The 72,089-nt window shown below is 44.3% G+C and overlaps 1 protein-coding gene across 2 annotated transcripts; it reads right to left on the reverse strand.

Annotated features, from left to right (window-relative positions):
• Positions 1-3,521: 3,521 nt before the first annotated feature.
• ISL1 (ISL LIM homeobox 1) lies at positions 3,522-27,493 on the reverse strand. 2 transcript variants are annotated; one of them, XM_081213443.1, is made up of 6 exons: positions 27,035-27,493; positions 25,586-25,775; positions 20,633-20,892; positions 15,274-15,557; positions 11,790-11,957; positions 3,522-4,985 (listed from the first exon to the last, which is right to left on the reverse strand). In XM_081213443.1, the coding sequence occupies exons 1-6, from the start codon at positions 27,060-27,062 to the stop codon at positions 4,869-4,871; spliced, it is 1,047 nt and encodes a 348-aa protein (XP_081069569.1). In that variant the 5' UTR covers positions 27,063-27,493; the 3' UTR covers positions 3,522-4,868. The 2 variants fall into 2 exon arrangements, with proteins under 2 accessions (XP_081069569.1, XP_081069568.1); XM_081213442.1 differs by having other exon boundaries at positions 15,274-15,560.
• Positions 27,494-72,089: the final 44,596 nt, after the last annotated feature.

Here is a 72,089-nt window from a genome sequence, read left to right on the forward strand (position 1 = left end):
TGAAAGGAACTAATCTGCTTGGGAAAACAATCTTCATAAAAGACACCCCTTAAACATATCTCTCCCCAAACCATGGAATCGGCCTCATTATATAGAAATATAAGTGTGAGATTTGAGACACTTATTTCTTTCGAATGCAGATTTTCATTTATATTTAAATAATCAAAAAGAGTTCTCTGTTCTGTTTCTTTTTTAAAACGACGGGGAAGGTCGTGGGGCGGAAGCTAATAAACGCGTTTATAGGCAGTGGGACTTGCAACCTTGCTTGCAGCATAATCCTATTCCTGGTTACTCAGAAGTAAATACGAATTGCGTTCATCATGGGGGCTTATTCCTGGACATGGGAAATCATATTGGGGTTTGTTTGTTTTTTCGTGTGCGGCCCAACAGCCCAGTTGCCTGCATCTGAACTTGAAACAAGAACGTAGCCCTCAATGAGACTTACATCCCCCAAGTTGCGCCTAAAGAGTCCAGTCCGTAAAACCCAACCGGGTGTTCTACGTCTAATTTTCTCCGGAGGGAAGCAAAAAGAGGGGATGTTAAGGCAACAGTTGTTATGTTTAAAAAACATCATTTTTAAAGCTACCCCCTTCCCCCAGAAGTGAGCCTTGAAGTGATCCAAACCACTTAGGACGGGTCATGTGTGCTTCATGCGTGTGTGTATTATGAATTCGTATTGCCCCTTCCATATCCGGCAGGCTACTAGCGAGTTAGCAAATAACACCGAGGTTTTCAAACGCCCGTCTCTGAGAAACAAACAAAGCCTTATGACAATCTGAAAAGTCCACCTCCTTCAGAAACTTCACTCCCCAGAAAAGGAGCAGCAGCAAACACTACTAACAAAATTGTTTTTCACACCACTTGCCCCTGCCGGAAAAGGAGGGGGCTTACAAGCCTCCCCGAAAAAGAAAGCTGGCAACCACCGATGGCCCCGATCCCTATTCCGCTCAGGAAGTGAAAAGGAGGAGATATCCTGCCAGAACCAATTTCATCTTCGCTTTCCTCCTGTGTGATATAATAGCTCCTATATCCTTTTGTTACTTGAAAATGAAAATATATCCACACAGAGATTGCCATGAATGAAGCTTGAGCTTAAACAACCGATTCCCTTTCCATGAAATTTCTCTGTTCTGGTTCCCTTCTCCTGCATTATGACTTCGAGACTGTGAACCTCTCGGAGCCAGAGGACTTGGCTGCTTGGAAGAAGGCAGGCGTTCATTGCAATCCTAAGCACTGCCTACTCAAAACTCACACCTCCCTTGACTTACTCCCAGGTAAGCGGGTATACAGCATTGAAGCCTTTGCGCACTAGAAAAAAACAATAACCCCTATACTGGAAGTCGCCATATAAAACTCGTCATATAAAACACAATCATTAACAATAAAGAAGTTGCGGGTTTTCCCCCCAAACTCCTTAAGAAACCGACTACCGGAATCTGAATGCACGATTGTGTGTGCGCCTGTTTTTTAACTATGCGTTGAGTAACGAAGCGATCCTAAGCACCCCCACCTCAATTATGCCCTACCATGCCAGCAGGAGGATGGAGAGGTTGCGGCTTAACAGCCTGCAGGACGCCAGTGCCGGGCCAAGCCCATCAATAGAGGGTCGTCCCCCCATATCAATCTTCCAAAAGATCGTTGATCCTTTAATTGGGGGTGTGGGGCGTGTTTATTTTAAACACTTCCCATTAATACAGTTCTCCATCGGGGCGGAGGCCAGAACTGCGTTTTTTAAACACAAGCGTGAATCGGGTTCACTTCCAGGGTTGGGGAAGTGAAAATCACAAGCGTCTCTGGCGCAGCCCGATCCTGTAGCCACGAGGATCGCTGGAAAAGAGACGTTCCGCTTGGATCGGAGCAGGCTTCCAAGCAAATGGGCGTAGCTTCGGAAACTCTCCAAGTTCAGGAGGTTTCTCTGTTTTAAAAGGCCTGTGGATCGCACCTTTGTTCCGATAATACGGCTATTAGTCTCTCCCCCTCACTTCCCCCTTTCACCAGCGCTTAGCGTCCCCCCTCCTTTCCAAAGCCGAAAACGGAAGTCGAAAGAAAAACAACAAACACGGATCGCCCCAAAGCCCCCTCGAGCCAGAATCCCCCTGCAGCATTTCTCAAATGCTCTTGACAGCAAACCCTGATGAATAACAGTCATCCTTCACTTGCTAAGCAAAATGCAGCCCTCCTTATCTTCCTCCTTCTCCCACAAGTAAAAACAAAACAGAGATCGCTCAATCAATCATAAAGAGACGACGTTGGTATACAGCATTACTTAAGGGAAATTCTGCACGTGTGGATGTGCGTATGTGAGAGAGAGGGAGCACTGTATGTTGCTGTTAATTTGGGGCGGAGCAAGGCGACACGGGTCCTCCATGTTCCCACCCACCCCTTGGTGGGAAAGGAGACATTCACATATTAGAGAGGCAGGAATCCCAGGCTTGGTATTCCGTGTACGCAAACACGTGTTCACCACGTTTGGGACAGCTTCGCCCTGAAATGCACCATACAGATATTGGAAGGATGGAAATTAAATGCAGTTCTAAACCCCCATTACCCGGGAGTAAGGCCCACTGAATTCGCTGGGACTTTCTGCTTGAGTAGACATTTCTAATGTTGCACTTGACTCGCTAGAACTACGCTTTCCGGAGCAACCCAAAGTTTTGAAGCCGATTGAACGTGCCACTGGAAAAAGCTTCAGGAGATTTACTCGAAAGAAAGTAGTTCGGGGTGGTAAGAAAATGTTTCCAGCTTGCCCCAGAGCCCTGGGATTCCTACGGGAGGTTGGAGAGGAGAAGAAAGGTGTATTTATTGGATTATTGTCGCCGCAAAGCCTCAGAAAATGACATTTATAATACGTGTGACACGAGAGCACATCTCCTTGCACCTGCTCGTCGTGTAATATTTTCCTTCAAGTATTTAGCGGCTAGCTTGTAAATGCGTCCGGTATTTTTAATATATAATAATATTTCTCTCTGTTTTTTATATATTTATTATATATACGTATATATCTTAAAAGGGGCACCTTGATCAGTTACCTTCCTTATTTTATTGTTTCTCTATACCAAACTGTTTATTTAGCGAAATAGTCCTGAAGAGAGAATCATTCTACATACTGCGCTTTTATTTCACATACTTAAGGAAAGGGGGTGGAAATAAAAATGCCAAAATGTGAGGGGGGGAGGGGAAGCCCCACATAGATGTGGACATGAAATTTCAAAGACCACGCTAAAGAAAAAGAGACATAAACACCCCCACCCCCCAAAAAAAAACCTATTTCCCCACTTCGTTCTTTTTGTGGGATCTATCCAATGCACATTCTCCTGCGCAAGAAATGTATTCCTCTACTTATTCATCCATCCATCCATTCATAGATGACTCGTAAAGAAGAACTGCCCACAGTGTGGATCATCCCCCGCAAAAAACAAAAAACTTTAAGCAAAATAAAAACAACACACACCCACACACCCCAAAAAAGGACAGCAACAGCAAAACAAATCAGGACATGGAAAAAGTGGCAAGTCTTTGGATAATAAATAATAAATTACTTTTATAATTTTTGCAATGCGAGAGCAAACAAACAAACGTATTTCCTCCTCCCCCCTCTTTATTTCCAGAGAAAGAGAAAGAGAGAGAAAGGGGTGGGGGCAAAAAACCCCAGTCCATTAAAAAAAAAAAGCACACATTTTTTTAAAAAAACATAAAAAACCCAAGAACTATACACATCTTTGGGGAAAGGGGAATGTTACTGAACGGACGCCAGTCAAAAACAGAACCCCGAAAGACGATTCTCTCCCCACCCCCCTTTTCATTTTTCATGTGTGGCCAAAAAGAGGTATACCTTGTTGCGAATGAAGGTTTAAATTGGGATAGATAGATATATATTTATATTTATATTTATATATTTTTAAAAACCGACTCCCTCCTTTAAATTAAAAACAAAAACGAAACAAAAAGAGTCACTGGAGAGTGGAGACTTCAGGAGAAAAAGGATGGATCTCGATAGAAACCCACCGACCCACCCGGGAAAAGGGAGAAAGAAAGAGGAGGAGGAGGAGGAGGCCAAAGCTACAGTACATGCTATTGGAGGGACGACCCAGGCGCTCCAAGACCTTTCTTGGGGGGAAAGGAAACAGAGAAATTCCAAACCGCTCGCAGCTCCAACCATCTGAATAGCTCGTTCTGTCGTGGGATGGTTGGGAGGGTGTCCTTCCTTGATCTTGCGATAAGCAATCTATCAGAGCTCCTTTCAAAGATATATATGTGTATGTATATATATATATATATAATTTTAAATGTTGGTTTTGTTTGTTTTTTTGGCAAGGGGCGAGGCAGGTCTAGGAAGAACACCATTCGAGTTTGGACGGTCACCCGAGGCTTTTTCTGGGCGATGTTTGTATGCAGTCACTCAACGATGCCATTTGGGAAAAGTTGGCGGTCCTGGGTCCGTATCCTCTTGCGTTTCACAAACGTCTTTAAAACCAAAAAAACCAAAATCCTTCTTGATCTCCCTACGATCCTTCTGTGGGGGTGGACTGTTATTATCATTATTATTTTTAAAAAAGAACGAAAGCATTTTCATTTGCTTTGTAAGAGTATTATTCTAGTAAGATCCCAATGATTGTCTTCACAGTGTTGCTACCTTATCATTGCAAAACGAAACAAAAACGAACGAACAAAGACTCCCCAGACAGTTCATGGAGTTTTTCTTTTCTTTAGGTTCATGAACACGGTTGTGTTTAAATACTTTTCTTCTTCTTTTAATTTTCTAATTTCTCTTTCTCCTTCTCTCCAAGTCCCCAAACGTGATAGCTTTCCCACTCTCTCCAGCAGGGGGCGAAAACATTTGAGGACCTCAGCACCGCAAGGAATGTTCCTCATGCCTCAATTGGACTGGCTACCATGCTGTTAGGTGTATCCGGGAGTTGAGAGGACATGGATGCTACCTCACTTCCGGTGGAATTGGAACCTGGGCCTCCTTCTGAAAAATTAACCTGCAAAACATTTTTTTTAAGAGAGAGAATAAACGGTTTACAAAAAGAAAAGAAAATGCCCATTTCTCTGGCTTTCAAAATATCATTGCATTTCTTGTAAACTGCTCAGGGCAGAGACCTTATGGTGTACATTGTGACAGTATTATATACATAAATACTGTCACTAACAATAGTAACTCAAATAGTAACATTATTTTATGTTCCACCGATTTTTATAGCAGCCTGCCATTTCTACTTTTTGCAACCACAGTGCAGGAACAGTGAAATAAGACATATTTGCAAGAATTCACATGAGGATCAACTCTGGTATCACCCTGATAGTTCATCATTGCCTCGGAGTAGATTTGCGAACATTAAAAATGGAATATTTATCATTTGGGACACTTAGACAATTAGTTCTGAAATTAAAAAATGGATGGAAAATTTAAAGTTGAACAAATCCCACATGAATGAAAAGCAAAGAATTTACCAGTGAAATCTTGGAACAGCTTTGGGTTTTGTAAAATGTTGGGCTACTGGAGCTATTTATAATAAACACCAGCATTTTATATCAGCGAGAGAGAGAGAGAGAGTTTTAGTGTTCAGTGTACTTGCCTACAGCAATCATGTAAGGTCAGTATTAAGCTCACCCTCCAACAGAGTCTGAGGAAGAACAAAGAACTGAATAGAAGAGTCTTCACCAACCTTCTGGTACCTTCCAGGCGTTGTTGGACTCCAACTCCCATCAGCCCCAGACAGCAAAGTGAACAGTCAGAGGTGATGCCCAACAACAGCTGCAGAGTACCGGGTTAGGACGCATGCAGCACAATCCTATACATGCTTACTGAGAAGAAACCCCATTGACTCCACTCACATTTTCTCCCAACTAAATGTATACTTAATGGTCACAGCCCTAGCAGAGTTCAGATCTGAGGTTGAATTGGAAGTCGGGTTTACTTATTTATCTTTTTGATTCTAGCTACCACTTTTTATCACTATACTACAGAAAACTATTTTACATTATATCAGAGCTCGTAATATTCATGTGTTTGGACCACTGAGCAAGCAATCCGATTTGGGGTGAAAAGATCACAGAATTATCATCATTGTTTGCAGTGGCAAAATTTGTATTTTGGTATGTGGATACTTAAATGGAGGGCCTCTGTTTTCCCCATCCCCAAGAGTTTGCAGTGTACAGTTGTATCAGTTCTGTCTGAAATGTTTGATGCTCAACTTAAATAGATGTTTTCTGGGGCACAAACCCAAGAAACAATTCTGCATAAAATTTCCATATGCTAGTATATACGGATAAGTGCAAATTGAGACTAAATTTTAGAGGGAAAGCTGCTAAGCAAAGTCGTATCTAAAATATTATATTTCTGTTCAGAACGGACAAAGCGTCATCAGTTCCTGGTGCAGAAGACCTGTTGACTTAGGTCACCTCAGTCATCCCTTAACAATGAGCCAACAGGTGAGTATTATGATAGCTCAGCTCAGAAGGGAGCCCACACATTAGGCCCAAATGCATGTTCTTATCTGCTCTTTCTCTAGGTAAGAGCTGATCAGAGCTCTGGGAGGTTTTTACTCTCTAGTGCTGATTAGATCTTGGAACCATTAAGCAACAGGTCTTCTGCAATTCACAGTTCTCTGGATCAGGGTCAATGAAGACTATTCTAAGGCTGCAATCCTATACATACTTACCTATGAGTAAGTCCCTTTTGACATGAATAGGGCTGATTAAACACAACTAGGTTAGCACTGCTTGGGTATTTTCACAAGAAAATATGGTAAACTAGAAGGCAGCTTTAAACAATTCTAGTGAAATCAATGTGTACCTTTTCTAAATACGGTAGCTTTTCCTGAGCCCAGTGAAGTAGAGGCAGAATAGAAACATAACATATACATAAAGCAATTGTGGACCTACATATATAAGTGTAGTGTGTGTAGCTGCAGCAAATAAATGCAAAGCAAACAATATTAATAATTACACAAAGGAGAGTTAGTGTCAAGTAATGGATAAGGCTGCAATCCTACCTGCTGGTAAGCATCACTGGACATAGCAGAATTTACTTCTGAGTAAACATACCTAACATTGTGGTGTAAGAGGCTTGAGTTGTAAACAAGAAAATCCCAATTCAAATAAGGCCTTGGTCACAAAATTCTCTTAAGGGCAGTGGGGGGGGGGGGGAATAAGCCAATATTTCTCTGCCTGAGTCCCTCAAAAATAATATGGTGACATACTGATCTACCTCAGAGGGTTGTTATAAGGATTTCAGATAAATGTTTTGGTCACACTTATATAAATGCTATTACAAGCATCACATGATTTCCCCCCACCCAAGAAAAGTTACTTTGTGAATGAAAATTGTAGCACATGAAGCCACCCTCCAAGCACCCAGTGATGAAATGTTCTGCAGTTGGGTACAAGTTCCCAGCTGCAAAACACCACTTCTGAAGGACTCAGATTTGAAATAAATAAATAAATAAATAATATGCCACCCATCTGACTGGGTTGCTGCAGCCAAGCAAAATAGTAAAAATCCTCAGATACAGTACAACTAGGAAAAGTCTGGACACTTTGTTCTATGATTTTAGAGAGGCATGCATATTGGAAATGCCATTAAAATCAATGGATTGGAGCCTCACTTTTTGCCCCATGGTCTTCCATGCCCAGAACTGTTCTTTCCATGAAGAAGAAGCCCCTTCCCTTCATAAAGCAAAAAGTAAGGATCCCAGTCAATGTAAATTCTTCCAGTTCAATGCCCTGATCCAAACTGAAATTGAATCTCCTTGATGCCTGCAGAATTTAGTGCTAAATAATACAGGAACAAAAGGAAAGTGCCTTATAATTAGTCAAACCATTGGTCCATCAAGTTCAGTGCTGTCCACATTGAACCTCTGAAGAACCGCTGTCAATCAGACATAGGACATTCCTAGCCCTATCTGGAGGTGCCAGGAACCTTCTGCAAAGCAGATGTTCCACCACTAAATGCTTGAGCACTACAGATAATTGTAGGGATTGCAATCCCTATTTTCCAAGGAATAAGCCCCATTAGATTCTATAGGGCTAACTTCCAAGAAAATGTGCATACTAGTTTAAATATAAGTAACCCTCATCTGTGGATTGGGTCCCAGTTAGGTTCCTAATGATAAAACTGCTATCTTCTTTTGCTTAAGATTTTCCACATTGGCTGGAGTCCAAACCCATTAAATTCAATATGAGTTCTTCCACAGATTTTCATCCTAGATGCTGGCTAATTCTTCCCAGTGTGTTACAGATTATTTAAGGTGTGTTGCAGTGGATTTCTACTTTGCACCCCAGTGGTAAACACATGGTTTAGAAGTAAATCCTATTGAACTCAACGGAATTTATTTCTGTACAGTGTTCAGACTCAAGACTCCTCTGTTTGTGTGTGCTCCACTAATCACACAGAGCTCCTGTGAGAATGGGCTTCCCTATGCACTGAAGTGAATGAGGAGGCTCTTTGCACATGGATAGACGTCCTCTCTGCTCAGTGAAACTGGAATATTATTATGGATGGAACTAATCCTTTGCCTGTGAGTAATCACTGAATCTGAGAAAAAGAATGAACAAGAAGCATGGCTTTCAATGGGGTACTATGTCCAAGTATTTCTTTTCTCCCATATTCACCTCTGGTTTAAACACTACAAAAGCCTGCTTATGAGAATTACAGTTTCAAATTGCTTTCTATTCTCTTAAAAACAGACTGCAATCTACCTCCTATCAAACTTCAGCAAGCCAACACCCCACAGTGGGAATTAAGAAGAACTGATGGTTTCTATCGGGTGTGAGGATCAGGGCCAGCCTAATACATTTTCATCTTCCAAGCAGCTGCACCATGCAATCCAAAAGGAATGTCCCACAATCCCTTGCAACACTGCAGCTGCTCACATTCTGAGAGTCATGTCCCAGAATCCTCTGCAGCACTGTAAGGGATTCTGGGTGTGTGTGGGGGGGGTCACCTCTCTGATCACAGACCGCTTGCTTAGCACCTCTAATAATGTTGCTACTCCAAGCAATTGCTTGTGTAGCCCAGTTAGGTGTGTCTGTCTGTAAAGCTCAATATTGGTAATAATAAGATTTTAGACTCTGTATTGAGGCCCTGCATGGGGACATAAAATGCTTCCAGACTTCATTTCAGTTCCTTTAGCAGATGCCTGATAAAAATCATTCCAAATGCAATTTTCTCTCCACCCTACGCTTTTACCCATCTTTGTCATACTGACGTAATTTTTTTTTCACACCGTATCATGTCCTAGAATCTTCCATTGTATCTCCCTAGACTCATTTCCTCCCACAAAGTCTACCCATCTCCTCTATTGTTAAAAGCTGCACTGAATGGTTTAAAGCAGGATAATTCTGCCTGAGTACCAGGCAACACCCAGAACAAAGCAGAAAAAGAAAACAACCCCTAAATCAGAATTAAGTAGCCCATCCAAGGTGGCATGGTCACAGCACACTGATCACTATTGGATTTAATCTATTTTTACCACCATTTTTATTTTCTCTTTCAAGAACAAGAAAGTCTGGAGATCTCTAAAGGCATTTACTCAGAAGTAAACTTTCCCAATTTCAGTGATACTTAGGCTGCAATCTTACCAAATGAGTTATGGCATAAATTGTGACACAAGGATTCTTAGTGGAATTGTTTTGGGCATTGTTCTAGAAGAGTTAAAGCTCTCGTTTTTTTAAAAAAAAAAGAAGGACTTTGCAACATATATTTTCCAAAACAAATATTTAAACTGTTATATTTTTGGGAGACACTTTGTGCACCCAGTCATTAGATGTTCTATCATCGGTACTACGAAGTTTAATCACTGAAAAACCATTCATAACATACCTTATTATTTTTAAGATCTGGTTTTAACACACTTAGGCCAGGAAATTGAGTTAAGGTTGAACTTCTGTCCTTAAATCACCTGGTTGGGCTTAAGTATTGCAGATGATATGGTCCCATATGAGCTGCCAAATGATGTAGGCATAAGGAAGTGAGTTAAGAACAGAATTGATTGGTAAATTCCTGTTGGCTTTTTGGTGAAAGCCAGCCCATTAATACTATGCAACTGTTGCACGTTATTATATAACCACATTTTTTTAAATCATGAAAACAAGACAAAAGCATCTATTGATCCATGGAAGTTCAGAAATATATGCTAGCCAAAAGAAAATGCAGACAATCGGGCTAAAATATACATTTGCACAAACTGTGCTAAAGGCTAATATTACAATATGCAAAAGTAATTTATGTAACTAGGAAATGTGCATTTCACAGGAAAAAACAGGGGTCTAACCTTTGTAATATTTTATAGAAGGGTACATATTTAGAAAGGTGTGTTCATTTTAAACACTGCGACCCTCCAGACAATACTTCAAATAACTTTTTTAGATTTATTAGACTCTCACCACCATATTTCAGCCCCACTGTACAACCCAGTAGAAGCAACACACCCACTACCAGGATCCTATTCACTCAGTTTAGTCTAATTGTTAGGATGATGATGATGATGATGATGATGATGATGATGATAATAATTTGGTGACAACTTGCAGATGCTGGTTTAAATGCCAATAAACGTAAGCATTTTAAGGATCTTGGGCATAAGCTTGGCATTTGACATTGTGGTTAAATGGCTGAATTTGGTTATGGGAAACCTAGGCCATAAAGGAAGCCTAGCTGGTCATAAAGGTCAAAAGCGGGAGAGAAGGAGGCTTCCCTGTGCCTTCTCACTCTAACACAGACTAAAAATTAGATGAATATTGGAAAGCACTTTGTGTATTGTGGAAAAGAGGTTGCAAACCACCACACAGCTAGACTGCTTAAATGCCACTGGCATCAGTGGAATACAAGTCTCTTAACTGTGAGTAGGATGGCAGCTAAGGTTTAGAAAGCCCTAGTAATTAAAATTACTAGGAGCCTTTAGGGCAAATTCACCCTATGATTTCTTACTAAACAACAACATAAATCCTGCAAATATGGCTGTGAATAAAGTACTGCTTTTTTGAAGGGGCGGAAAGCATACTTCCATTTTTATTTTTTAGATAATGTGTGCTTCTGTCACAGGATAGGCCATCTTAAAATAGGCATTTCATCCATTGTTCATGCGTGGCAGAAGGGAGGAAGCCTCTTTGCAGGGATGCCTGCAACCTGCTTTGAAATGAGTTAATGCTAAGGGGACAATTTCCCTTCCAAATAATTGGGTATACCTCACTTGCAGTATCAAAAACTGCTTTTACCTTGATTTTTTTTATTGTCCAATATAGCTACTGCTGCTAATACCACTGCTACTGATAATAGCCAGCCAGATCATCAATATGTATGCTTCTTAGCAAATGTCCACAGAGCAAGCAGCTCTGTGCTTAAAGATAACTGTGAGGCTAGCACGCAAATGGGCAGCTGAGGTAACCCTACACAATCGCCATATGTGGCTCCCTCCTGACTCCTTCCAGCACATGGGTACACGTCTAGGGGCTTCAGATAGGGGTAATCTATAGGCACTGCTATCTCATACAAACCCTCAAGCTGCAACCCGAACCCCACTTACCCGGGAGTAAACCCCGACTGAATCCAGCAGGATTTAACTCCCGAGTAGACGTGGTTTTAGGGCTTGCAGCCTAAAAGCATCGAAGTGGAAGGATCTCTGGTGGGGACGTGAGTTAACCTCCAAGTGTTTTAAACTCTGGGGCTGGGAGGGAAAGGGGGGCGCGGGGGTTACAAAAACTTTGCAGGAATAATCTAGAGGAGCGTCGCGCTTGCCTTTGCGCGCACAGTGGCCCATTCATCGCAGCCGGGAACTGACACTTACGAGTTGCTGAAAAGCCGGTTGATCTATGTCACTCTGCAAGGCGAAGTCGCTGAGGACTTTCCAGGGCGGCTGGTAACTCTGCACCTCCACCGGGTTCGCCTGCAAGCCCCCGTCGTGTCTCTCCGGGCTGGCCGCCACCATGGGAGTGCCCGTCATCCCTTGGATGTTCTGTAAACAAGGCAGGCAGAGGCGGTGAGGGGCCGCGCCGCACAAACCGCGATTGTCTCGCGGCGCAGAGAGTCAATAAACTCCTTCTCGGGCTTATCAAACGCTCGACTCTATTGACTTTGTTAATCTGCCCTTCGCGGAATTTCGTGTGTTATTATTCTTAAAAACAAAAAAAAAAACCACAAAAAACAACACCACCCACACCTCTCTTTGCCGAGTCGATTAGGCAAAGTAGATTAGGATCCGTTTCCAGTCCTGATCAAGGTTTTCTTTTTAATACATATATATAAATATGTACCTCCCGCACGCAGTGGAAACATGTCTATTTCCAAGTAGGAAAGGTGCATACTAGGACTCCATGTTAGGTTGCTTCTCTCTCAGGCAGTAAAGCCCAGTGATCTTAGTGGGGTTTATTTTTGAGTCAAGACGTTTTGGATTGTCCTGGTTATCTTGAAGGTTTCCAATGAGGAAGAGGCGGGTAGCTCCATGGGAACGCCACAGAGGAGGACAGGAGCCGAACAACCCCGGACAAATAGGACGCTCCCCCAACTGCTAATTACATTACTGGTACCCCACCTCCAAAGACTTATTCCACGTCTATTTATTGATCCCTCCTAATGCCGCCACACTGAATAACACACTTCTTCCCCCGATTGCTTAAGCGTTGGAATTCACGTCCAGAGCGCAAAAGCTGGAGATCCGAGCACGAGATAGGAGCCCTAGACTAGAGCATGGGACAACTCTAGAGCCAGCAGCTTGATGGTCTTCAGGATCACAGTGTGGGTGGGAATACACCACTCATATTTACCCAGGGGTAAGTCTCGCTGACTGAAAGGGGAGTTACTTACACACACGCCTGCGTCGAAGCCTGCCTTAACGCGTGAGAAAATGCCACCGATGGTTACTCAGGTCCGTTTGAGCGTCATGGAGCTTACTCCCAGGTAAGTGGGGTTAGGACTGAACCCTTTTCTGTGAATAGTCAGTAGTGGTATTTTCCTCGTGGTTAAGGGAAGTAACTCCTGGAGGTTGACAAAAGTCAAGCCGAGTTGCTCTACAACACCGCAGATTTCAACCGGACCTCATTTCGGAGTAAGCCCCATGATCCGGAGTTGGCATTTTCTTTCAAGTAAACATCATGCCTAGGCACCATTGATCCTCTATGTTTAGGGGCGACTGCAATCGTACACCGGGATGTCTAGGCCAGTTGAGGAGAAGAATTGGGACTGAAGCCGGTTCCGTTCCACTCCCTTCCTAAAGACGCAACCGGTCTAGGTCCCAGTCCAGCCATTTCACAGAACTGTAGCCTCTAGAGAAAGTTCGGGAGATTCGCCTCACTTTTCGCCCCGGCATCGACAAGACATTGAAATGGTCTTCCAGTGAGATTGAACTTTCCAGGAAAACGTGATCCGGAACAAGGACCATTTCCAAGGATCCCTGCTTATTTAGGTTTGACTGAGCTCACCCTTTCTTGGCTAACCACCACTATACTTTGTGGCAACGAATCGGGTGGGGAGAAATAAACTCTGCAGGTATTTTAAAGGCTTTGTGTCCAAAATAACTTCCTAAGTCGGAGCAACTTAAAACACTTCAAACTGGGGTTTATTACATTCCACCGCGGTAATACGCAACGCTTTAAACTTCCACTTAACCAGATAAGCAGTCTTAACAAACATTAATAGCTGTTCCTTTAAGCAACACAACAATGGCCTCGGCATCATCAAGGCCTAAAAGGCAATGGATGGGGCGAGAGCGTTTGTTTTGGAATATTTGCTCCCTCGTCATTCTCATCTGCCGAAACTCTGTTGTGTCGATCTCTTTTGTGTCGATCTAAAGTCCGAACTCATTGGATTTTAAAAACCAGACCTTAAGTCTGTTTACTCGCAAGTAATTCTCGTTCCGCCCAGCTAGACTTCATCCTAGATCCAATTACCTAGGAGTAAGCCCTACTGAATGCCGTAAGACTTGCTTCCGAGTAGACATGTATTGGGCAGTGTTGTGAGCATGCATAGGATTGGAGCCTTAGGTGAGTATCTGGCTGAAATCCGGTAGTTGGGAAGGACACATAATTGCCTAGGCAAGTAGCACCAGAATTTTCTTTCTTTCTTACGAGTAAACCATGTATAGGATTGGTCTGCCCGACTTTCAGGTTTAGAACCAAAGAGTGTGGCAACAGAATAGGTCAATCCTCCACACAGTTACCCGGAGTATGGCTGTAATATTAACCTTAATATTAATATTAAGAGTAAGAGTAAGCCACACTGAATTCAACAGGGGTTCCTTCTAAGCAGTTATAGTTAGGATTACGTTGTAAGCCTCAGGGGGTTCCAGTTGGACCTACTCCCGAGCAAGCTTTAATTCCATCGAGTGCACCACTATGGCGTTTTGACATGCACACACTTACTAGGTAATAATTGAACGTAGGAGGGAGTTACTTTCGAGTAAATATCCGTAGGAGTCCACTGCGAAGTTCTATTGAATTCAATAGGGCTTCATCGCATTTCTCTTTGAAATCTGCTTGCCAGAACTCGACATTAACTAGGTAGGACTGGCATCGGTTCATCTATAGAAGCCCACTCTATTGATTTCAGTACATCTATTCGAATCATCTTACAACCGGCAAGTCAGTTGAGAGCCTTTTTAAAAATCCAGTCCCTCCTGCGACCTTTACCCACCACCCCCACGTTGCTGTCATGTATCTTAGACCACAAGAATGTAGGAATTACCCACAGACTGATATCTGTCTCTGGAACAGTCCCAGCATCTTCAATAGAACTACTCTAGAGTAAGGCAGTTTGTAAAGTCACTGTAACATGTACTTAAAAAAATTAAAACCGGGGGTGCTGTGGAATGTTGTGGGATTTCTCCCTACAATTGGACCATTTATTTGGCAACAAACAGTAAATAAATGCGCACAATCAAGAGTTCACGGACCAGTTTCCTAAACCCAGCAAGCTATTGAAGCCCCGCCCCAATAAAACCCAGACCCCATTCTAGAAGCGTGCTACTTCCACAGGCCAGCATTCAACAGGTGAAGCGTCCCCTTATCTCTCTGTTCGATTGCTGTGAAAGGCACAGAAGGATGGGGACCTTCTCTTTATCTGCTGGCTACAGGGAGCCCCGCTAATTGGCGTTCTTGACAGACACACTCATTGGACAGTAATACACACACGCGCACGAACCTATCGGCCCCCCCCCAGCAAATCAAAAGCACCAAGGCAAGAGGACAGCCAAGCCACGCCCACTAACCAAGAAAGTTTTTCCTTCGGGAACTGGCGCCCCCTAGAGGCCAGGAAGAAAGACCGCGGCAGCCACTCACCGTCTTGTCGTTGGGCTGCTGTTGCTGGAGCTGCTTCATCATAATGCTCCTCTTTTTGTCCTTGCAGCGCTTGTTTTGAAACCAGACCCGGATGACCCTGGGGCTGAGGCCCGTCATTTCCACCAGCTGCTCCTTCATGAGGGCGTCTGGCCTGGGGTTGGCGGCGTAGCAGGTCCGCAAGGTGTGGAGCTGCTTCTCGTTGAGGACGGTCCGGACGCGGGTGGTCTTCTCCGGCTGCTTATGGACGTGTGGCCTCAGAGCCGGTTGCCTGGCAGAGATAGGTTCTGCTGTGGGGGGTGGGTGGGGGGAGGAAAATGAGGAAGGAACAGGAATCCCGTAAGTGGCGGGGGAGGGCGAGAAGATGCTGACACGCAACTTCCTGGGGGGCCAACCCCGCAGGAATCATCTCTACCTGGACTCCCATCCATCCACCTTTCTTCAGGAACCAACGCTATTGCAAACAATAGGAATCGGGGACTCCTCTCTGTCAAGCCCCTCCACTTTTTGTGGATGCCCTTAATCCTCCAAATTCTCACAAGCGCCTCTCTTGTTTTCCCCATTGTCTCGATTGGAAGCTCCTCGCGGACGGGGGACTGTCAGCGGAGGAGCTGCTGTCCAAGGTACCCTATATGGCGCTCTTTAATGAGCGACGACGATTGGGATCCTCAAGCCTTCGGATCTCGGAGGTGGGAGAGCTATACTCATTCTATTTTGCTGACTGGAGGAAATCGCCAGTCGTCCAGTTTCGGTGGGACGTCTTGCCGGCCCACCTCACCGGGAACACCTGCGCAACCCGGTAGTTTCTCCCCCCGTCCACGCCGCGTTCCCCATACTGCTTCCAAGGGTCTTTCCTCAGCACGCAAAGGATGGCTGAGCTCTCAAACGTGCACGGGGGAAGGAAAATCAGATGGGGGGGGGGAATCAGTGGCGTGGATTTTTCCACTTCAATATATTTTTGGATTGTGGAAGGAAGCAGATAGTCATATAATCTGGGGGCGCCATTTCACAATTCTCGAGGAAGAATCACCAGGGCTTTAGAAGGAGCGTGGAGACGGCTACCACCAAGACCTCCCTCCCTCCCTGGCGCCACTCACTAGAATCTTAAAGCTCAAACGGATCAATTGGCCACCTAGTCCCTCACCTACCCTGAACCATCTGCCACTTCCGGGTTAATGGATACAACAATGCAAGCCACAGCAAACAACCCAATTGCCTCCGTCGAAAACTCTCCCCCAGGTCCTGTTTATCTATTGCTATTAGCACCTCCTGGATTCTCCTCCTGTCCCATGCACCATTACACAGGCTTTCTTTCTGCAGCTCCGGACTTTCAACGCCCCCCCCCAATTTAGCTGCATAAAAGCCTGCTTTTAATAGCCCGATTCTAGGCATGTTTAGGTAGAAGGAAGGAAACCTCACTATAGCCAATGGGACTTGCTTATCCATATCTAAATGAACACAAAACTGCAGCCTAAAATGTCAAACGGTTGGGTTTTATATCGAATTTAAAAATGAGAACTAATAAACTTGTGTATAGGAAGCAGTGACGGGGAAAGTGAGTTTCCTAAATTATATAGTTTTAAAGTGGGTGAATCTGTAAACGCTGTCAAAAGAACACACTGCTAGAAAATCCAGAACAAAATAAATGTTCCAACAGTTTCTCCTTTAAAAAAATGCAACTGACACTCTTAAGGCTGCAGTGCTATGAACAGAGATTGAACATCACTGAAGACAGTCAAACTTGCTTCCAAGTAAACAGCCAAAGAGAGTGCTCTATAAAACACTCTCTCATTGGAAGGAAGGTTGCAGTGCCCAAGTCCTCCATTGGTGAATGGAGCTTACTCTCAGGTAAGTACACAGTAGATTGCAACCTGAGCTACTTCCTTTGCAGAAAAGTCCAAGTAAATGTGTTGAGAAAAATGTTCTCTAATGCAGCATTCTGAAGTTTGCTTTCTTGGAAGCAGGTGCCACTGAAATCAGTAGAACTTCCTTCTGAACATTTATATGTTGAAATAATTTCTACATCCCCCATCTCTTTTTTTGCCTCAATATCAGACAACAGATATAAAAAGACACAATTCAAAATACAAAAAAATGCAACCATGTATCAAACAAAATACTTGAGCTAATATTTTTAGAATGGATTCTCCTGGTTTGTATCTAGAAATGCAGAGTTACTGGGGTGGGCAGAGATAATCTGATGGTTTCATTGTGCTCCACATTTTTCACTTGCTTTTTTCATAATACTCCCTCCCCTTTCAAATTAGTCACTGTTTTGTATTTGGTATAGCAAGGAAGACTCTACAAGAAGTGCGATTTCAGATTTGGAGGCACACAAGACATCAACTTGTTAAAAACCTTACTGCTCATTCTCATCTATTACTTGGAAGGAAATGTTTTTGAAATCTAGTTAAGACTATGGGACTTGCTTCCAAGTCAAGTGCAACAATGGACTCTGAATTAGGAGTCCAACGATGATGCTTAAACCTCTTATTAAAAACCAGGGAAATACCACCCTGGATTAAGTTGCTAAAGACTGGCACTGTAAATAGTGTTCTTGCTGTCCCCACTCCCATGATAGGGCAGAAGGGAGGGAGAGAACAGCAGAAAGGCTTAAAAGTTACAAGCTCCTGACTGGGAATTCTCCAAGCCTGTCTTGTTTTGTTTGCCCTGATAGGGTAGAAAAACAAATAAGGCCCATTCCCAGAAGCCTAGACAGAGCAGGCAGCAAGGAAGTGGTCCTGCAATGTTTCAAGTCAAAAGTAATCCTAATGAAAAAGTAAGGCCAGTTCATGGGTCGACACTAAAGTTTTCGGCTTGAAATTCTCACCCAAACCACAGAAAGCTTCAGGAGGAGAAGGCCAAATCCCTTAGAAGGCCAATTACTGAAGATTAGCTTGTTGACAGTTTTAAATTACAGCTTGAAGTGGTGCCTGTAGTTATTAGTCTCTCTTTTTGGAAGCTGGCTCCCCCTGCACACTGCACAACCACCCCCCCACCCCATGTTTCATTCAGAATACGCCTTGCTGGGAAGAGCCTAAACTCATTGAATAGCATTGCCTCATCTGGATAGGGGGACCCATTGCTGCCTCTCGGCTCTCCCCTGCCCTAATTTTTTTTATTTATTTCCTGTTTCCCACATTAATTATCCTGCTCCCCCCCTTGCTTTCCATATTTTCTCAGGACATTTCTAACGGGGCAGCAGGATCATAAGCATCTTTACTTAGAATAAAGACCTAAGTGCAACAAAAGGACACAACATCTGAATCAATTGTGCCCTCTGTAAAAGTTCCTTGCAGTTCAAGGTACACTGTTATCTTCTCTCTCCCCCCGCCCCCCCCCCATTTCTACTGTTGTGATCTTTGTGTACATCTCTGTCTGTTCCTTCCTCTTGCTTTGGAAAGATAGATTGCTGTGATTACCCAGCGCACATACCTGACAGCGAAAGCTACGTACACAACATATACATAAATATTTCTTATTTATATTAAGCCACCAGGAGACTGAAAGTATATTACTTCTTTGGCAATTCAGTCATAGTAGAGCATAGTAGACTCTGCTTGCCCTCTGTACTGTGGCAGACTTCATATCTTTTTCAGATCAAAGGAGAGGAGGATTTATCTCCCATAAAATAACATGGTCCCATACACCATCTTACTTCCACTGATTATAACAAAGTTCACTCTCCAATAAGTGGGCATAGGAGGACGGCCTAACAATATAATCCCAAGCATGTTTACTTAGAAGTAAAAAACAAACAAATACCCCACACAGTTTAATGGTACTAAAGGAGCAATCCTATGCACAAGAAACTGGCATAAAGCCAGCCAGTGTGAATTAAGCTAGGATAAAATACACCAAATCCAAACTTCATTCAGGAGTGGGGCTAATGCTGGCTGAGATGGCCTAAAGCTGGCAGAGGGAAAACAATAAAGTATGGGTTAAACCACCCTTTCTGCTGGTTTAATTTACACCAGGCTGCCAGGTCATGTGACTGAGCTTGATTGGTATAGGATCCATTCTAAATCCCCTTTTTCTGGTCCCACCCCCTTCTCAGGCCTTATACTGGCACAGCTGGGGAACCCTGGATCCTAACCCCACCCATCCCAGAGGGTCCCATTATAGGATTGTTCCCTAAAGATGCAACCCTATGCACACTTCAAGTGTGTAGTATTGCAGCCTAATGGTGCCAAACATGTCTGCTCATAAGTCAGTCCTATGGAATTCAGTGGGACTTAGTTCAGGATAGAAATGCAGAGGATTGCTCTATGCATTTCAAGGAAGGGGTTTAGGGCAACAGCCTTGATCTGATTCAGTCATCTGCTTTTGCTCTTGACAACACTCATGTCTTGGACCTAAATACACAAGCTCCATTGATATCAATGGAAGTTCCTACTAAGATTGTATTCCTATGCATATTTACTTGGAAATCTGTTCCATTAAAATTATGGAACCCTTCTGAATGAACATGGATAAATCTGAGCTGCATGCCAAGGTTTAGGGATCAGGGTGCAAAGTTGTTTTACCAGTGGATGTTTGCGAGAGTAGAGTTTTGGGGGTATTTCAACGGAGATTCTAAACAAGTGAGTTTCACTGAAACCCTTTGGACCATGCGAGTTAATGGCTGCAATCAAGGGGAAGGTAAAGAGGTGGGAAGCTGCAATCCTAAGCGTGCCTACTAGAGAAAAAAGTAAGCAAACCCTGAGCAAACATTCTTAGGATCCTGGCAGGAAGTCTCATTGCGCTACAGGGAGTTTACTTCGGACAAGCTTGCTACCGGTTTGGGCATCACCTCCCAGCAAAGTTAAGCAAACTCCGTTCCTTTTATTTCAACGAAGGGCTCATTTCTGTTGTGAGCTGCACTTGGTGGAGATAGTCAGGAAGAGTGCAATCCTTTATACGTCTACTCAGAAGTAAGTTCTCCCCCGCGTTCCATGGGGCTCACCCCTAGGTAAGTGGGTGTAAGATACCCCGCAAGCGGTATCCTCTTGTATGTTTACTCGGGAGTAAAGTGTTCAGAGGTCTGCAGATTTTGAGCGTGTGTGTGTGTGGTTCTGCTTCTTAGTGTCATTTTGCCATTGGATCTCGTGTGCCTTTTCTCCAAAACTCTCTCACCTCTGCAAAAAAACAAAACTAACCTCTGCGAAGCTGGTATCAAAATGAATACGGGGCTGGGCACATCTAGGAGGTATTATTAGCCACTGATGGCCGGGAACCGCGGGTGGGGAGGCAACGGCAGAAGAGCTTGGAGTGGGAGAGAAAACACATATATGGAACAAAGGCCCGGAGGGACCCTCCCTCCCTTGCCCTCCCCCCTCCCCTGCCCTCCCCGAAGTCTCTGGGAGGGGGGACCAGGAAGTACCTGCCATCTGCAGCGGCCTGGCGGGGTGCAAGGGGCTGAGGGGGTCCCCAGCTCCGAGGCTGGCCCTTTCCACCACGTCGTGGTCCGCCCGGCAGAAGAGACCGTCCTCCCGCAGCGCGAACTCGTCCCCGGGGATGAGCTGCCGGCTGCAGGCCACGCAGCGGAAGCACTCGATGTGGTACACTTTGGAGCGGGCGCGCATCACGAAGTCGTTCTTGCTGAAGCCGATGTTGCACTTGGCGCACTTGATGCCGTATAGCCTGAGCCCAGGCCCCGTCGAGGAAAGGGGTGGTGCGGGGTGGGATTGGGGATAAAAGTGGGGGGGGGGAGAGAAAAGAAAAGAATACGGAGGTGGAGTGGGGAAGGAAGAGAAAGAGAAAGAGAGAAAGATTTCACTTCGGCCGCCCCGTCGAATCAAGCCAGTCATTCTTTCATTCACCTTCCAGTCTCCCACGTTAGACAGCAAGCCCAGCTACCTCTGGCAAACCAGAAGCTCGCGAAAATAGAAATCGGAGCGAATTCGATTCCTACCGACTTCCCAATCCGAGTGGCTTCTGAAATTGTACCGTGTAGGCGCTCGGACCTTGCAGCAGCGAAGTGGAAGTGTTTTTTAAAAAAACACCGTACATGCATTTGGGTGTTGATTGATATTATTATTATTATTATTATTATTATTATTATTATTATTATCATCATCATCATTATTAGAGGGGTGGGGCTTTTTCTGTTTGTTCTCTTTCACGGTCTCTCTTGGAGGGGGAGGGGAGAAAATTTGCCCTATGCACAGAAAGGAAGAAACGAGGAAGGCAGAAACTTCACAGCAACCTTTAAAAACCAGGTTAGAAAAGGGGAAAGTCTAATTAGAACAGCAAGATGTGGGGGGGTCAATGAGCAACGGGGGCTGCAATCCCGCGAGTTCGCCCCGTGGAGTGCAACGGGGCTTACATCCGAGTAAACGCCTCCAGCATTGGAGTCACTTTTTTATATATACTTCTGAGATAAATAATAATGCAACCCATCCCGGTCCTGGATAGGGTGACTTTGGAGAAAATCCCACTGAGTCCAGGGACTCCCTTCCTTTTAAAAGAGTCTTTAAAAGATTGCAGTTTTAAAAAAGCCGCTTCTGTGTCTCGTCGCACCAAAAACAGAACCAAATATTCCCAAAGAGAAAATGGCAGCTTACCCTTTTATACAATGAAAAGAGGAGGAATCGTGACGCTTGGAGAAACTTATTCCTATTTTATTGGGAGTTTATTGGGGGCTAAAATGCAATACTGGAACCAACCCTGCCCTCCAAAAACCGCTCATCAAAAAGGAAGGAAAAGGCTAAACTCAACTCTTAAAATATAAACAATCAAATTCAAAACTCAGGAGTAAAAGAGTGGATCTGGAGTCAGTGAATCGCGGCCACCAGTATCCTAAGCCCACTGGCAATACTCAGAGGCAAAACCCTCGGCCTGCCTTTGCTTCCGCACCCTTACGCTCCCGGCTCTGCCTGTTTACTTGGGTGTAAGTCAAGTTCAAGGGGACGCTCTCCCAGATCGCTACTAGGCACTGCAAAGGCTTTTCCCAGAGACGAAATTTCCCCGGGAAGGAACAGGCGCGTGGCCGCGAATAAACCCGCAGCTCTAAATGGTTTTATTTGGACCGCTTGAGCAGCTGTTTTACCCGCCCCTTCTCTATGTCCCCCCCCCAAATAATCTTAGCTGCCAGCAACTCCTGGTGGTCTTTGAAAGAGCCCTCTTGAAATCAGTGAGAAATTGCTTCAGAATAGTAAGTTTCCCAAAGTAAGACTGGGGCAGAGCGAGCCTATCTATGCACGTCTACCCAGAAGCAAGTCCAGTCGAGTTCAGTGGGACTTACTTCCGGGGAAATGTGTGCAGGATTGCAGCCTAAGGGCGACGTCCGCCTTCTGTTCCAGAATCACCAACAACAAATCAACAGAGAACTCTCAGTAGCGCTGAAAAGCTCCCGCAGACCACGAATAGGAGGTCGCTTTTCTGTAGAATTCAGAGTTTATAAAGACAGAGTCTTCGGCTAGGCTTTGATATGGCTTCACATTGGACCCATATGTACACATACAGATAATCTACATATGTTGTTGATGTGTAAGTCCCTCCTCTTAAAAGAAGACTATAGAGGTGGTGGCGCAGAAATAGCAGGAGGAAAATGCTTAATTTTAAAAGCTGAACTCTACCCTGAGTCTATGATTCCATAATTCTACCCGCTTCTCTATTAGTATCTCAATCTCAGGCTAAAGAATCAAAGCCCCCGCCTTCCCCCCCGGAACTCACTTCTGCCCCAGCTAGACAAGGACACCAAGGGCCAACTCAGGCGCCAGTCGGGAAAGCGTTCCTTCTGAGCCAAGGCAAGTAAATCCTGTTTGAAAGACGGCGAGCAGCAAAAGGCTGAGATCCCTTTGCACACGGACTTGCGTGAAAGGAAGCCCTGATGCCCATCAATGGGATTTGCTTTCCAAGTCACTCTATCTAAAGTTGCCATCCTAAACACATGTTCTGGGGAACTAAAGCCCCGGTGTCTAGACAATGGCGGTTACTTCTGAGTAACGCAGCGGTTTACAGTCGGGGTCCATGGATCACCTCGTGAACAAATAATATAATATAAATTCTTATTATTAGTATTAGTATTATGTATTAGTATTATGGCGGTCCTAGCGTTTTCCTCTCTCTCTCTCTCTCTCTCTCTCTCTCTCTCTCTCTCTATATATATATATATATAGAGAGAGAGAGAGAGAGAGAGAGAGGGGGGGGGGAGCATGGGATCAGAGGGATCTTTCACCATGCTTTCACTTCCGAGCACCTGATTCTCGGGGAGCTGGGAATCAGGTTTGCCAAGGGATCCCTCGTCTAGACCGAAGCCAGCTGAACAGCCGGGTCTGCTGGACAAAGGCGAACTCAAAGCAGCAAGAAACTCGGTCTCGCCTCGTTGCCAGACTTTCCCGGGAGTGGGGCGGGGAAGGGCTCTCAGGATTGCAGCCGGGCAACTCTGTCTCCTCAGCAAGGAAGCCCTACGGATTTCAGGAGGACTGGCCTCCGACTAGGAAGCCGCACTTTGAGAACCGCGGAGGGCTTCACAAGGATCCTTCTGGCTGAGTGAAAAGAGACTGCCCAAGAAATTGCTGCTGCTGCTGCGTTCGCCTACAGCCGCGCGGAAACGTCTCTTGCCATTTCCTTGCCAAGGGACCTTACGCAGGAGAATTTCCAGGTAGATCCTCTCCCCCCCTTACCCCTTCACCCGGGCTTAGGGTTGCCCAACCTTTGCCCCCTCTGCAAAGATCAAATGCAGCAAAAAGGACACAGTAGCATAACGCCGTCTAAGTCAGACTCCCTTAAAAAAAAAAGCTGTTCAAGAAAGGAGCCCCTCCCCTTTGCTCCCCCCTCTTTAAAAAGAAATAAAGGTTTCCTTATAATGTAAGCAGTGGCCAATTGTGCGCCCCCCCACACGTGTGTGTGTGTGTGTGTGTGTGTGTGTGTGTAATCAGCTCTCAGATTTTCATGCTAGGTAAGAAGCCGTTCCATTATCTAAATGTACCGATTGTTCGCCCACAGATGAGGGGCAATTTGATCTCCTCTGTCCAATTCATCAAGGCAGATAAGATAAGGAAAGAGAGTCAGTCCGAGCGCGCCCAAAGGGTTAATATTTTAAAAGATTAAATGTCATGTTTAGGGTTTGTTTTTGTTTTTGTAAAGCCCCCCAGTCGAAGAAACCGCCCTGCATTCAGGAAACAGAAGGGGACTATTAATTATTATTACCACTAATAATAATCATCACATTTGTTTACCATGCTTTAAGGAGCCATGGGCTGGCGTGAGAGGAAGAGGAGAAATGGCCTGTTTTAACTGAGCCCGTGTTGCTATTTTCCTGTTGTAACATAGTTTTTTAATATATATATATATAAATGTAAATTTAAATCTATATATAAATCGTACACGCAGTCATGCAGCTGGGAAGCAAGCAGGCCTGAACGCCACCACTTAATTTCAATTATACTGATATTAGTTAGAGTTGAATGGAGGAAGTGTTGGGGGCGCTTAGTTTAGAGAAAGGCAGTTTGAGCCATCGTAAATGGCAACATATTGTCGCTGCCGCTCCACTCCCCCGCAAAAAAAGTAAAAATAAAAAAATTACACACATTACCACATTTCCAACAATCAAGAAGGTACTCGCACCTAGATCTCACACGCATCTTCTCAGAAGTAACTACCACTAATTTCAACAGCCCTTACCGCCGAGGGGCACCCAGCTTCTAAGATCTTTACCTGGAGGTCAGATCGGCGGATTACTGAGAAATCTTGCAAGTAATTCTCCAGTATGGATCTGAAAAGTCCCACGACCCTGTATACCTTTCCTTAAAAGCAAGTCTATCTGATGAGGAAACCCGTTTTTCAAATTACTTTAGATTTGCACCCTCGCAGACTATTTATTTTACACATTTGCTCATAAGTGTCAGCCCAAACTTACTTAGGAAAAAAAGAGAGAGTTGAAATTGTATTTTTTTTTTCTGGAGGGGGAGAAGAATTTACCTCTCAACTGTATGTACTCAGTGATAAGACGCAATTCTCTCTTTTTTCCCCAGTGAGCTTGCACTACAATCCTAGTTAATTTCCCACTGAACTCAGTAGGGCTTGACACTCGATAGGAACGGAACTAGGCGCTTGTACACACGCCTAAATAATCTAACCCCTGGACGCATTTTCTTGGCACCAATAGGAAAAAACACGCACTTACCTCCAGGTATGCGTGTTTAGGAGATCGCAGTTTCATTTCTTTTAAACGGGGAAGAGGAATTTAAAGAATTGGGGGTTTTGTTTTGTTTTTGTTTTTACTCTCCCAAACCTTATACAGATAGAAAATAAACAAGGCTCAACTGGAACCGTCTCTAACTGCGACGCGGCCGAAGGGGCGGAGGAGAGGAAAAGGCAAGCTCCGTACCTGATATAGTCTCTCTTACAGTAGGTTTTCCCATCCCTAACAAAGCACGTACAAGTCTCGTCCAAATATTGGTTGCATTCTGCGCACTTCAAGCAGGCCGCGTGCCATTCCAAATCCGGGGAAACTCGCAGAATATACTGATCGTGGATTTGATTGCCGCAACCGACGCATAGGGAAATCAGCCGTTTTTCTGAAAGGCAAATAATAAAAGACATGATTGACTGACCGTTTGCTCTCCTACGGCGATAAACACACTTTATTAGTGTCGATCACCCGCGTAGGGCTGCTACTCTTTGGGAGCGCGTTGCTGCTGCTGCTGCTGCTGTTGTTGTGGCGTTATATGGAGGGGGGGGAGAGAATGATCGCAGAGAGTGTGAGAAAGATAGAGAGTGTGTAGCATTTTTGGATGGTAATTGGAGTGTGTGCCATCAAAGGCTTCCCTCATTTAGAGAGGAGGCGGAACGCACATTCAAATGAAGGCTGGCAGAATTCTAGAACGCACACATTTTACGCACCTTCCAACGCAATCAAAACATCCCCTTTTGACAATTTGTTCTTTTGGAGGGTGGTGGTGGTGGAATGAAGGCATATGTGTGGTGTTATTAATTTTGTACCGCCAGATTGTGAATAGGAGAAAAAGAGGGAAGCTGGTGGACTGGGAAAGAGAACACGCCGGTGACGCTTTTTCTCTCTCTCTGCTCTTAGGAGTTTGATGCAACCGGCAGGCTTTGGTTTGTCAATTCCATTCCTTTTGTCAATTTCAACCCCTCTTTCGCTAAAAGGTTGGTTCACTTCTGTAGGGCGGGGGTCCTAAAGGCCGACCTGGAGCGCTGGATGCTTACCTCCATCGGAAGCATTATTTGCTTGGGAGGGAACCCCGCCGAGCTAAGAAACCCATTCCTTTCCAAAGCAGCGCGCTTATTTAAAGGGTAGCAACCCACACTTCCCACGCTTTAAATCATCTGCTGCGGGAGTATGAATGGATCCAGTTGCACTCCTGGCCCCCAGCCCCGCCGCCGCCCCCCCCCAACACTGCGATTCCTCAATACATTTAAAGGAAATCCAATCCTATTGTTTGGGTGTTTGTTTTTTATTTTAAGGGAAACCGACTTCCAGCAAATGTCTCCAGGATTTTAGCACCGGAGCGGTAGCCCTGAACTGGAGTCATCTACCGCTGCCTCTGACGCCCAACCCCCGTCCATGGCAGCTACCCCCCCCATCCTCCTTTTCCACACTCTCGCCTCTTCCTTCACGACTTTTAAGCCAGAGGCTCTTCTCCCCAAGCCACCGAGATTGCTACGGAGGCTCCGACACCCCACCAGGGGAAGCGACAGCCCGCTAGAGGCTGCGTCCTCCACCGCTCCCGCCTGCCACCGTGGAAAGAGCGAGCTCGTCCTCCCGCTTGCCATATGACCACTGCTCAAGAATAACGAATAACATCTTCCTTACTTTTCGGTGGGTCTCCCATATCTCCCATATCTGTAAGAGGGTATAATGTCCACAGTGAAATGGTGCACGGTTGCGATGGAGCTTCCCAGAGGTAAAAAACAAAACACAAACACACAGGGAAAAAAACAAAACAAAAAGGAGACAAGCTGTGCCTTCTTGGAAAGCGGGAGATGCTGTCAAATGGAAAGGAAGAGAGAGGCTGCTTGATCAGTCGCTCTGAGGATCAGTCCAAGGAGCTGGGATCAAATTGGTTCCTTTATTACTAGGGTGATGTTGATGAGGAGCCTTTTAAAAGAAAAAAAGTCGGGGTCGGGGAGCGAGAGACAGAGAGAGAAGGGAGGAGAGGGAGAGAGCGAGAGAGCAGAAAACGCTCCGCGCACCCGCACAGGCCAACTCCGGATCGGGAAGCGAGTGGCAGAGGCGCTGCAGTGTGCGGGACTCAGCGCGCAGCGGCCGCCAGCCTCTTCCTTATCTCTTACTCAAACTTCTCTGCTCCAACTCAGCTCCATCGCCATTGGTCGACGTAGGCCTCGGGGACGTCAAACCAGCTCGCCTCTGATTGGACGCAGGGAACACAGAAGCAGCTGTTCTGATTATCATATTTCAGGGGCTGCTGTAGCCTTTGCTGGGAGGAGAGGGAGGGGGGGCTTGGAGAAAACCCGGGCAGAGCCAGGATTTTTATTTATTTATTAATTTATTTATTAAAAAAGCTGGACTTGGAGAAAGAATCAGAGGCAACTTTTACACTCCTCATTTGATTCCCCCCCCCCTCCTTATAACTCTCCCTTTGCATTTTCGGTTCCACACTCCGCCCCTTCTTTTGGTACCCTAAGGCAGGCAGCTGTCTTTCTGCGCTCTCTGGTTTTAGTGATTTTTAACCTCCCTTTTTTAAAAGAAAGAAAGAGGAAGAACTGAAACGTTGATTTCTCTTAACTATCCCCCCCGCCCTCACGGAAAAAGGAAATTGATCAGGCGTGCGGTCAAATATTGGGGGAGTGGGGGGGGGGAGGAGGGATGGATTAAAAGCCATGCAAATCTGTGTTGTGCCGCCAAAAGGGGGGCAATAAAGGCTTAGCTGCTGATAGATTTCGCAAGCTGTACTTTTTTTTTTAATTATTCTCTCAGACGGGGAATCGAAGCGCCAGCGAGGCTTCTGTTGATGGAGGCGTTGACCTCGGGTAGGAGCTGTCTATAAAGGCTTCTACATTCCCTCCCCCCACTCGAAAAGAATTGTTTGTGTCCCCTCTTTTCCCGCTCCCCCCCCCCGACAAATTCGTGACATATATTCTCGGAGAACCATTGACTGCAAAGCGCTTGCAGGAGTTTAGCAATAGAGGGCCACTGCGATCTTAGAGCTTCGGTGCTACGCTCAGTTACCTGGTAGTAAACCACACTGAATTCAAGGGGATGTAGTTCTCACCAGACGGGTAGGAGGACGCTGCAAGCGCTTTACTCCGAAGTTAGGGCTCAGTGGAGTTTCTATGTAAGCCGTAGTAGCAAAGGAGTTTTGAAACTGCTAGTGTTCCTCTGTGGTATATGGAAAATAAAATTGATAGCTGCTTCTTTATGATGCTGCCATGACTTTCTGTGGAGAAAGAGTTGGGGGTGGAATCTAATCCCCACTATCACTCTGCTGTGAAATCGCTAGAGAAAGAGTAACGAAAATGTAATCACTACCACCGCACCACTCGTAGTAGTAATGACATTTCCTCTAACTGCTACCACTAGAAACTGAAAAGCACTTTCAAGCTGCCAGTTCCCGCGAAAGTTTCTGCTAGTCTCTCTCTCTCTCTCTCTCTCTCTCTCTCTCTCTCTCTCTCTCTCTCTCCCCCCCCCCCCCCATTCTGGGCAGACAGAAAGGCATTGCAAGGCCACAAAACTAGTGGGAGCCTGGAATCCTTGACTTTACCATCAGTTTTTACGCTAACATGGCTGTCCCCTCCTCCTCAGGACATTCACTTGGGAGTAAACCCCACTGATGGAAAAGACGCCTGTAGTGATTTCTTCGGAGTTCAAGCAGCAGGAAAGCGAAGATAACTCGAGTTGCGGATCAGGCTATAGGCAGATAGTAAGGAAGAGAAATAGAGCATTCGTCTGATTCTTGATTGCGCCAAAGTTAGCTTTGCTTCCTCAGAGTCAAAGCAAAGCCTCTTTGAAACCCCCATCTAAAACGGTCCCTCTTCCAAAATATAAAGGGACCATGCATCTATTGACCTCAACGGGGCAACATCCTCCTGTTTAGCAGTTCACTGGTGTGCAGTTTAGCAGTTCACTGGTGGTATTATGGCACGGCAGAATCACCTAGTCCGTGTTTGCAGTTTCAAGCTTCCTTCAGCTCCCAGGCACAAGGGCTGAGGGCTGCTACACCAGTTCACTCTGCCTCCCCTCCCCTCGCCCATTCACTTCAGCAGAGATTATTGTTGGGGAGGGGGGGAGTGGAGAGGAGGGCTGCGCCTTTAGATAGGAAGCGGCATTTCCTTCCTCAAACGATGTGCCAGGATCCCAGCCTGATTGACAGGAGGCGGGACGCTTCTATTTCACTCCTAACATTTGGAAATAAAAAGATCCGAAGTGTATTTAGAAGATAACCTCCCCCCCCCCGCCCATTCAAAGCCCTTCAGCGGAGTCACCATGAGCACGGTAAATAATAAGCCTTAATGACTTTGGAATTCAACGGTTGGTTACCGACGCCCCTGAATTAAGGGGAAAATACACACAGATTTCTAAACACACTAGAAAACAAACAAAAACAAACCGGGGGCGTCGAGGGACGAAACAGAAAGTTATTGTTGTTATGAAGAAGTAGTATTTGGGATGTGCAAGGAGCAGGGGCAAATATACACTTTCCAGTTTACAGCAAGTAAATAAATACATTGCATTTTTTTTAACGTTCCGGGGGAGATAACTCAGTTGGATGTCTCGAAAAAGATCTCCTGATAAGATCAGAAGGCAGTCTTGGGTTTGTAAACAGACAGGACTGATATACTTCACGTTTCACTGGAGCAGATGGATGGAGGGAATCATTTGAAATTTGGTGGAATCCGAGAGAGAGAGAGAGAGAGAGAGAGAGAGAGAGAGAGAGAGAGAAGCAACCCTCCTCTCCATCTACAGTGTTTAGCTCTGTACGCCAATAAGCAATTACCAGGAATAATTGCTCTGGAGAGAGATGCCAAATCGAGCAGGCTGGCATGCCACCGGGAAAGGAGGGCTTCTCTCACCCATAAGATAATTTGACTAGCAGAAGAGATCCCACCCAAAGACTTGTCTCGGTCAGAGCACGCGGAGGGGAAGAGAGCCTCGATTTCTCGTCGCCCCTGACCAGCAGAATGCAGAAGACGAAATTCCGTAAGCACAGATCCGGGAAACTCCTCCGGGTCGGTGGAAGCTGGCTAGAGATTCCCAGACTTGCAGGAAAATGGAATAAATGCTCCCACCCCATTTGCAATATATAACTGGGGTAAGGCGTAGGTATAAATTTTGCATGGTTTCCTAAAAGAAATCTTAATCTGGACATGAATTTCCGTGTTGTGACTAACAAATTTTCCTCCTTTAATAAAACTGCATTAAATACTGGTTTCCAGACATTTGACGACTCTTTCTTTCATCCCATTCTTTGTAGTAGTAGTAGTATAGTAGTAGTAGTAGTAGTAGTAGTAGTAGTAATAAAACAACAACAACAACACAAAAAACAGTATCTATATCTACATACACCTCAAGTGTTTTTTTAAGGTTCCAGTCCGCATGCCCTTTAATCAGTTGCAGAACACCCCCTGGTATAAATGGCTCTGGATTGCTCCTTTCCTATCCTCCTTTCCTACCCCTATTCCTATTCTAGACATTTGCAGTGTGTGTAGTAGGCACACCAGCAATATGCATCCCCTCGGAGCGCATTCGACGCTGATGAAGCGAGCGGAGAGACGGCGGGGTTGCTCGCCGCTCCGACGCGATCGCAACAGCGACCCCTCGTGCCCGAATACGGAACGCCCCGCCCGGTGTCATGTCAGAGCACCCAGCCTAATCCTGGTGGCCTTTTACTTCCCGTTTCTCCAAACATAATTAAGCGCTCTAGACTAATGAGGTTCCCTCGTGGGCCACATGAATGGAAGGCTTTTATGTGCAGCAAAGAAAGGGGGAAACTCGTATAACTTTTATAAGACGCCCGATCATAATATAAAAATCGACGGGGGTTAAAAGATTTGAATAGATGGGCTATTTCTCTGCAAATCCCTTGTGATCCCCCCCCTTTTCTTGCCCCGAAATGTCTGCATTCTTTCTGGCTTAACCAACCTCGATGGGAATTATACGGCCAGGAGACTATTGCTGACTTTTCCAGCCTATCCCCGTTGTTAGAAAATTACCCTGTCTGCTTTAATTTTCCTCTCTGCCCCCCTCCCTCCTTTTTTTTATTTCTGTATGTTTAAATACTGGAGAGGGTGGGTGGCTGCTTCTTCAGTGATGTGCAAGGACCTGTCTCCGCCCCACCAAACTGGGGCGAGGAAGGAAAAAAGGAGGTCTTTCTTTTTTTGGCATCTAAGGCAGGGATTTTCCCTCAAACCTCCCCTTTCCCTCTGCTACCGATCTGTCTGTTTGCCAAAAGGCGCAGCGGAAAGGAGGTTTCTATTTATTTATTTATTTTTTTAAAAAAGGGAATGGAACGGAACGGAAAACACAGCCGCTGTCAATGTTAAGGTAAAAGAGGTGGGGGAAAAAAAGAGAATTACATTTAGAGCAAATGAAAAGATTTCTTGTTTATGACAGTGAAGACTCTGGAGAAAATTGAGCGACGCGCAACTCGGAGACTCGGCTGGAAACCCATCTGCCTTTCTTCCTGGATGGCGGAGGGCAGACTCGGAGGGAGGGAACAGCCAGAAGTCCTTTACTTAGAAGTAGTCCCACCGAAGCCCGATAGGCTTCTCCAAAGTAAAGGGAAGAGTGCAGCTTTTACACCTATATGGGCGAAGTGGGGGGGGGGGCAACCGACCAATATAGATTTTCCGGCTCTCTCTTTAAATCGTGCTCTATGTTTGCGTGCGGTGGGAGTATGTGTGTGCGCGCGCGTCTGGTGTGAGTCTCCGCATTGGGGGGGGGGGGAGAAGCCAGGTTAACCCTCTCTCTTCCCCAGACCCTCTCTTTCTCTCCGCGTCGAGAGGTCTGCAACTTTAGGGCGAGTCTCTGATGACGAGGGAAGGAACGTTGCGCTTGAAAACAGATTTCATTTCTTTTGAAAAGCCAACTATTTCATTCTGAACTCAAGGAAGAGTAAACAGCGCCTCTGGGACAGGAACCAAACCAAGAAAGGGAAACGATTCTCAAAGGGGCTTTGCAGGCAACAATTGTCCAGAGATTTGTTTTGCCTCCTGGGTCATTCTCCTCCTCCTTCTTCTTTAAAATATGTTTATTTCAGATGATTAGATTGATATTCGTCGCGGACCAAACGGTGTTGAATCTGAAGCAGGATTGCGTTTAAATCGAAGCTGGCATCCTAAACAATTTACACTGCAATCCTGTGCACGACTACGTAACAGTAGGTCCCATTGAATTCAGTAGGACTTACTCCCAGGTAAGGGAGGATTGCAGCCTCACTTGGACTTCCTTTCTGGTAACTGTGTTTCGGCTCGGGGTGAAAAAAATGGTAAGGAAAGGTGTGTGTATGATATATATATATATATATATATATATATATATATAGAGAGAGAGAGAGAGAGAGAGAGAGAGAGAGAGAGAGAGAGAGAGAGAGAGATTATTATGCTTTTATTTTTGCAGGATTTATCTATATACAACTTTTGGGCATAATAAGTGCTTTCTTTACTTGTCATTCTTTATAGAACAAATTCGCAACTGGACGCAGAAATCCACCCTACCCTCTTCAGAGTCCCAATTTAGGCAACGGTCAGTATACTTTATGAATATCGGATCGAGTCTGACATTTTTAATGCCTTTGGACATCCGAACTTCTACCTCGAAGGTTCGAAAAGTCCTCTTCGGGTCTCTTTTGCAACGTCGCGTCGCGGATCTCTCTGCCTGCTGATGATGCTCCGACCACGAGAACAAAAGTGCAGAAAGGGAAAGGAAGGAGGAAAGCGGCTGACTTTGCCTGCTTGAAATGTTCTGTAATTTCGAGGTTGAAATCAATTAGGAAATACCTTAGGTCGCGCTCTGACGCTCTGGAGACGCGCGTTCCCTCTAATCTCCGCGCACTGGGCGATGTTTGAATGTTCAGAAGCGCGCAGGATCGGCGCCAGATCTCTGGACCTCTGCCGAGGTGCTCTACGCGTGCGGTATGCGACAATATCGCAGGCGTGAATCGCTTTGCTGCTTCAGGGCGGCAGAAACTTGTGCAAAGCGCAAACGCACGTGCCCTTGCTAGGAGGAACCTTGATTTCTTTGGGTTGAGGGAGAACCCGGGGGAGAAAGGACGGCAGACTAGCATTTCCACACCCATCTCCTGGTGTGCTTCCCCGATCGCCAACAGTAGCTGGTGCCCATCGGGACTGGCAGAGTGTAAAGCAGGGAAACCAACAGTGGGCAAGTTAGAACCCATGGCAAGCAGAGTCTAATCCCCCCCTCCCCGTCTTTCTCCCTGCTGAGTAGCTCTACAAAGGCAACTCTGAGACTAAGCAGGCAGAAGTCGATAGGCAGTGCACCTGCTCTGGACTGGCCAGAAGTAAGAACCAGGGTAGTGTAGTGTAGTGCTTAGAGTGCTGGAAGAGGGCCTGGGAGGTAAAGGTAAAGGGAACCCTGACCATTAGGTCCAGTCGTGGCTGACTCTGGGGTTGCAGTGCTCATCTCGCTTTACTGGCCAAGGGAGCCGGCGTACAGCTTCCGGGTCATGTGGCCAGCAGGACTAAGCCGCTTCTGGTGAACCAGAGCAGCGCACGGAAATGCTGTTTACCTTCCCGCTGGAGTGGTACCTATTTATCTACTTGCACTTTGACGTGCTTTCGAACTGCTTGGTTGGCAAGAGCAGGGACCGAGCAACGGGAGCTCACCCCGTCATGGGGATTCAAACCGCCAACCTTCTGATCAGCAAGTCCTAGGCTCAGTGGTTTAACCCACAGTGCCCAGGGTTCAAATCCCTGTTCAGGCATGAAACACACTGGGTGACCTTGGGCACAGTCACTGTCTTTCAACCTAGCCTACCTCACAGGGTGGTTGTGGTGATAAAAATGGGGAGGGGAAAACCATGTATGCCACCTTGAGCTCCTTGTAATGAATGAGTGAAAAAAAAGCAGGCAGGAGGGCCAGTTGTTCAACTTGCCCAAAGGACCAGCCTCCGTTGCTTAGTAATGCACCTAATCTATGAAACCACTATCCAGCCCACAAAATGTGTGTAGAGCCTCACTCTCCATTAATATCTCCTGTGCACGCATTTCTTATGGCTAGGTTTGGCCCCACTCTGCTTACACTGAGCAGCTCCAAGCACTGATGGCTCTAAGGGCTGAGGTGGGTCCCTAGTAAACAGCCTTCTGGTGGTACCCTATCTAAATTGCTGCACTCCCCTTGACTTGCTAGCAGTGGTGGCCAGAGGTGTACTTAGGCACCCTTGGCAAGGAGCTGTATTGGCAGCCCCTGTCTTTGTACTCTTTGAGCCCCACTGGATGCTCCACTCATGCACAGAAAAGCCTGTGCATCTTGCCCAGTCACCTGGAGCAGTGAAAGAGTGGCCTAGGGAGCAGGTGGGCAGATGGGCAGGTGGGCAGTTAGAGTGGAGAGGTGCAATTTTAGGGCTCCCCTGAGCCTTGGCAGGGACCAACCTCAGCAACCCCTAGGTGCATCCCTGGTGCACTTGTGATCTGCACTGGAAGGCTCCTCCAGGAGCCATTTAAATTTCCCACAATGCTTGGAGCAGCACTAACTTGTGGGTCTTGTGGGTAATTTAAATGGCAGGAAGCTTGCACTTGATAGGAGAGTGTTAATGTGAGAATTAGCTGATGTAAGATGTCAGGTGTAAAGGGATTTGCAGTCCCTTTGGCTGCAAATGAGAAGAATCGGAAGAGAATTCAGAGAAGAAGCTTGTGCATCAACTAAAAATGTGGTGAAAGCACTTTTGGAGCTGGGTCACTACTAAAATTGTGTATGTTTAGACACGCTCCATGAATTCACATTGCTGCTTGCTGCGTGCTAACTGCCACCCCTTTATCCATATCTGGGTAGGTAAACAACAGTCAAACTACAGTGGTACCTCGGGTTACATACACTTCAGGTTACATACACTTCAGGTTACAGACTCCACTAACCCAGAAATAGTACCTCGGGTTAAGAACTTTGCTTCAGGATGAGAACAGAAATCGTGCTCTGGCAACGCAGCTGCAGCGGGAGGCCCCATTAGCTAAAGTGGTGCTTCAGGTTAAGAACAGTTTCAGGTTAAGAACGGACCTCTGGAACGAATTAAGTACTTAACCCAAGGTACCACTGTACTATCAAAACAATGAACTTCTTCCTTCAGCAAGCCAGGTAGCAGAGGGCCAAACAGGATTTGATGGTGCCTAATACCTTGTTGTTGTTGTTTAGTCGTTTAGTCGTGTCCGACTCTTCGTGACCCCATGGACCAGAGCATGCCAGGCACTTCTGTCTTCCACTGCCTCCCGCAGTTTAGTCAAATTCATGCTGGTAGCTTCGAGAACACTATCCAACCATCTCGTCCTCTGTCATCCCCTTCTCCTTGTGCCCTCCATCTTTCCCAACATCAGGGTCTTTCCCAGGGAGTCTTCTCATCTCATGAGGTGGCCAAAGTATTGGAGTCTCAGCTTCAGGATCTGTCCTTCCAGTGAGCACTCAGGGCTGATTTCCTTCAGAATGGAGAGGTTTGATCTTCTTGCAGTCCATGGGACTCTCAAGAGCCTCCTCCAACACCATAATTCAAAAGCATCTATGAATTATAAAAGTAGGCATGGTCTGGACCAGTAGTGCTCAGCTTTTTCAGACCCAGAACCTACATTTAATCCAAAACTATATTAAGACTCATTTCTTAATCTTTTGCCGTATATTTGCATGGATGTAGTGCCAATGTTGTGACCCACTTTTGATCAGGTTGTGACTCACTAGTGGATCCCAACCCACCAGTTGGAGACAGGTGGAGCAGAGAAAGAAAAGAGAGACTTCTTCCACCCCCTTTATCATAATGCTAGAACCCAGGACCATTCAGTGAAACCCACTGGTGGAAGAAGGGCAGACAAAAATAAGTTGTTTTGGTTTACAGAAGTTGCTGATACATAATGTACTGATTGCTACCAGCCTTGATGGTTTTAAAGAGCAATTAGACAATTTCATGGAGGGCAAAGTTTATTTATTTATAAGATTTCTTACTTGCCCTTCACCATAGTTGCAAAGCTGTAATATGCACTTATAAAAAGAGATAAAACTGTTACAACAATAAAACAAGTAAAACCGTTTCAAATAGAACAGGACACATTTAACAAAAGAAGTGGGTCCCACAAAGTAGCCATTAACTGTTATGCTTCCTCAAAGAACAAGTAAAGTGTGTGTGTGGGGGTGGGGGGGTTGAGCATTGGGCTTATTTTTATAGACTGTGTACACACTCTACATTTATAGCACCCCCAATGGAACCCTGGGAACTATAGTTTGATAATGGTGCTGGGAATTGTAGTTCTGCAAGGGGCAAACTGCAGTTACCAGGGATCTTTTAGAATAAACCATGTGCTTTAAATGTAAAGTGTGTTTGCAGCCATGAGAGCACCAAATGCTTCCCAACCCCTAAACTTGCAGTACCTCCCTCAAGTTCTCTGCTTCATCTCCTTCTCCATTACAATTCTCAGGAACAGAGATACAGTAAATATTTGGAGGAATACACTGTGGGAAAGTAGAGTATGGGGACATAGAAAAAGAGTCAGTGATGATGAGCCTTGCTGATCTGCTTCTGGTACTCTTAAAGTAAGCTTCCCCTTCATTTATATGTGACTGTGGTGGAGGCATGAAAAGTGACATGATTGCCAGCACCACCTAGCCTGGCGACTTCTATTGACCACTAATGAAGATGACTGTACAAGCTGCATGGAAACAAATGGCTGACTAGATCAGTACAGTGGACGCTTGGGTTGCGAATGTGATCCGTGTGGGAAGAACGTTTGCAACCCACAGCGCCCACAACCCACAGCGCTGAGTTTGTGCATGCATGGGTTGCGATTTGGTGCGTCTGCACATGCGCAAAGTGCGATTTAGTGCTTCTGCGCATGCGCAAGCACCGAAACCTGGAAGTAACCTGTTCCGGTACTTCTGGTTCGGCGTGGTATGCAACCCGAAATCGCACAATCCGAAGCATCTGTAATCTGAGGTATGACTGTACAGTGGTACCTCAGGTTACAAACACTTCGGGTTACAGACTCCGCTAACCTGGAAGTAGTACCTCGGGTTAAGAACTTTGCCCCAGGATGAGAACAGAAATCACGTGCTGGTGGCGTGGTGGCAGCAGGAGGCCCCATTAGCTAAAGTGGTACCTCAGGTTAAGAATGGGCCTCCGGAACGAATTAAGTTTGTAACCAGAGGTATCACTGTATTCCCCAACCAGGTGCCCTGCAGTTGATGTGACTACAAGTCCCAGGGGTTGATGGGAGTTGTAGTCCAAAACAGTCAGAAGGCACCAGATGGAGAAGGCAAGTAAAGACATATGACTGTATCCAACTAAGTTTTCATCAGAGCAAAGTCATTAAAATTAATAGATATACCTGATTTAGGCCCATTAACTTCAGTTGGTCTACTATGAGAATTCAGCTGGACGTCTGGGGATGGGTGGGGTGAAATCAAGTTTGTTCTTGAGCATGGAATACAATAATGTTACGGGGGGGGAATGGGGCATACATTCCCTCATATAATTATTTGAAATACTTTGCATCCCCCCCTCAAAGGGTGATAGAAATAAACTTTATTTCTGTTCCCAGCATTTTGTCATGTTCTAAGATGACCAAGAGGGAAAAAACAGTGCTGTCTTGGCTCCAACTGACGGTGACTTGCATACAATACAATTAGTTTATTCTGGTTTTTGTGGGGACTTTCTTCTAAGTATTATGAACGGGATGTTTTAAAAGATACTTTAAATTGCATTTGCCTTGTATTTTACTGATTTGATCTGCATGCTGTTTCATGCAGATTTTTTTTATTAACCCCCCCCCCAAGTTATGCATTTATTAAATTTAAACATAAATCGATGTAAATTCAGTCAAATAGATAAAGGTGCCATTCTAACATAGCTGTACACAGTTTTAGGCTGCAGTCCTAAGCACACTTTCAAGAGAGCAAAAGCCATTGAACACAATAGGATTTAGTTCTGATTCAACTTGCACAAGATTGCATTGTTGGTTTTAGAGATAGAAAAAAAGTGTCAAAGGCAACAGCATTGATTGATTGATTGATTGATTGATTGTTGCCCTACATAAAAAAGCCCCACTGGATCAAGCCAAAGGCCCACATCTTGTTCTCACAAAGGCCAACCAGAAGTAAATGGGTAGCCCACAAGCAGGAACCGAGTGTTTCAGAGCTCTCCCAGAGGAGACAAGAGGAGAAATGACCTCTGGGAGGAGCACAGAGAGAAGAAATGCCTTGGTGCACCCGGCGCAGTACAACTAGACACCTTCACCTGCCCCAGCTGCAACAAAACATATCTCTCCTCCACAGCCACAGCAGGTACTGTCACCAAAATTCTGAAGCTATTCTTAACATCTAAGCTTAAGGGACAAAAATATAAGCCTAGGGTTACCAGACATCCCCGTTTCCCAGGGGCAGTTCCTGGATTTGTGAATAAGTCCCAGGCAAATTCCATCCCCGGAATGTCCCCGGATTTCATCTGATGTCCCCGGGAAATGCAGCAGCAGTAGTTTCAGCAGCCCGGAGCAGTTGGCTCTGGCTGGCTTCAGGAGCTGCTTGCAAGTCCCCATATGATGGTGGTGCAGGGGCTGTAAGATGCAGCTTCCGGGCTGCCTCCACCTTCCCTGACCCCAGCAACTAAGCTGTGAAGGGAGGCTACATGCTGCCTATCGGAGCAGCCTCCCAAGTCCTACTTGCGTGCAAGCAGGAGTGGGGCGGGGATCTCTCAGCTGTGAAGGGAGGCTTCATGCTGCCTATCAGAGCTTGTGTGCAAGCAGGAGGGGGCAGGGATCTCTCAGTTAGGCAACGGGAAGCCTCCCAGCTGAGGGATCCCCACCCTCTCCTGCTTGCACGCAAGTAAGAGTTGGGATGGGGCTGCTCCGAAAGGCAGTGTGAAGCCTCCCTTCCCAGCTGAGGGATTCTTGCCCCTCTTGCTTGCACGCAAATAGGAATGGGATTGGGGCTGCACTGATGGGAAGGGAGGCATTGCGCTGCCTGAGCCTCACTGCCGCCACCACTCTCGGCCCTCCTTCTCTGCCTTCCATGCCTGACCTACTGCGCACCGCTTCCCCACCACCACCACTGAAGAACCAACAACTCAGGGGCTGCCCAGGCTCATGGAGAAAGGAGATAGAAGCCGTGGAGGAAGGGGAAATGTGGTGGTTGAGGTCAAGGTGGTGGCCGGCCCTTGGCCACTGCCATCGCTGCAGCATCAACATCCCGAACATGTAGTATTTAATTAATTACTTAACGTGTCCCTGGATTCATTGCAAAAAATCTGGTAACCTTATATAAGCTCTCCCCCCCCCCCCAAGGCAAGAAATCTTTTGAGAAATTGCAGGACAGGTTTCAGCATTTCACTAGCCATCCCTGAACTGATATGGGATCTAATACACATAAAAATATAAACAGGGATTGCAGGCTTTTAGTTGTTTACTCTTTGGCTCTAGTCAACCTTGGCATTATGCAAAATGCACCTTTGTGAACAATGAATATAAAAAAGGTATGTTGATAGAGAGTGAATGGCTCAAGGTCAACCAGCGTCCTTCATAGCTGAGTAGGTATTTGAACCTCAGTTTATCCAGTCTGACAACACATTGGCTGTTAAACTATGAGAAGCACTTGATCTGCAATGTGTGTTTCACAAGCCATATATTAATGTACTGAAATCACATCTAGTAATGAACATGCATGCGTGAATTGACCTTAGGAAACGTAAAGCACCACACATTTTTAAAATGAATTTTCCACATTCCAAAGCATTATGCCGTCACTGCTACATACTTTCAACTTTAGCTCTTGATAGCTTCAAACTGCATGTCTTACGAAAAATGTGCAGTTTTGAAAGACATGCTTAATGCAAGCCAATACTGATCAAGTTAAGGACATAAAATCCATTTAAGAGGGGGTCAGGAAATCCAGGTCAATATCTTTAATAAAATGAAAATATGCAAACTGAAAAATATTTCATAAATGTTAATTACAGTTCTTTGTAACGCCAGCCCCATTCATTCTGTTTCAGCTAAAAATGAGATAGAAGAGCAGCAACAATTAGAAGATACAGAATGGAAAGAAGTTTAAAATAAGACAGGCGGGAGAAGCCTGTGAATGTGGGATTCGGCGGGCACCTTTTGCGCCTCCCCTACTCGCGGGGAAATCCAGTTTCAGGGATCCAGAGCGACGTGGGGTGAGCGGTGCGGTGCTTCGAATCGTCTGCTTCTTCCACGGAGCGAAGCCGCATAGCTGTTGCCGGAGAGCACTGACTTTTTCCTGTGGACAATTTGACTCTAAAGTAATTACCCGTGAGTAGAGCTGAAGTGGGAGAATTGGATTTTTAAACGTTTCATTTGGCATTGAAACGGGGAGGTTCAATACAGGAAGTCCGCCTCCCCTTTTGTAAATAAACTAAAGCAATGAGCCTGCAAGCTGAAGTCTTGGAAAGCCTTTTGTAAAAAGACTAAATCTCCATCGGCAAAGAACTACCCCCCCCCTTTGGAGACAGGAGAATGGGGGGGGGAGTGGTGGACTGAATATGCCTGTAGGAGAGAGTCAAGAGAGTTAAAATACCGCCGCTCAGACCCTGGAAACGGGCTGCTAGCAGGATCGATGTCTTTTGGAATGTTCATTGACAGCGTTTAGAACGTTCATTGACAGGTAGCTAAACAAGAGAATATATTGTTTCTACTATCTCCAGCTGTTGTTTTTTTTTTTAAAAAAAGGAGTAAAAGTAACCGAAAACTGAAACTAACTTTGGATTATTGGAACATTGTTTAAAAGAGGACAGTACTGACTAATACAAATAGAAACTGTTTTCCCCTAGTGGAAGCTTTTGAAATTGGTTGCTCTACAGGAGCTGGGCTAGGGGAATTTCCAGCTGCAAGATAAAAAATTGTGAGACTCTGGGATTGACCTTGAATCTCTTAAGTGTTGTGGCAAATGGAAAGGTAAAAACAGACAGAATGTCGACAGAAGAGGCCTTAGCGGTCGTATTAGTGAAAATAAACGATTCGCTGGAACAGCTTCACAAGAAAACAGACGTGATAAATGTGAAAGTGGATGCTGCAAATATTAAAATAGACTTAATTGTAGAAAGTTTAAATAATCTGGGACAAAAGGTGAATACCAATACAGAAACCATCCAGAAATTGATGCAGGTATCTACTCTGATACGGCAAACTGTGGAATGAAGTCAAGAAGAAAACCCTTGCTGCTGAATGTAAAGCAATACAACTGGAGAGAGAGAGAGTCCCATTCATACAAGGACAACTTGATGAACATAAGCTGACATTTGTTATGACTGAACCTAAAGAGAAACAGGTGAATTTGAGGATCAGAGCCCTACCTGAGGAAAAGGAAAGCTTGACAGAGTTTCAGGAGGAGACAGGACTAACATCGGTTGAGAAAGAGAGGTATTTGGGGGTTAGTATGACCGCCAGAAATGTGAATTTATTCAAGGATAACTGTGAAGGACATTGGATTGAAGAGAAGGGGGATTTGGAAATATGGACAAATCTGAAGTTGTTATTGTTGGGCCGAGTTGCTGTGGTGGGGATGAGGGTTGCTGTGTTGTTGGGGATGTTGCTTTTGTTTCAAACATTGCAAGCTTTGGATGGGATGGATTGTTTCAGGAGGTGGCAGAGGGACGTCTCTAGATTTGTTTGGCAGGGCAGGAAGCCTCGAGTAAAATTTAAGATATTGACGGATGCCAAAGAAGGAGGTGGACTTGCCCTGCCAGACCCCTAAACTTTGTTGTGAACCATCTGCTTTTTGCTGGCTGAGAGAATGGCTGCTTCTTGAAAGCACTGAAGTGTTGGATAATGGCAGATGAAGTTGATGGACTATATGGAATTGGCGGAAATGACTGGCAAGATCCGAGACCAGGGAGAAGAGTCGGGGGAAGAAGACTGGAAAAAGTTTAAAGACTATTTATAGAAATATTGTAAAATTAATGAATGTTAGAAGAATGTTGGAATGAAGTTATATGGCTTTAGTAGAAATGTTATAAGGAATTAAGTATAAATAGATTAATAGAAAATTAAAGGAAAAAATAAGGCAAGAATGTGTTAAGATAATTATAGGATAGAAAACAGAGGAAGATGGAAAGGAATTGCTGAAACAATTAATAGAAGTGGAATACAAAAAGGGAGGTGTGAGGAGGTTGTTGGAAATAAGCGAATGAAAGATAAGATATTGAAAATGTTTGAGGTGTTTTTAAATTGTTTTTGTTTGTTTTTGTTTTGTTTTGTATGTAGTGTTTTTGTATTGTATTTATATTGTTCTTTTTTTCTTTTTTTGTTTGTAGTGTTGTGTTGAAACTTTTCGAAAAGTAATAAATATCATTTTTTAAAAAAAGAAGAAGTTTAAAATAAGACAATGAAGCTGAGCATAGGAGAGATTTGCTTTGATTAAGAAGGGCTGGCATGTGGCTAATTAGAAACATGTAAGTGTTCTAGACTCCTATGTGTGGCTGTCATCTAAAATGGGCAGGCATATATAAACTAGGAAAGGATTTTAACTGTGATGAAATATACTGGAATATCTAAATGTTTATAAAGTTATGGCTATAGCATCCATAATAGGGTGCCTCTTGGGAACAATAGTGGTTTTCCTAATTACATGTCTATTTAAAAAACCACAAGGAATTTGAGAAAAAGTGAAGGTAAACGCATATGACTGGCTGTTGCCTTTTATGCTGGAAGTAGTCTGTACCTATTGGCTGAGTTGCTATGATGTCACAGGAACAAAAGTGTGGGAGTTGGAAAATAACTCTGACCCATGTGTGGGGTATTAACCAAAGAACTGGCTGGACATCTAGTTTCAAATCACAGGACATTGCACTCTCTCTAGTGGAAAAGGGCCCTCAGCAAATAAATAAATAAATCATTTTGCATATCCTGTTTAGTCTACCTAAAAATACTTGCCCACCTACACCTCTAGCAATGAACAGACCACATATTATTAAGTAAGTTTAAAGTGATATACTTACTAAATCCAAAGGTCTGGTTCATGTGTTATTCCATGCAGCAGCAAGGAGAACACAGACAGATTACTCTTGGGTGCAAAATACAGCATATAGCTTCAAACATGCAATCTAAACTTGAAGCAAATTCAGACACATCTGTCTTGGTCGATTACATGGCAAAAAGAGAATGACAGAAAGGGAGAGAAGAGAATCAGCTTCACTTCTCCCTCCTGGACAGGAGGGGGCATGGTCTGGGAACAGAGCTCTGTGGTCTTAACCCCTTAATCATCTAGCCTTTCTGCAAAACAAAATACAGTGGTGCCTCGCAAGACGAAATTAATTCGTTCCGCAAGTCTCTTCGTCTTGCGGTTTTTGCGTCTTGCGATGCACGGTTTCCCATAGGAATGCATTGAAAATCAATTAATGCGTTCCTAGGGAAACCGCCTTCGGACCAGGTCCGGGGACAGTCTGCCCCCGGACCTCTTCTGAAGGCTGGGGGGGGGACAAGGGCTTTTCTTCCCACCCCCAGCATTTTAAAAAACCCTGGGACAGCGGAGGACTTCTCCGCTGTCCAGGGCGATCTTAAAATGCTGGCGGGCGGCATTTTAAAATCGCCCGGGACAGCGGAGGACTTCTCCGCTGTCCGGGGCGATTTAAAAGCCCCTGGGAAGGCAGGCAGGGGGGACAAAGACTTTCGCCCCCTGCCCGCCTTCAGAAGGTGTTCCCGCCCCCCGCCCCACTTCGGAACAGCTTTCCGAAGTGGGGCAGCTGGGGCAGGTGTCCTCACCCCCCCTCCCCACTTCGGAACAGCTTTCCGAAGTGGGGCGGCGGGGGCAGGTGTCCCCGCCCCCCCTCCCCACTTCAGAACAGCTGTTCCGAAGTGGGGCGGCTGGGGCAGGTGTCCCCGCCCCCCCGCCCCACTTCGGAACAGCTTTCCGAAGTGGGGCGGCGGGGGCAGGTGTCCCCGCCCCCCCGCCCCACTTCGGAACAGCTTTCCGAAGTGGGGCGGCGGGGGCAGGTGTCCCCGCCCCCCCCGCCCCACTTCGGAACAGCTTTCCGAAGTGGGGCGGCTGGGGCAGGTGTCCCCGCCCCCCCGCCCCACTTCGGAACAGCTTTCCGAAGTGGGGCGGCGGGGGCAGGTGTCCCCGCCCCCCTCCCCACTTCGGAACAGCTTTCCGAAGTGGGGCGGCTGGGGCAGGTGTCCCCGCCCCCCCTTCGGAACAGCATTTTAAAATCTCCCCGTGTCCCGGGAAGATTTTAAAATGCTGGGGGTCGGGCTGCCGACCCCCAGCATTTTAAAACCTTCCCGGGACACGGGGAGATTTTAAAATGCTGGGGTTCGGCAGCGCTTCGCTCCCGACCTCCAGCATTTTAAAACCTCCCCGGGACACGGGGAGATTTTAAAATGCTGGGGGTCGGCAGCGCTTCGCTCCCGACCCCCAGCATTTTAAAACCTTCCCGGGACACGGGGAGATTTTAAAATGCTGGGGGTCGGCAGCGCTTCGCTCCCGACCCCCAGCATTTTAAAACCTTCCCGGGACACGGGGAGATTTTAAAATGCTGGGGGTTGGCAGCGCTTCGCTCCCGACCCCCAGCATTTTAAAATCTCCCCGGGACAGAGACTTCTCTGCTGTCCCTTGGAGATTTTAAAATGCTGGGGGTCGGCAGCGAACGCTTCGCTCCCACCCGCCAGCATTTTAAGATCGCCCGGGGCAGGCGGGGGGGGGGGGAAGGCAGGCGGGGGGGAGCAAAGTCTTTTGCCCCCCGCCGGCCTTCAGAAGAGGTCCTCTTCTGAAGGCCGGCTGTGGGCGAAAGTCTTTGCTCCCGACCGCCAGCATTTCCCTATGGGCTTTCGTCTTGCGATGCAAGCCCATAGGGAAATTCGTCTTGCGAAGCGCCTCCAAAACAGAAAACCCTTTCGTCTTGCGGGTTTTCCGTCTTGCGAGGCATTCGTCTTGCGGGGTACCACTGTACCAAACAAAATGTATTACTTTTCCATGTAATTGTTTCCATTTTTTCACCTTGCCACTCTACTTAACCAGCCTTAGTCAATCCTCATGTTTCAATTTTTGGGAAGAAACAAGATGAAGAGAAACCCTCATTCTTGGTCCACAGCTTCAGCAACAGTTTTCATTCTCTTCATTGCTAAAGGTTCAGATCATTGTCCTCTGTATCTGATCTACTAAGCAGCTGCTTCTGGTTAACACTTAGCACACAAATGAATAAACACTGTGGATTGCATATTTGTGGGAGATTTTCTGTTGACTACTCTTAAGTGTGCTGTAATTAAATTTATAGCTGCCTGTGCTCTGTGTTTTTATTGTGTCTTTGCTTGTCTTTCTTTGATATGGAAAATACTAATAAATTGTTCTTTAAAAAACCCAAAACAATGCATAGCATGATGCTGCCTCTATTGTTGCTACCACTTATTGTACCTGCTTCAGTTATCTTTTGAAGACACACCTTGTTCTCCAGGCTTTCTCTGATTGTTGAAACGGGACTCTGTCCTCTGCTTTATTGCATTTCAGTACTTTTTATTGCTGTTCTTAGTAGTTTGAGTTGATGGTTTTAATGTATATCTTTGTAATATTTTGCTTTATTTTATATATGATTTTATATATTAAGCAGAATAGAAATGCTCTATAGATCACTAAACAACAAAAATGCAGAGTTACCCTTTGGGGAGAAAACTGATGAGTAAACAACAACACAAATCTTTTGCCAGTGAGCTGTTTGTGGTATCTCAACAACCCGTTTGTAAATTAATCCCTCTTCTAGAAGCACCCAGAGTGAAAAGTGTTTGAGACCGTCCTCAACAACTAGACTTTCATATGGAGTTTCAGTCCAGGAATGCCCAAAGGTTGCCATCTAGAATGATTGAGTAAGGCTCAAACCAACAATGAGAAGATTTGTCTAATTGGGTGAAATACAGGAGCTTCAACTTAACAGCATCATCAGCTGGTTTTGCCACTTTGGGGGGGGGAATAGGCGACCTATTGAAGTAATCTTTAGTTGCAGGAATATTTTAAAATCCAAGTATTTCAGCTCAGCTGGGTTATGAAGGCAGAGGGCCTTCTCGGTGGTGGCACACACCCTGAGGAACGCCTTCCCACCAGATGTCAAGGAAATAAACAACTATCTGACTTTTAGAAGACATCTGAAGGCAGCCCTGTTTAGGGAAGTTTTTAATGTTTGAAGTTTTATTCTGTTTAATATTCTGCTGGGAGCCACCCAGAGTGGCTGGAGAAACCCAGCCAGATGGGCAGGGTATAAATAATAAATTATTATTATTAGTAGTAGTAGTATTTAGGGCTGTAATTTAGGGAAAGTGGTGACCAGAAGTTTGTGGGTGTGGACTTCCATCAGCCTCATGCAGCTTGGCTGATGGTCAGAGATGATGGGGCTGCAGTTCAACAACTTCAGAAGGTAGCCCAATGAACACTTACCTGAAAGTAAGCCCCATTGTTGTTAGGGTCTCTTAATTCTGAAGGAGCACGGTTAGAATTGCCCTGCACCTGTAGGGCTGAAAATATATTTGACTGACTGTAATGAACAATGAGTAAAAGAATAAGACAGATTCGTTTTAATATACAATCCAGCTGATATGCGTATCACTGCCTGCTTCATTGTACAGTGTAATTAATGCTTCAGTTTCAAAGTACTGTATGTAACTGTTAGCAAATTACACCAGTGTAGTTAATCAGTTCCTTAACTGATTAATTACAGGCTTTTACAAAGAGACTTCTTTTTCAAAAAGAAGAAAAAAAACCCCATCATTATGTTCACATACAAAAGGTAGACTACAGTAACTTTAAGGTGGTGGAAAATTGTGGAGATTCATTGTTGGCAAGGCAACAACAGACTGATGACAATATCTCCTTTCTCACTCTTCTGCCCCTCCTGTCTCATTCAGGAGCTGCTGTTCACTTGCACGCATTCTAACCTGCTCAGTTTTATATAGAACAAAAGCAACGCAAGGACAATATTTCAAACAATAATAATCCTTGATATTAATGTCGCATTGGTGAGTGTTCGGAGCACTCCACACACACAAACTTGGTTGTGATCCATACAACAACCTTGTAAGGTATGTCACTGTTATCCTCCCCATACTGCATGGGGGGGGGGCTGAGGGAGAGCGAGACGGTGGTGAGAGAGAGAGAGAGAGAGGTATTTTTAAGTTTATGGAACAATGGCAGGTAAGTTATATTATGTGCCGAGAGAGCCTTGATTAAGGCCACTTACTAAGCCCATGACAGAGACAAGATTTGAACCAGAGATTTTCTCATTTGTAGCTTAATCCCTTAGTCATTGTGCCAAATGTGAGAAATTTCAGTTTTGTACTATTTCTTCCGAATGCCAGGTACAGTGGTACCTCGGGTTAAGTACTTAATTCGTTCCAGAGGTCTGTACTCAACCTGAAATTGTTCTTAACCTGAAGCACCACTTTAGCTAATGGGGCCTCCTGCTGCCGCCATGCCTCCGGAGCACAATTTCTGTTCTCATCCTGAAGCAAAGTTCTTAACCTGAAGCACTATTTCTGGGTTAGTGGAGTCTGTAACCTGAAGCGTATGTAACCCGAGGTACCACTGTACTGGGCAGCACGAGTGAGAAGAGTGACGTTGCATTCAGATCTTGTTTTCAGGCTCCCTATAGTCATGTGGTTGGCCACAGTAAAAACAGAATCCTGGACTAGAAGGGTCTTTGGTGTGATACAGCAAGGTTGTTCTTTTGTCCTTCCTTCCTTCCTTCCAAAATGGGTATCTCTGTGCACACAGCTTCCCTCATAATTACAGAAATACTTGCTTTAAAAACAAAAAAACAAAAGTGGAAGTTTTCAACAGCACATACTGTAAGGTAAGTGAACAGAGGATTACAGCCTAATTCCCAGGTGAATTTTCCCCAGCGTGGATGAAAATAGTTTACAAGGCCAGACATCCAAGAAGGTCTTCTCTTCTGACATCAGACTGGAAAAAGTTGTAATACTGAGATGCTTCATCTGCTGAGCTGCCTGCTGTGTGGAGCAGGATCGCCCTGTTCATCCTGGCCAGTCAGCTTAGATGCTAGGCCAAACTGATAGGCTTGATAGAGGCAGGGGCAAGCCGGTAAGAGCCGATGGGAGTAGCTACTTGACATGAATAGGATTGTTAGAGACAAGGCCTAGAGGTGCCAGGGACTGGAGTTCACACAATGAGTAGTTAGCACATTGCAGATAATGGTCACTTCAAATGAATGGGTTGGGAGCGCATAGCAGAGATGAGGTGATAATGAGCAGGCTTGGGTCACAGGCTCCTGTGAAGGGCCATAGAATGTGCTCGGTTTGTTAAGAACATTATTCAGATGTTCCCTTCTGCTGTTAGGCTGTTTCTAACTTATTCAAATCTGCAGGGCTTTTGTTGTTGTTGTTGTTGTTGTTCTTTGGTTTTGTTTCTCTTGTCCCAAAGTGCATATTAATAATTGAGCGTCCCCTACGCATCCTGTTTCAGGCGGCCAATCCACCTTGCAATGAATCTGGTCAAGACAATAATTAAACAGTAAATAATTCATTTAGGTAGCAATCTGGCACCCAGATACACATGTTTAAGTCTCACCAAAGTCAATGGGGCTTCGGGGCAGGTGGAGACAGGTGCACCACTGGAGTCACACGATAAGGAAACTGATGGATGGATTCTGGACCGTGTACAGGTGTACAGGTATGGCAGAGGAAATGGGTATCTGGGAGCAAAGAAGCCTGCTGGCATAACGGTTGCATTTGGAACACAGATGATGCTTGTAGAATCATAGATTGTAGAGTTGGAAGAGACCCCAAGGTTCATCTAATTCTAGTCCAAGCCCTTGCAATGCAGGAATCTCAGCTAAAGCAGCCATGACAGATGTTTTGTGTTTATTTTAGATGGATGTTTTAATGGTTTCAGTGGTGGTTGGTGCCCACTTGGAAATGTTAGAGCAGAAGGCCTGTAGCCAGTGACAGGCAGATCCCATACCTTCCAATGTTTCTCCAATGAAAATAGGGACATCCTAGTCTTTGCCAGGAAGCTTCTCCCACATTTGATCTCGCTACACACACAGACGTCATCTGCACATCTAGCCTGGGTCACCTTGAGCCAATTACGGCTCTCTGCCAAATCTACCTCACAGGATTGTTGTAAAGAAAAAATGTGCAAGGGAAGGGATCATGTGCAACACCTTCCACAGATAAATGGAATGAAATAAAATGTTAGCTGTGTTGCTGCCTTGAGTCCCTGCCAGCGGGAAAGGTGGGAATCATCATCATCATCATCATCATCATCATCATCATCATCATCATCTGAGAATAATCAGGAACATACCAGAGTGTAAATCCTATTCAATTCAGTGAGCAAAAATCTTAGGATTACATGGAGGTTGAAGAGAGTAGCCATGGCTTGCCGGTGCTGGTAGTGGAGGCAGGCAGAAGGGCCTGTGCCTTGCTTTCTAGGGTGCTTAGAGTTTGGGAGCTGGGAGATAATGGGAAAGGTTGTAGGACAGTGGTAGAGCTTTACCCAGGTTTAATCTCCAACATCTCTAAGCAGGGCTGGGAACGTCCTCTGTCTAAAATGCTGGAGGTCCACTGCCAATCAGGGTTAGGGTTGCCATATTTCAAAAAGTAAAACGTTGTTTTAGGAAGACCACAAAATGTATTCGGCAGAATTTTCTCTCATACAATTTTCACACCCCAATACCAGGATATGTCAGGAATTTTTCTGACGTCATGGCAAGCCTAATCAGTGTGGACAATACTGAGCTCTTCACTGGACGTTTTTAAGCAGATCCTGGATGGCCATCTATCATGGATGCTTTTGTTGAGATTCCTGCACTGCAGGGAATTGGACTAGATGATCCTTAGGGTCTCTTCCAACTCTATGATTCTGTGGCTCAGTATAAGGCAGTTTCCTATGTCTTCATGTTCTCATTTTGCGGTAGGTATCCTGAGTCCCCAGGGTTTATATATCAGCCAGGCTCAGACAAGCTCCCACAACACCCCTAAAGCACCATGTAATGCCTAGTTAGGTCTTTATTGAATAGACCACATCAATGTGATTTAATCCAGTTGCCCTTTTATAGTGAACTTATTCCACATAACATTTAGCAGGCATTATTATCATTGGCTCTGCTACATAGTGCAAACGCTCCTTGTCTTGAAGGAGGAGGGGAGGAACCACTTCACTTTATTAAAATGCTGCTGCTGAATTTGAATTAAAAATGAAAAAGGTATTTCAAGATTATTTGAAGCTTTGAAGTATGTAGTTTCCCCCTAGTTTTAACAAAATATTCATGAAGCAATGTCTGTTACAATAGCATAAAAGAAGCAATCATTTCTTCTGAATAAAGTCCTAAAAGCTGCCTCACAAGTCCAAAACTGGATTTTAGACTTTTCATTAAAAAAAGGAAAAGAAAATATGTGGTCTTTACTGTTAAACTTACTTTGGTAAACGACTGTAAAAGAGCACCATCTACATTCCCTGAATGGGGCAGAGATTTTAAAATTTGTCCTAGTGACATGCAGACAATGGATGATATTCAACTACGTTTTACTCAGAGTAAACCCATTTAAATTAATTAACATGACTTAGTTTGGGCCGTTAATTTCAAGAAGTCCACTCTGAGTGAAACTGAGTTGAATGCCACCTAATGATTTGACTACATTTCAATAAATATATATAATTTGAACGAATTGTCTCATTGTCTACTTCCAATACCTGACTTCAGTAGTGATGGTTAAGACTGCTTCTTTTAACAAGATATATAAGAATCAAATCATTCTAATCAAACACTATGCTGTACTTCAGATTATTACGACAAACGGCACTTGGTGTAATTTGCAGTAACATTTTAGGTCAGAGACTGTGAACCTGTAGTCTTCCAGACGTAGTTGGACTATCATCCCTGACAATTGGCCATACAGGCAGGGGCTGATGACAGTAGCAGACCCACATCTGAATGGCCAGTTCCCTTTTAGGGAATGCACTTTGCTCATGTCAAAAAGCAAACTCCAGATATTCTTAATCGAACACAAATTTTGGCTCATTTCGTTTTGAATGTATCTTGTTTCTTTTTAAAATAGCACGCCCATCGCTACCTTTAATAATAGATAATGCATATCTACATGCCATGCAGCATGTTTACATGTGTATTATCAATTATTCAATTTTCTGCTACCTTCCCTCTCTCCAACGCCCCCCCCGCCCCAATTGGTTTGGGAATGACATGCTTGCAAGATGTGAAACAGCACATAGCATGAAACACAATCCATTGACTCGAGGAATTTTAGAGTGTTATGGGTTTATATTTCATTTTATTATGTCAAAGGTTCCGTAGGCCAAAATTTGCAACAGTTAAGTAGTATGACCTTCACATTTGTCACATGAAATCCAAGGCACAAACGTCAGTATTCAGCTTCTACTTCGGGAGGGAAAAGGTAACCTGACTGCATCTTACAAAGAAGGTAAATCCTATATACTCCTACTTGTTTGAATCTGTTCATTATCCAATATCTTTTGCTGCCCTTCAAAAAATATAGACAAATGCAAACCTTAGAACTTTCCTATTTCTATTCACTGATAGGGAACTGAGGGAGAACCAGCCTGAAACATTTTGACAGACGATGGCCTCCTTTGGCAAAATACTGCTGAATGCCACCACAATCTCTGAGCAGTGAGAGATTACAGGGGTTCCAGGAGTTTACCCAGGGTTCATGTTTCCTTTGGAATGAGGCATAACAGAAACTGTGGTGTCTTTATGATATACGGTTTATTGACACATATGTACAACCTGAGCCTACGATGGAGGGGTTCACAGTCTTAACACCCCAAAAGAGCCTTGCTTCCCCGTAGCCACAGCCTTTGGTTCACAGATAAATCAAACATCGCTCCGTCTCTCTTGCTTCCCAGCTTGCTGATTTGCTTCTAGCTCACACCACTCCAAACTCTCTGCTCTCAACACTGTCTTTGTCTTTCTAACTACCTACAAGTTGGGGGAAGGGGATCCCACCCATTTGCCATCTCATACAGATCCACTTCCTTTGTTTCTTTAATGGCCCATCTCCCAGGCTATCACTTCAACAGGAAACTAGCCTGGATTACATTTTGACACTTGTTGGATCCAGGGGTTAGGAGGGTTTCTGCATACAGCTTACTTCCTCCCCTCCCAAACTCATAACAGTAGTACGGGTTGGATCCAGATTTCCCATGAGAGGAGTTCCATTGATGTGGTGCTTCCACTGGCTGAAGAAGGAGACGGCAATAATTACTGCTTTTCCCTAACCAGCTTAGAAAATATAAAGTGCTTATTTTGTGGGGGATAAATGCTAAGGACTCAAGATATGCAAAGACTTGATCATATGTTCTGCTTCTGCCTTGAGTAATCTTTAGGCTTATGACCAGCTCTATATAATTCAGAGTCAATCAACAACGTATACCACATAGTACAATCTGACCGCACAGCTAACATTTGGTCTGACAACTAACCCTAACTGTACACACTAGAAATTAGTGCAAAACCTCCAAACCAGAGCAGCGCTGCATAGTCATTACTGAAGAAATGCAGCATTCCTGCCTTCGCAATTTCATTTTATTAATGTACAAACAAAAACACGATGAATTAAACATGCTATTGCATGCAATTTTGGCAAGCATTGAAGATGAGGTAATTGAATACAGTTATTATTTCCAGCTGCATGGCAGGAGCACACCAGTGACATTTAGATTGCAGTGACCAAAATTAACAAGATATTTAGGTGTTTTTTTTATTTTAAAAACAACAACAATAATGTCCTTTAAAAGCTTCCAAAAATGCAATTATTATTTTTTTAAAAAAAAAATTGGATTGCACAATTGCCATATAAATCAGCCATGAGTCAACTAATGTGATGAAAAATAAGTAAAAAAACAGTGAAACTAAATTATAAATAATAATTCTTAGCTTAATGCACACATTCAGGGCATTTTTTTTAAAAAGGACTTTTCATTTGTCTTTCTCACCAGGATGAAGCATTTTATTTATATAGAGCCATCTGTATCTAGAATGAGGTCCCTGCTCCAAAGGTTTACAGACACAACAGAGACAGCAGTGGAAGAGAATGGAGGCAGGATTAAAAGAGGAAGAATATGTAATTATTCTGCTACCAGGGCCAGCCCTACCACTAGGTAACTGTCTCAGATAGCAGATACTGGAGGGGAAGAACAGTGGTGGACTTTCAGCTCTCAAATTTCAGTGGCTCCCTGTGCGACACCAAAATTTGGCACCCCACGCCTCTCGCTCTCTGTTCTACATCATAGTTGCAGTGCCCCTGCAGCCCAGTGTGGCTGGACAGGTTGCACTACCCTAAAAATGCCTGGCAGGAACTTCTCTGGCTGCTTTCCTTGAATGGTCTCAACCACAGGCTACACAGGCCAGGCAGACAACAGGGTGTTTTTTGTTTTTGTTTTTTAAATGTTTTTGTTTTTTAAAAAAATGATTTTTAGAAAAGTAAAGGTTTAGAAAAGCAAAACATCCCCCAATGTTAAATGCAAAATATAAGAGTATAACTAAAAGAGAGGAGGTCACAGGCATGTTATACAGCTTCCATATCTGTCGAGGCAATGGTGGCTGTTGTTAATTAGACACATTATATAAAAGGTCTCCAATCAGCTTACATTTTAAAACATAAATATGTTTTATCATGGGGTGGGGAAGGGAAAAAAATATCTGAGAAAACATTCACACAATACAAAAGAACAACTCTTTCTTCCGTAACAGCCATAGGAAGCTTTGGCTGCACCCTAACAATAGAAGAGAAGAAGAAGAGTTTGGATTTGATATCCCGCTTTATCACTACCCGAAGGAGTCTCAAAGCGGCTAACATTCTCCTTTCCCTTCCTCCCTCACAACAAACACTCTGTGAGGTGAGTGGGGCTGAGAGCCTTCAAAGAAGTGTGACTAGCCCAAGGTCACCCAGCAGCTGCATGTGGAGGAGCGGGGAATCGTACCCGGTTCACCAGATTACGAGTCTACTGCTCTTAACCACTACACCGCACTGGCTCTCATATACATCAAAGGCTTGGCTGGGGCAGGGGATTAGAGGTCTTTAACTGTTGCTGAAAATATGGCAGTGAAGGTGCCAGGCAGACCTCAATGGGGAGAGCATGCTACAGACAGGGAACCACAACCAAATAGGACCTCTCATGGCAATAGGGTTGCCAACATAATATTGTGGGTATTAAGTATGTGTGTGTGGGAGGGGGCTTGGGTGGCAAGCGACAAGGGCCATAGCCCAGTGGTACAGCACTGACTAAAAGGTAAAGGTAAAGGACCCCTAACAGTTAAGTTCAGTTGCAGATTACTCTGGAGTTGCGGCACTCATATCGCTTTACTGGCTGAGGCAGCTGGCGTTTGTCCACAGACAGTTTTTCCGAATCATGTGGCCAGCATGACTAAGCCACTTCTGGCAAAACCAGAGCAGCGTGCAGAAATACCATTTACCTTACTGCCAGAGCGGTGCCTATTTATCTACTTGCACTGGCACGCTTTCGAACTGCTAGGTGGGCAGGAGCTGGGACAGAGCAACGGGAGCTCACCCCGTTGCAGGGATTCGAACTGCCGACCTTCTGATCAGCAAGCCCAAGAGGCTCAGTGGTTTAGACCTCAGTGCCACCTGCGTCTCTGCAGCACTGACTAAAGGTAAAGGGACCCCTGACCATTAGGTCCAGTCATAGACGACTCTGGGGTTGCACTCTCATCTCGCTTTATTGGCCGAGGGAGCCGGCATGACTAAGCCACTTCTGGTGAACGAGAGCAGCGCACGGAAATGCAGTTTACCTTCCCACTGGAGTGGTACCTATTTTTCTACTTGCACTTTGACGTGCTTTCAAACTGCTAGGTTGGCAGGACCAGTTGCTAAAAACCACAGGAGAGTTTTTTGTGCTTGGCAGGATCCATTAGCAGGATTGGTAGCAACAGCAGCAGGTATGTTCTATGCTCATGATAATATTTTCTTTTCTTGCTAATTATGCTGTTTTAAATGTGCATTTTATATTTTACTTCCTTTAGTAATGTTTTCTTTTGAAATGTTTAAGGAAAATGGACATCTGTCTGATTGTCCTGAAGCACATCAAATAAAGAGATTTCTAGAGATGGAGATTTGATTTTTAAAAAGACTTTGTTTCTGTGTCAGCTGTATTCAGAAGTTCAATCCACTACATTATTCCAGAGTTATGGGTCTCATTGCATCACTAATGAAAGCTCCTGAGGACAGACTTCTCAAAGACATACTAATGATCCCAGGATGAGATGAATCGGCCTCTTAACTTGTCTTAGACACAGGCACTTCTTTAGGAAATTTAAATCACTCGGGTAAAACTTTTGCATGTTCAAGGGTATTTGTCTGATTGATTTCCCATTAGTTGCAAACTCTGAATTCTTCGAGGAATTATATGGGGATATTTATCTTCCCAGATGCACACATATGGAAAGTTTGGGACCATATTTCATCACAAAAAGACTTTGGCTCTTCTCCTGAATATCGCTAACAGCCATTTTTCTTACATATCTCTAGCTGGGGTCACAGTTAGGTAGAGTTGCAAAAGTATCGCTTCCAGAGCTGGGAATGTGCTCTACAACCACCATAGGCAGAGCTCATGCTTTGTTTCCAGATGGTTCTTTGTTTGATCCCAGGCATTTTCCAGTAGGGTTGTAGGGGGAAACCCCTATCCAACCTTGTCTGGAACCATAGAGAGTTGTTGACAGTCAGTGTAGACAATAATGAGCTAGATGGAACAACGGTCAGACTTGCTATGAGGCAGATTGCTATATTTCTATTGGATACAAATAATTGCCCAAATGGTTGGAATTCAACAAGTTGAACACAGCCCACCACCAGCCATGTGTGAAGGCCAGGATTGAGCTGAGGACATCCGTAGCTGGATCTAGGCCAGGAGTGAAGAACCTCAGTCCCATGTGCCTCTAACCGTCCCACAAGACTCTTCCAGCCACACCCCCACTAGCCCTGGTTCACACACCCTTGAATGGTATTGCTGGACTGGAATGTGTCCTCAAGCTCTGTCTCTTGCTTCCCTAGTGGAGGTTAAAAAGGTGTGAGTGAATATATTGGTCTATTGTACAAAGAGTAATCAGTCTATTCATTGCTCCCCCACTTTTGCCTCTGCCCTCCCCCCACCCCAAGCACTGGCGCATGGCCCCCAGGAAGTTGCCTGGAGGGTGCCCCACCCCTGATCTAAGCCAATTTCCCCAGGGTCTCTGAGTTCAATGGCTTAATCAGTTTGTAGAAGTGTTTGAAACCACCACACAATCTGCTCTGGCCAAGTGTAGCCAACAAGGTCATTGAGTTTACAGAGCAACTTCTGTCTCCACAATGGAACTGCTCCACCCTCTCCTTCCCCCTGGCAACCTTACAAACTTGCTCTGGGTTCTCCTCCAACACTTGGGAGTGCATGGGAGGAGGAAAGGAAAGGAAAGGACTCTTCTGCTGCATGAATGGAAGTTGTGTGAGAACGATGACTTCCCTGGATACAACCCACTTCGAGAACTTTTCTACAATCAAGTGGTACTGTATATAAATTTAGTGAAACAAACAAAAAACCCCTACATCTCTGCCCAACATCCACTCTTGTGCAAGAACCAACATGGACTTGAGTCCTGACATTCACTCCTTGAGTCCTGACACTTACTCAACCAGCCTCATTCAAACACAACTGAACTCATAATGCTGGGAACTATCTCCATGGCTTTTAATGCATGCTACTTCAGGAACCCTTTGAGGGCAAACAGATACAGGTATGGTGTAACCAATTACATTGCTTGTCCCACCCTTGCCTTTTCATCCAGCCTGGCATTGATTAGGCTATGTTGCTTCCATCCACGAGGCTGCAGCATCTGAACATCACTGCAGGTGGCTTAGGAAGCAGCAACTTCCTAAGGTCCTATGCAACTATGAAAGGTCCATAACTTAGCCTTTCATTTAGGCACACAATGCAAAGAGCAAGCCCCTGATGACAGTATTATTATCTTAGCTATGAAAAAGCAAAGTTGCACCCATTGAGCTTATTGATTATGCCATTTAAAGTATATTAGGTAAACAAACAAATCCAAAGCAGAATCCATTTCTTTCTAATGGATAATTTATTTAGAATCAGGTGTGGAATAATTCCCCTTCAAATAGGTTTTGCTGAATGGAGGTTGGATTTTATTTGGAGTCACCTCTTTATGATTTCAATAGCAGAGAGGTAGATATTACATGTTACTGCTGAAGTGCCCTTGTTTATACTATACAGGAGATCTGTACACTATTCTGTAAGAGGCTTGAAAAATACATTATGTAGCCATTGGGAATGAATTTTTTACTTCATTAGCAACGGGGGACCACTCCACACACCATTTCTAGGAATGTTGCATAACATTTATACAATAGACTTAAACAACAACTTACAATGCATGCCAACACAATATTATTTTAATTGCTGGGGTTTCTTTAATTTATTCCAGCTACAGTGTTGCCTTGCTATATAAGACTTTCAGGCTTTAATAATAATAATAATAAACAATCCCAGCATACTACAAAATTCTAAAACCTGGCAACAGGATTTAAAACCATCAAATCGATTGAGACTTTTGGAGTATTGCCCATAATAATAAGCAAAATGAATGGGTTGGGGGAATTGTGGAAAGCAAGCATGGTTGAAAAATCTTTTTTAGGTCAATTTTTTCTTTTCAGAAATAATCAAACAAGTAGCCCATTGGGTTTTTGTTTTATTTCAGTTTGCAACAAATGGTTCTTTGGGTATTATTTTTATGTAATAAAAGCGTGTCACCTTTCTGAAAATATTCTTACTACATCTTCCATGCTTCTTACCCAGATGAAATCAAATGCAGTACATTTTTACTTACGAGCTGCCTGGGGCTGGTGGGAGTTGTAGTTCAAGGAAATCTGGAGGGCACCAGGTTGAGGAAGGCTAGTTTAGATGATCATCTGAACCGGACTGATGATGCTTTCCTAACCTGGCCTCTGATATCATTCAGGAAACCAGCCTGTTGCTGAATGAACATTAATGAAGATTCACACCCTGTTTCCTCAATTATAACAAGTTCTGTTTTTCAAATAAATTTAAATATACCACAGGCCCTTTTAGAAGTACTGGAAGACAAAATCAGATTCACCTGCCATTTCAGGAACATAAGAAGCTGCCATATACAGATCCATATCATTTGCCCATCAGCTACTGACAGTGGCCCTCCAGAGTTTCAGTCAAAAGTATCTTCCAGCCATAGTTGGAGATGCCAAGAATCAAAGTTGGGACCTTCTGCATACCAAGCATGGGCCCTACCAGTGGCGTAGCGTGGGTTGTCAGCACCCGGGGCAAGGCAAGTAATTTGCGCCCCCTAACCCGTGGATTTGCGCACCCTAACCCTAACCCCCAGATGTTGCGCCCGATGCGGCCGCCCCCCCTGCACCCCCCACGCTATGCCACTGGGCCCTACCACTGACCTTAAGTCCATCTCCAATCCCTGATCTCCCTGTTCCTGATCTCCACATACACCTGAAGGTCTGAATAGAGCCTGCACATGTACAGAATGTGTTGGGATCTTTTGCAGCATTCCCAATTTCATATAGAAAGCATGTATTAACATGTAGGCTCAGGGGCGCAGGAAGAGGGGCAGTGGGGTCGCCCCACTTCAGAGGTCATCCCTGAGGGGTTGTGTGACAAAATCCCCCCAGGGCAGATCACTGCGCCGATCGCCCCCCTGGGTGCCAATCGCCCCCCTGGGCAGCTCGCCCCACCCCCCGGGTGCACGGGTGCCCAAGCGGCTAGCTCTGCCGCTGAGTAGGCTCTCTTCAGATCTATATACCTATGCAGGATGGGAGTAGAGACAGCAGGCCCAATATTGGTTTTTGTCCTTTATTAGGTACTCACGTAAAAGAGACTCAGGCTGTGTATGCACTAACGCATTTGTAGCACAAAAACATAGTTTTCCCTCAGTCTGGAATCATTCATGCTCATCCTCCATATGCTGCTTTGAATCTAGTTGGATTGTAGAACTTGCTGGCCACAAAGTGGGCATGGCTAACTGATACATGTTTGAAAACCCTCCTCTTGATTAGGTCATCCATGCCTCTTCCTCCCTGCACATGCCCAAGCTGAATGACGAAGAAAGTACTGATGGCAGTCTTGGTATATGCCCACCCACAATATCTCTGGGCAGATGCGGATACAGCCCTATTGCAATGACTGCCTGTATCTGTTTTCAAATGGAACACACTGTTAGGTAAAGTAGAATCAACTTGCAATTAGCTTTTATTTTCGGAATGAAACCAGTTTCTCAAGAAGCATTTTCCAGAAGCCAAAAACATGCAGTTGATCTAGATTGTATGTGGTGAACACAGAAAAAAACAAGCAGTCTCAATTGATTCTAGAATTAAATGTTATGTGTAGGCAGCTCCGTGTATGTAGGAAATCAGCTTCTTTTGCTTGACAACTGAAGCATTTCCCTAACATGTTGCAAACATTTTTCTTACCTAGCTGGTGTACAATACCACTGAAAAATTGACACTTTTAAAATAATGAAGTGGGGATTTATACAGCAACAGCAAGTCAAGGGTTCAAATATCAGAACTGGAGGATTTGGCAGTCTTTGAACTTACTGAAAGTGAGAGAAATGGAATACGAGAGCTAAGCAACATCTTATTCCTCAAACATAAATCAATGTGAATTCATCAGTGCCACAAGATTTTTTTTAAATAAAAAAGATAGATTAAGTGACTGGCTGTTCACACACCTGTCCACTCTTATAGGCTACAGGAGGAGAAAAAAATGGTTTCAAGTATACACACAGAGTCAAATCAAATATGTGGAACTAGCATATGGCATGTGGACTGTACCACTTCAAAGAGCAGGTGAGGGAAATCATATATCTGAATTATTATTATTTAATGTCTATTCTACTTACTTGCCAAATGATCCAGGCACAATTAAAATACACAATAAAAGAATTTCATCAAAACACTAAAAATGTCTGTAATTAAGATGTACAATAAAGTAAGCCCATTAAAACAGCACAACAATTAAAATGGCAATTAAATCAATTAAAGCAGGAGGTTTGAGTCAGTAGATCAGGGGAATGTTTGTCTAAACAATAATGCCTTCAGGAGCTGGTGGAATGCCCATAGTGATGAAGCATATCGTATTTCAGCAGGGAGCATATTCTACAACAGTGATGCTACCAGTGAAAAAGACCACCACCATGTTACTAGAAGCCAGTAATCAGGCGATGGCAAAACTAACAGACTTCCATGCTATCAATGCCCTTACTGAGTGGTGGAGGAGAGTAACCTCTTCAAAGACCCTGATCTCCCTTCTTTATCTTTAAGTTGGACTTGGATGGGTCAGCCATTCAAGTAGAGGACTTCTTCAAACAAAGGACAGAAAGCCTTTGAAAAACACACACATAGAGCACCCGTACTTGGTGGCAAGCTTCCTGGGGGTATCTGGAGCCAACGTTAAAGCCATTTGCTAAACTGGATGGACTTTTGGTCTGTTCTTCCAAAACATATCTTATGTTCTCTGTATGACCTGTCGATCACTCCTCCCTCCCTCCTCCCTTTTCTCGCTTGAATATTGTTGCTTACCACTACTCTTTATGTTCCTGTTTTAAGGCCAGATATAAATTATGTGACGCTGTTATGTGGTGTAGATATGTTAGTGTGGTGTAGTGATTAAGAGCAGTGGACTCGTAATCTGGTGAACCGGGTTCACTTCCCCGCTCGTCCACATGCAGCTGCTGGGTGACCTTGGGCTAGTCACACTTCTCTGAAGTCTCTCAGCCTCACTCACCTCACAGAGTGTTTGTTGTGGGGGAGGAAGGGAAAGGAGATTGTTAGTCGCTTTGAGACTCCTTAGGGTAGTGATAAAGCAGGATATCAAATCCCAAACTCCCAAACTCTATGTTGAATGGGAGGGGTGAGCCATAAATAGCAGAACAACAAATTCTAGCTCTGGTCAGCTTCATGTTAGCTTTCGTGCTATATATCCTTACAGCTTTTCCAGAAAAAAAAAAGATATGCCCCTCCACCTGAATAGATTTCATGATGGAATGCTTGCAGGGAGATTTAATATTATTTGTCTACACCAAGAAGCAAGCAGCTACAGCCACTGCAAAATGGCTAGCTGACTGGCCACAGTTATTATCTGAGCAATCTAAGTAGTTACGTTTCAAGCTACAGGGTGTTGAGCATAATAGCGCTGTCTAGACTCGGTGCCTACAGAAAAGAGAGATTGCCTTCCCTTCAGTTCTTGCTGGTCAAGCCAGGTTAATGATGATTGACTTAATGAGAGTCATCTGACTTGTAACCTAGGGAAAGGAGAGACTTATTTGCCAGGACGAACAATATTATGCTCCTTACATGGAACTGCCTGATTTCATTTGCCTGATATGTTTTTAGCTATCTAAACCATTGCAAGGCCTAGAGTAAACTGGCAACAGTTGAAGCCTGCTAAGGTAGGAACAGAGGGTGTTGGTGGAATCTGGCACTTTTATCATGGTACAGATCTTCAGGTTAATTTTAGGTTCTTAAAATTTTATCATTTTCCTCCTCCAAGGGTGGAGGAATATATACAGGATTGTAAATCTTTCTCGATTTTCTTGTTTTATCTTTTCGTAAGCCGCTTTGAGGTGTTTTACAGTCAAATAATGTATAAATCTATCTCCCAACATCGTTATGGTTTAGATTAGATCAGCGATAAAATTTATACCTCAATTTTATATTAAAATAATACACAGAGCAGCTTACAGCAAACTACAACAAAAACTGCACACTGAATACAGTGACCCCTCAACTTATGTGGGGGTTGTGTTCCGGGGATCATACTTAAAGCCAAAATCATGTATAGTCAATACCCACTGGGCTCAATGGTGAGTGGGATTGCCAAAATCATTTTTCACAGACTTCTATCCCCTTACCCCTTAAAAAAATAATTTTTTGCAAAGCACAGAAAGCTGAATGACCACAAGTTGGAAGTGTGTAAGTTGTGGGCTTACGGTATAATAAGAGCAAGAACTACAATATTTTCCAGCTCCTCCTCTTTCCATTGCCAGAAAGGCAGAGTTTATAGGGCTTTGACTCAGATCTCCTGTAGGATCAGCCCAAAATGTTCCAGTCCTATGGCATCAGCCCAGTCCAGTTGTCAGTTCTTCACCATCTCCTTTATTCTGTTCTGGACACCTATTACAGGAGACTGCCTATTAGAACAGTTGGGGGGGGGGGGAATAAATCTCTGCCATATCAAGTATCTGCTAAGAAAAGATGGAGTCAGTGGGATTCTGGCTTTCCTCATTGTAGCACACAGGGACACAGTCACATGATTTCTTTGGTTGTGACATATATGGAAAAAGTGGTCCTGCAACCATGGAAATAGGTTTCTGCCAGATGTACCTGGTTTACAATAACACTTTCCCTTCACTGCTCACCTGAAGGAAAAACGACACAAGATAGTATCACCAAGGCAACTACCTGTAAACAATCAATAAACGTCCATAAAAAAATGGCAAAAGTAGTGCCTTTCCCAAATAGGTTTTCTCTTAAACAATAGCAAACACAGTAAATAAAGAGTTCATTTGTAATAATATCAGTGGTACAGTGCCCATTTCTTCTCTTTCCAAAATAGATTTGATCTTGAACAATTGCAAACACAGTAATAAAGACATTGTTCTCTTTCTATGCTCCTCCTGATGGAAACATGCAGATGGGGACAGATATACCCCTGCTTTAAGTTGTTTACATACTGTCTTCTCTTGTATATTATTTACTACAAAGCTCGATGACTAAGATCTTTAGTGACGAAATGTCGGATTACTGGAATGATGTCAGAGCACCGAACCACTGGTATAGCACAAGTGGACTCTTTTTTATTGTGTTTGCTGTTGTTTAAGATGAAACCTATTTGGGAAAGACACTACTTTTGCCATTTTTATGGACTTATTGTTTGTTTACAGATAGTTGCCTGGGTGATATCATCTTGTGCCAATTGCAGTAGTCATGGTATCACCATCCCGTTCATTGTTTTATTGTTACACCTGAAGGAAAGCCTGACTGTGTGAACTGTCCCATAGTCCTAAATCTACTGCCTTCCAGAGCTCAAATTATGGGGTGAAAGCAGGAAGGGCCATTGATAAGGCCCATCTTGCTTCTATTAAATTCTCAGCAGTTCAAGCACCCCACACTCACTTGTAGCTTCCTGAAAACAGTATCTAAAAATGCAACTGCCAAACTACATTCCAATATAAACACCATACAATGTTGCACCCGTTGCATAGACCTGGCTGGTTTGGAACAATGTGTTCCACTGTTGAAACTGTCTTGTCCCACTAGGGAGGGGAGGGAGATGGCAATTTGCTACTGTTGGGAGGATTAGAATTTGTAATGTTATTTACTTTTAAAAAATAAGCTGAGAGGCATACATCTGAGCAAGACCATGACACAGACATCAAAGGAAGGGACACAGTAGTGTGACCAGATTGAAAGGAAGGCACAGCTTCTTCTGTACGTTTCATATTTGAATAGAAGAGGGGATTTCTCCTGAAGCAGCTTCTGATGCAGAAATGAGAAAAATTGCACACCTGAAAGTATTCTAGATAGGAAATCTGTCTTCCCTTTGATGCAACTAGATGAAACATTTGTAGATTTGTGATGGGATCTTCCATCAGGTTTTTTTTTTTTTGAGAAAGCAGGGAAGGGGAACTGTTTTAGGCAAGGGAACTGTTTAGGGAAGCTTATAATGTTTAATAAGACTATTGTATTTTAATATTCTGTTAGAAGCCTCCCAGAGTGGCTGGGGAAACCCAGCCAGATGGGCAGGGTATAAATAATAAATTATTGTTATTGTTATTATATAATATAAAAAAGATATGGGTGGGGAATTGAATTGGATTAGAGCTGCATTGTCAATCCTCCCCCCACAACATTCTTCCCATTTAAATAGATCCCAAAAGTATAATTTGCATCTGTAGGATCTTGCCCTTCCTGAGGAAAATAGGTGTGAGGCTGTAGACTAGAAAAATGACAGGAAAGGCTGTCTAACAGCATTGTGGCCTCAATCTGTTCTGTCATACTTCACCATGGTGCTCTAAAAATTTAGTTCCTAGCATCCCTAAACCATTGACTATGCTGCCTGGAGGTACTAGGAGCTGGCATCCAAAACATATGGAGAGCACCAGTTAGGGAATGCTGTGCTATGCTCCATTTATATTTTAAAATGCAGGAGAACATGGAGCTCCTCCTCTCTCACCTGTTTTGACACTCTTTCAGTCTTCATCAGACTGTCAGCTAATTTATAAGACTGATTTATATGGGATCTAGGTCAGGGTGTTGTATTTATACCCAGAACAGATCTAGGCCAGCTATTTCAGGACATTGACTAATCAGCCAGGGATAAAGGGTTTCCTCACATCTAATGCGGTAGGTCAGATAAATTCACACCCTGGCAACCTTGAGATTGGGGATTTTTTATTTATTTATTTAAGGAGTCATGGGAGTGTTTTTAAGGTGGTGGGTTTCAAGATGGTCCTAAAAGGTAAAGGTAAAGGGACCCCTGACCATTAGGTCCAGTCATGACCGACTCTAGGGTTGCGGCGCTCATTTCGCTTTATTGGCTGAGGGAGCCAGCGTACAGCTTCTGGGTCATGTGGCCAGCATCACTAAGCTGCTTCTGGCGAACCAGAGCAGTGCACGGAAATGCAGTTTACCTTCCCACCAGAGCAGTACCTATTTATCTACTTGCACTTTGACATGTTTTCGAACTGCTAGGTTGGCAGGAGCAGGGACCAAGCAATGGGAGCTCACCCCGTCATGGGGATTCAAACCCCCGACCTTCTGATCGGCAAGTCCTAGGCTCGGTGACAGATGGATGAAATGATAAATCCAAACGGCATTAAAAATAATGTAATGTGACTATTATGGAACAGTAGAAAAACTAGAAGCTCAGAGTCCAGCCACTTCACCCTTAACCCCAACCTATTTCCATCTCTCTGTCTTAGCCCATTAGCTGTCAGCTCAATGCAACTTTGCTTGTCCCTCATCAACAAAACTCTTCAAGAAAAGGCAAACAAAATGATACAATTAATTGTTGGGTCCTAGAATATGGACAATATTTCTCCCTCCCTTTTATGATAATTTCTGGGGAGTCTCAGTCCTCCCTGTCCAACCTTTAGAGAGAAGTTTTGGTCTGTTTTCATAGAATTATAGAATTGCTCTTCTGGAATCCCTGGAAGTTTCATCTGCAATGACCTTAGAGATGACAGGTTATTGCCCAGACACCCTACCAAAAGTTTTTGACTAGGGCTGTGCATGGACCACAAAACTGGTTTGGACCCCCAATTCAGCACTTAATAAAACAGTCTGATTCTGCTCAGACTAATTCTCAATCTTCTCAATTCATTTCAGGGATCCAAGTCTGATCCATTATCCATTTGTTATTATGAATTCTTTTTTAAAAAGAACTGCAGCTTTTTCCTTTTGCAGGAATGAATGAAATTTGCAGGGATAGTAGCAACTCCAGGGTGAATAAAGCCTGACAAATTACAGGTAAGCCCAGAGGCTTTTGTTCTGGACACTTATAACTCTTTTTTACATTTCACCAGCATTGGATAGAATTCACAGGCAAAGTCACCTGTTCTGAGGGCACGAATCTTACCTAATTTTAGAAGGATAGTTGTGGTTGTTTCCCCACAAAGACAGCTGTTACAGTTTGGGGTAAGGGTGGGAAAAAATGAATCATTTAATCTCCCCATGTTTTTGTGTGTGCAATTGGTCTGGAAATTGCAGGCCTGTAATAGATGCCTTTGCACAAGAAACCTGCCAAACTGCAGACAAAGAGGTCCAGGGACTTCTCGATAATTGTATGATTTTAAGGTAACTGGGTTGTGAAACCTGTCAAGTCTGGTATAAATACTAGGAGCCTGGTCTGGTTAAAGGAATTAACCAGCAACTTCAACTTCAACCCCCTGTTCCTAGCTTCTCCATATGCTTCAACCCTACAGCTGTCCATGTGGCCCCAGCTGGGTTCTGACACCTGCCAACCCTGATCTACCTTCTTATTTAAATCCACTGCTTCTTACGGCACCCTTGCGGTGGTTAGGTCAAGGAATGCCCCTACCTTTCTAATCAGCCCTTGAAATACTTGGAAACATTGGGAGTGTGGGCAACAAGTGATTTCATTTATTTATTTGGGTCCAATCCTTGGAATGGTGAAATATGTATCCAAAGCATTTTGCGTATTTGATTCCGCCCTTGAGCAGCACAGCTGGTAAGACCCTTGAACAGAGCTCAGTATATTTGGCTCCTGTACATAATCAGACACCTAATAGCATACACAGATGTAGGTAACTAGGAAGTGCCAATGTCTGCTAGCAGAGGCCTCCATGACCCAAGCAATTAACCTTATATTAATGCCTTTAACAAAGATCATCTGTTACTAGTTTGCCTTTAGTTTTGAGTTTTGTGTGCAGGCGGAGGCGGGTTGATTCCCCAGTGTCATCTAAGACTGGGAAGTATTGTATTTTTAAAACATGTGTTTGTTTTTAATACCCTCATTTGGCTTTCTCATATAAGGGCCAAATAAAGCCCTTGTGGTCTATAGTAGCTGCATTTTAGAAGCTTGCAGAACTAATTATCTGGCTTTTAAATATAGTTCACAAATGCATAGACATTTGGATTTTTATTTTTTTGGCAATAATCTACAGGTTGGCTTATTTCCAGCTGCTGCTTACAACAGACCAGCTTCTTTTTAAGCTTGTATTAGTCCTGTCTTGTTGACCGAATCTGATGGATGATAAATGCATAGAAGAGTGTGTATTTGGGATGGTCCCTACTGTCTCAGCCTTCGACTCCCATGTATTCATCTCACCTTTTGTACAAAGACTATTTGCAGAATTTGGTTGACTGAATCATAAATTCTCTGTAAGGTTCGCAAGCATTGAGCTTATATGAGCAAAATAACCACCAGTATGGTTTTTTTTTTTTTGGTCTTGTAAAGCTTACTAATGATATTCTACAAGTCATAAATGCAACTCAACAAATTCTGAAACTATGACAATTTGCAGGCTTCAACTGACCAATCATAAGGTGTGAATATCCAATGTAGGGTGGCCATGTGCTATTTACAGAGGACCATCCTTCTGTTGAAGGTTCAAGTCTTTTTTTTTTAATGATATTTATTAAAAGTTTAACAATTACAAAAAAGTAAAAAAGAGACAATAAAGAATTACAATACATAAAAAAACAGAATAAAAAAGGAATTCAACAATACAAGTCAATAAAAAGAAAAAAGGGAAAAAACAAAACACACAATACATCAAAACCAAAAACAAAAGCAGACAAAAAATTTAAAAACTAAATCCAATATTCCCTTAATTTATTTTAACCTTATCTTACAATAAAAAGCCCTAAAGCTTAAAACTTGAAACTTATTTATACATAATTCCTTAAAGCATTTCTACTAAAGCCAAATAGTTTCATTCCAACATTTTTTCTAACACTCATTAATTTTACCAAAATTCTCTAAATGAATTTTTAAACTTTCTTCTAATCTTCATCCATCGTCTCTTCTTCCTGGTCTCGGGTTTTGTCAGTCCTTTCTATCCCTTCCATCTAGTCCATCAACCTGGTGACCTTCTATCCGAGGCTCTTAAGTCTTTTCCATGTTCCTTCTGCAGGTCTTCTTCATATTTATACCTGCACTTTACTTTGTTTTCTGCTGATCTTATTCTTAATTTCCTTCCTTTCTCACTGAGGGGTAGATCTTGGGGAGACTCCAACTTGACAGTATCTTTATCCCTTCTCGACAGGACAGCCCATTCTTCATAGTCAGCAGTGAAATCCAAAAGATATTTGAAGGCATATTTCAAAGTCCCTCCAAGGTTAAGGGCCCCCACAACTCCAAACTCCCCCTGGCCCAAAACAAGATCCCAAAAGTCAAAACATCCCTGCATAGGCGGATCTATCCAGCTTCCCATCTCCAAACCAAACAGTACTCCATCTCTCCAAATCTGACTTTCTCCAGGTTCAGTCGTCAGAGACAACTCTCTCCATTTCTGTTACTTGAGGTTCAGCCGCAACCTCCTCCTTTGTTTTCTGCACAACTTGCTTTTATTTATTTATTTATTTATTTATTTATTTATTTATTTATTTACGGCTATTAGCCCATAAAACACAACTTGCTCCATTTCTATTACTTGAGGTTCAGCAACAACCTCCTCCTTTGTCTCCTGCACAACTTGCCCTGTCAAAGCAAATTCCTGGATTGGTTCCTGCGTGGTTTCTATATAGGTATTCACTGTTTGTCCAAAATTGCTAACTGCAACAGTCATCAAATCCATCTTCTCATGTAGCTGTTCCAGTAAAGCACTTGTCTTGCAAAAAGCAAGCACTAAAACTTCTTCTGGGCACATTCTTATTCAAGGTCAAATGTCTGGTTCTCACGATCTTTAATCTCCACAGCTGTAGAATTCCCCAGATCAACTCCAGCAACAGTTTCAGAAGCTCCCTCTAGAGGAAACAATTTCTGTTTGTATCCGTCTTTTTAAAAGCAGATCCAGCAACAAAATTCCTTTCATTTTTCAGATATTTTGTTCCTTTTAAGTGCAAAAGGAAACATTGGAATCAATATGTTTCTCTTTTTTAACTATCTGTCAAAAAACGTTTTCTTCACGGTCAATGAACTTCCCCAAAGCGTCTGTCTCTGACACCCCGTTCCCAGGTTCAAGACGGTGGAAATTTATCTTTCTTTACTCTCTCTCCTGCAGGTTTAAACAGTCTAAGATTTCCCCCCTCTTCTCCTGCTTCCAAGGGGGGTTTGGTAGTTTTAACTGATGGAAATTTAGTCCTTTACAAACGACTTTCCAGACTTTAGCTTGCAATGTCTTTGCTTCAATCTATTTACAAAAGCAGAAGGCGGACTTCCTGTTTAGACCTTCCCGCTTCGGTGCCAAATTAAGATGTTTCATAATCCAATTTTCCGTTCTACTCACGGGTAGTTGTTTAAAGTCCAATTGTCCACAGGAAAAAGTCAGCGCTCTCCGGCAACAGCAATGCGGCTTCACTCCGTGAAAAGAGCATTCGATTCAAAGCACCGCACCGGTCACCCCACGTCGCTCCGGATCCCCGAAACCGGGTTTCCCCATGAGTGGGGGAGGCGCTAAAGGTGCTGGCCGAATCCCACGCCCACAGGCTTCTCCCGCCTGTGGTTTTTAGTGGGTCTCCGCCTCGTCGTGGCGGTCCAGACCCTAGTTTCACAAAGCAAATTCCTCTCGGTCAGAGGAAATCTGCCATTGCCGGAGGCACTAACCCGGAAGTCCTCAAAGGTTCAAGTCTTTATGGTAAAGAACAGGGGTCAGCAAACTTTTTCAGCAGGGGGCTGGTCCACTGGCCCTCAGACCTTTTGGGGAGCCAGACTATATTTTGAAAATAAAAATAAAAATGAATAAATTCCTATGCCCCTCAAATAACCCAGAGATTCATTTTAAATCAAAGCACACATTCTACTCATGTAAAAACACGCTGATTCCCGGACCGACCGTGGGCCAGACTGAGAAGGCAATTGGGCCGGATCTGGCCCCCGGGCCTTAGTTTGCCTACCCATGGTAAAGAACCACAATAAAAAGGGACTTCCGGGTTAGCGCCTCCAGCAATGGCGGATTTCCTTTGATCGGGTTGAATCTGCTCCGTGGAAATCAGGGTCTGGACCGCCACGGTGAGGCGGAGACCCACAAAAAACCACAGGCGGGAGAAGCCTGTGGACACGGGATTCGGCTGGCACCTTTTGCGCCTCCCCTACTCGCGGGGAAGCCCGGTTTCGGGGATCCAGAGCGACATGGGGTGAGCGGCGCGGTGCTTCGAATCGACTGTTTCTTTCACGGAGTGAAGCCGCATTGCTGTTGCCGGAGAGTGCTGACTTTTTCCTGTGGACAATTGGACTTTAAACAACTACCCGTGAGTAGAACGGAAAATTGGATCTTTAAACATCTTAATTTGGCACCGAAACGGGAAGGTTTCAAACAGGAAGTCCACCTTCCTCTTTTGTAAATAGATTGAAGCAAAGGAGCTGCAAGCTAAAGTCTTGGAAAGCCTCTTCTAAAGGATTAAATTTCCATTGGTTAAAACTACTAAACCCCCCTTGGAAGCAGGAGAAGAGGGGGGAAATTTTAGATTGCCTAAGCCTGCAGGAGAGAGAGTGAAGAAAGATAAATTACCACCGTTTTGAACCTGGGAACGGGCTGCCAGTAAGATCGACGTTTTGGGAAAGTTCATTGATTGTGAATAAAACGTATGTTGACAGACAGTTAAATAAGAGAAATATATTGTTTCCATTGTTTCCTTTTGCACTTAAAAAGGAGCAAAAGTAGCTGAAAATTGAAACTAATTTTGTTGCTGGATCTGAGTTTAAAAGGACGGATACAGACTTCCAGGTTAGCGCCATCGGCGAATGGTGGAGTTCCTCCGACCGGAGGAACTGGCTCCGTGGAAACTGGGTCTTCCCGCCGCGGCGAAGGTGGGGACCCACTAGAAATCCCAGGCGGAGGAAGCCTGGGAACGTGGGGTTCGGCAGGGCACCAGGAGCGCCTCCCCTACTCACGGGGAACCCCATTTTGGGGTTCCGGAGTGAAGTGGGGTGAGCGGCGCGGTGCTGCGAACTGATCGCTACTTTCACGGAGTGAAGCCGCACAGCCATTGCCGGAGAGCGCTGACTTTTTCCGGTGGACAATTGGATTTAAAACAAGTACCCATGAGTAGAAACGGAAAATTGGATCAAATTGGATCAAGAAATATCCTAATTTGGCACCGAAGTGGGAAGGTTCAAAACAGGAAGTCTGCCTTCTGCTTTTTGTATATAGACTGAAGCAAAAACCTTGTAAGCTAAAGCCTGGAAAGTCATTAAAAAAGTCTAAATTTCCTTCATTTATAACCACTAAAACCCCCTTGGAAGCAGGAGAATGGGGGGAGGACTTTGTTTAAGCCTGCAGGAGAGGGAGTGAAGAAAGATAAGTTTCCACCATCTCTAACCTGGGAACGGGGTGTCAGAGACAGAAATTGTTGGAGAGGTTCACTGACTGTGAATGGAATACTTTGACAGATAGCTAAAGAAGAGAAATAAACTGATTCCAATGTTGCCTTTTGCATTCTAAAGAAACAAAATATCTGAAAAATGAAAGTAATTTTCCTTTTTGGACTTGCCTTAAAAAGATGGATACAAATAGAAATTGTCTCCTCTAGAGGGAGCTTACTAAATTGTTGCTGCAGTCTACTTGAGGACTCTACAGCTGTGAGATTAAGATTGTGGGACCAGTCCTTTTGACCTTGAATAAAAATGAGCTGGGAGGAAGTTTTGGTGCTTGCTTTATGCAAGACAAGTGCTTTGTTGGAACAGATGCATGAGAAGATGGATTTGATGAATGAGAAAACGGATTTGATGACTGTTGTGGTCAATAACTGTGGACAAACAGGGAATATTGATACAGAAACCATTCAGGGACCAACTCAGGAACCTGTATTGATTGGGCAAGTGCTGAAGATAATGGAGGAGGTTGCGGTTGCAACAAATGGAGAGATCCGAGGCCCTGCAGGAGCATAAGCCGCTGTTTTTGAAGATTGAAGTTGGAGTGGGCCAGGGGGAGTCTGGAGCTGAGGAGGTTCTTAACTTCGGAGGGACTTTGAAATATGCTCTTAAATATTTTTTGGATTACATTGATGACTGTGGGGAGTGGAACTGTGGGGAATGG

This window comes from Podarcis bocagei (genome assembly GCF_964188305.1).
Source record: "Podarcis bocagei genome assembly, chromosome: 11".
Lineage (NCBI taxonomy): Eukaryota > Metazoa > Chordata > Lepidosauria > Squamata > Lacertidae > Podarcis > Podarcis bocagei.

Coding starts and splice junctions, on each gene's coding strand:
- ISL1 (XM_081213442.1), bottom strand. CDS start 27,062: ATGGGAGATATGGGAGACCCACCGAAAA. Junction 20,893..25,585: donor TGTAAGAGAGACTATATCAG/GTACGGAGCTTG, acceptor GCCTGGGCTCAG/GCTATACGGCATCAAGTGCG. Junction 4,986..11,789: donor AACCGGCTTTTCAGCAACTC/GTAAGTGTCAGT, acceptor AATGTTTTGCAG/GTTAATTTTTCAGAAGGAGG.